Here is a 72089-nt window from a genome sequence, read left to right on the forward strand (position 1 = left end):
CTAATTTAAGAATTTTCCATTCACTGCAGATTTACTAATTTAAGAATTTTCCACATGGATTTTTAATTCAGAATATATTTATAATATACAAAGCAATTAGATAATGTTATCTAATGGAATTCTCATTACTCACATTATTAAACATTAGTAATTTGTTTCATGATTTCAATTTTTTAATCTAATAGCTAGCATTTGAATGCTTAGAATGTAACAGGTACTATGTTTATGTATGTTATCGCCATTAACCCTTCTAACCCTATGAAAACATATGGAAAGTTATTTTAAATCAAGAAAAAAATATTTTTTGATGATGCAGTCTTTTTAAAGAACTTTATTAAGATGTTACTCACAAATTAGGGAGAAGCTTATTTACCAGTAAGAGAAATTTTATTATGTTACAAGTGAAAAACACCACAGAGAATTTGGCACTGCAACTTTGATAAACTCCAGAGTTCCTGGTTTCCAGTTCTTTTAAATTATAATGTGGTACTCAAAGCTGTCAGGAAGAAAACCAAATTCAGTGACTCCTGAAATGATACATAATAGCACTGAGACTACTCTTTCATTTCTCCTATGTTCACACATGGACACTAAATAGCCCAGCAAACATAAGTCTTCCCTTTCATATAAACAGGTTAACATTAAACATGATCTACAATACTATCTATGTTTTGAAACAACATTACTAGTACCAAATCAGGGTAGAACACAAATGTTACTAATTAAAGAACCAATAATTCTTTTTTCATTTCAGGTGGCTTAAAATGTTCAACAATATTTTAAATACGTTTACATACAAGCTAACATATAGCCTATTTTTTCATGAGAGAAAGGTACGAACAGTACCCTTAATTATACCCCTGCAAATAGGGCATTTTCTTAGAGAAGGGGCACATTCCTGGCATACGACTAGATGACCACAAGGTATGAATACAATAGAAACTTCTTTGTCCATACACACTTTACAAGTTCTTTCTTCTTGTAACCTCCTCAATTGTTCTTCCAGTGACAGACCTAGTAACAACAAAAAAACTTTAGTGAAATTCAGTTTCTCCTTTACTTCCTCCCATTAAAAAAATAATAATACAGATAATATTTTAGGTTGGTCTTAAGTCTTAATTTTGTTTTACCTGAAACATCTTCTGTTGGAACATACTTCATATTCTTTTCCACTAAAGAAAATAAAAACATACACAAAAAGCATCACTCTACCAAATACAACACTGCCTAACCTACTGCCTATCTGTTTTACCTACTATCTAATGAACAACACAGATTCTAAGTATATATTATCAGAAAATATTTAGCCATACTACTTGAGCAACAAAAAAGACTTCAGTTTTTTAGAACATGTTAAATTATAAACTATAGTTTGCTAATTGGATTTATTTTGTTTGTCAAACACAAAGATGAACATAATTGCAAGGATTTCAAAAATAATTTTACCAACAAACTCACCAAATAAGTTCTTATATAATGTAGAGTCAATTTCTTTTAGACAGTTTTTGAAAATGTTGGCTGCAGCATTTCCTTTAACTAAAACAGTATCAATCAGTTCTCTTGCTTGTAAAGGTATCTGTGTTTTTTGTTTGATTATATCATGTTCCTGTTTGTTAATTATATTGGCCTTTAAAAGATGATCCAGGATAGGAAGCACACACGTCAACTGTTGAAAGAGAGCCATTCTGTTCTTCCGAAGTAATGACAAATCATCTTCATTTTAAATAAAAAAGGAAAAAACAATCCATTAGATTTTAAAGTGCTCCAACTGAACTCACACCAACCCTACAAACAATTTAGGCACTAAATAAATAGAAACTTGAAAAAGGGACAAAATTACTTGTCTGCACATTAATGTCTGTCTGTCATTTGGAAAACTTCCAAAAGATTTAAAGTCATATTCTACAGTGTACACACAGGGTCTCTGTTTCTGTCCCTTTTTAAAGTCAATACATTTACATGCTTAGAATCCTGCTTTTCCTTTATTCTGTTGAAAGCAAGCAGAGACTTTTAGAGGATAGCAAAAATTTCCAATCTATGTACTCTTCCCCCATTGAATTAATACTAACTTCTGTTTGCACTGCCATTTTAACTTTTAAATTACTTTTTATTTAAGTATAGTTGGTATACAATCTTATATTGGTTATATTAGTTTCACACGTACAATATAATAACTCAACATTTTTATACCTTACAATGTGATCATCCTGCTAAAAATGGGCAGAAAACCTGAATAGACATTTCTCCGAAGAAGACATACAGATGTTCAACAGACATATGAAAAGATTCTCAACATCATTAATCATCAGAGAAATGCAGATCAAAACCACAATGAGATATCACCTCACTCCTGTCAGAATGGCTATCATCAATAAATCAACAAACAACAAGTGCTGGCAAGGATGTGGAGAAAAGGGAACCCTTGTGCACTGCTGGTACAGCCCCTATGGAAAACAGTATGGAGATTCCTCAAAAAACTGAAAATATATATACCATATGACCCAACACCTCCACTTCTGGGTATTTATCCCAAGAGAACAAAAACACTAATTCAAAGAGACATATATCGTTTTGTTTTCATAAGCACTTTCATGTAAATTGTCTTATTTGATACAAAGATCCTGTCAATTAAACAAAGTAGGTATGATACTTCTCACATTCAAATACGAAGAAAAAGACTCAGAAAAAAATGAGTAGCCTGTCCAACGTCACAGACAGTCAGTTACAGAACCAGGTCTCCTAGTGTTCTTCTCAACTCCATGCTTATGAAGCAGTATAGTACTTCCCCTGATCTGCAGTTTCACTTCTACTGATTCAGTTACCCATGATCAACCACGGTCCAAAAACAGTAAATGGAAAAGTCCAGAAATAAATAATCCGCAAGTTTTAAATAGAGAACCATTCTGAATAGTGTGATGAAATCTCAATCTGTCCCAGCCAGGACGGAATCATCCCTTTGTCCAGTATTTGCATACTGCATACGCTCCTAGTCACTAGGTTATCAGATCAACTGTCAGTGTCACAGTGCTTGTGTTCACGTAACCTTTACTTAGTAATGGCCCCAAAGCCATTCACATACCTTTTATTATATGTATATAGTTATAATTGTTTTACTATTATTTAATGTTGTTAATTTCTTAACGTGCCTAATTTATAAATTAAACTTTATCACAGGTGTACATGTATAGGAAAAAACATAGTATATATAGGGTTCAGCAATATCCACAGTTTCAGTCATCCATGGAACATGTACACTGCAGATAAGGGGGGCCTACCGTACTGCGGTGTTAAAGAGGCTGAACCGTAAAGTAGGGCAGACACAGATCCCCATGTTGGCCAGCTACTTACTAGCTGTGCGCCTAACCTCCACATACCTCAATTTCATCACCTGTAAAATATAGATAATAATAGTAGTACCTCCCTCAAAAGGTTGTGAGGATTAAATAAGATAATATATGTAAAGTATTCAGCATAATATCTGGTACATAGTTAGCTACCAATATTATTTTATGTCTAGGTTTAAACCAATTAAAAAAGTCATATGAATCAAGCCTAATTCCTCCCCCTTTCTTCCGCCTCCCCCCACCTCCAGCCTAATTTTTTTCTAAAGCAAATTTTTTGTCCTTTAACCTCACATCACATAAAATCCATAGTTAAATTTCCTTTATTTATGGAATATGAGCATTCATTCCTGAAGGATTTTTCAAGAAGTCCCTTCTTTGGGTGTCCCAATCACCATAATATTTAACTGCCTGTTTTCAGCCTTAACAAAATTTATTTTAAAAGTACATCTTCGATTGGTCCAGTGGCTCAGGTGGTTGGAGCGCCCTGCTCCTAACGCCGAGGTCGCCAGTTCGATTCCCACATGGGCCAGTGGGCTGCGCTCTCTACAGCTAAGATTGTGAACGACGGCTCTCCCTGGAGCTGGGCTGCCGTGAGCAGCCAGCAGCCAGCGAGAGCTGCTGTGAGCGGCCGACCTGCGACTGACTGCCCCTTGGGGGAGCGCAAGGCTCATAATACCAGCATGGGCCAGGGAGCTGTGTCCTACACAACTAGTCTGAGAAACAATGGCTTGAACCAGATTGGGGGATAGGGAGATGGGGAAAAAATAGTACATCTTTACATTTATAGCTTAATTAAAAATAAGTTGTAAATAGTGAGGTCTATTTTCCTTCCCCTTTTACTTCTTTCCAGAAGTGAAATGCTCTGTTCATCTCAAAACTATGAAATTCCTCTATCTGATCACAACTTATCCTTCTACCTTAATAATTCACCTCGCTAACAAATTTGTTATCCACCTTTTAAAATATTTACATGTTATTCCCAATTCTACTAATAAGAGCTATCTCGAACTGCATCCTAGAAGAAGCTGAGGCAAACTGCTCCTCCTGCCTACGCTAAGCCAGGCACTGTGGCAGCAGCAATGGCCCCCTCAGAAGATCCCAGGAACCAGAGAGCCAGCCCCATCACGGGCCTTGAGGCAAGCCTGAAGACCAGTTTAGGTGGGAAGCCGGCCCACCCTTAGAAGGCCATCCCCACAGCTCACCTAACTTTTGTTATCGACTGTGCTCATGGGAAACAGCTCTCCCTGACACCCCCCCAGTGCTGCCCCGAGCCCCCAGTTGCAACGTAGGACCTGTCACCCCTCCAATGAAGACCCACATCTTGTTCTGTGGGGAAAGCCAGCCCCATCTAACTCCAGAGGCTCCCCTGGGTGGAGGACACCTTGCTCAAGCCAGGAGCACCCTGCCATCCTGCAGAAGGGCTGTGGCCCCACCTCCCCTCCAAGTCAACACGCTCTGCTCCCAGGAGGCCCCTCAAGCCAAGGGGAGCCCTCTGAAGACTGCCTGCAAGATCTTCAGCTTGGGAAACCGTCATAGGCTCACTCAGAGCCCTCTCCTCCTCTGTCTGTGGGCAGGCAGATTAACTGGAAGAGCCTGCCCATGGGAAGAGGGGGTTAGCATGCCAGGCTAGAGTGTCCAAGGGCTGCAATTCCCAGAGCCCCCTCCCTCTTCCCCAGCCAGCAGAAGTCTTTTGAGCCAAGGAAGGAGCATGAAATTCACTAAAGAACATGTGAAACAGACACTGAATACACACTCGAGTACCCTACTTCCTCCTCCGTCTCTCTCCCTCTGTTAGCCTTTCAGCAGAAGCAGGATAAGGCACATCCACATGGAAAGAGACTAATTCATTCATACAATAAATACCAACAAAGCATCTTCGACATGCCAGGCTCTGCAAAATGCCAGGGAAGGCACCACAGCTTTCTAAGGAGTTCATATTCTTGGAGTAGGGGATGGGAGATGGGAGGGGCGAAGGGTTAAACAACTAAATAAAGATGATCTTCAACAGTGAAAAACAAAAAGAAAAAAAGAAAAAGAGCTGTCTCCTGACTTTGCTTACTTCCAATTCTAGTCTAATATCAGTCAGGTGTTTCAATGATCTCTTATTAGCACCCTAAACTCTTCCTCCCTATTCCTTACTTGCCCTTTTCTCTTATTAAGAAATCCATAATTTCATATCTATAATTCAAGACCATTCTCAGAGCCTCACAAAGAGACAGTCACAAAACAACGGTGACCAGATTTATTACAGTGATTTCATTTAACTTGTGTTTTATTACTGCTTAACAATCCTTAAATGTTTTCATTCTGCTCAGGCCCTTTCTTTCACTTAAGCCCTTCTTTCTTCCCAAATCAATCTACTTAACGAACATTTCTTGATGTGTTAGAGGCAGTGTGCTAAACTGTTTTATTTGAGTCCTATAGGAACCCATTGCAATTTGTACCATTATTATCCCCATTTTTACTGATGAGAACGCTGACATCTGGTTAAATAAACTGTCAACCTGGTAACTGAGAGCCAGGATTTAAACACAAATCTGTCTCAATTTAGAAGTCACACTTTAAACGTTTTGCTACATGGCCACACAGTAAGGTTCCCTTAAACTAATCCTATCACTACTTACAAGCTTAAACAGAAAAAGTGTCTTCCAATCCAAATACCCCACCTTACAGTACATATGCACCCTTCACCTCTGCTGGCTCTTTAACCCTATCTTTTGCAGCCTAGTCTCCACAGCTAGTCTATAAACTCCTTGAGAGCAAGCTGAATGACCAGCACAGTATATGGCACAGATGTTCATACCCAATAAACATTTCCTGAAGGAATGATTACCCAAAAGACTTGTTTTGGGAGTCTTGAGACTTAATACACTCTATCTGGATGAATACTAAAATCAGCTCCCAATCTTTGGGTTGGACAGGGGCTTCTCATCAAGCTCTAGGATTTCATCATCACTTCTGTATTTTGTCTAAGGATCCCTTACAAAAGTCAGAGAGTCAAATACCATATTATGATTTCAAGGAATTTTGAAAAAAGAGAGAGAAATAAGATCCACATTCAACTTTGAAATCTAGCTTTTTCAGAACTTAAATTGTTTTAAGAAATAAATATAGTTCAAGAAAAGAGTTACGCTAAAATCCTCTGATTAGCATATGTAAGGCAATCTAACTGGAAAATAAACACATAGGAAAAAAGCTCGTCAATGGTTCTCGAGTAGAGTAGTCCACTGCCCACAGTGGAGAAAGGGGATGTACAGTTTGGAAATGACTGGAGGCTGCTACCAGCAGTTAGTGGATGGACAGACGAGGATGCTAACGATCCTGCAACATGTGAGACATTCCTATGAGCCCCCGAGAAATAATGCAGGTGACTAACATTCCCAAATACCTGATGCCATTTCTTCAGTTTGTCTTTCCTTCTCCTCTTGTCTTTTTTCATCTTCTGCATCAAGTAAATCTAATACAAGATCACTGACGGTTTTATAATTCTCTCCAGTTGTTAGGATTTTACTCTGAACTGTCTGTTTTACCAGCCTTCTATTGAAGCCCATTTCCAAGGCAGCTGTAACCACAGGTGTATTCATCATAACTGCATCTTCTGAATGGTTTTCTCCAGGTCCACAATGAACAACTACTTGAAAACACATGTACCAATGTTAAATTCCACAAATATAAAAATATGTAGAAAAACAATGACTATGACACAATCTTTACTCTCATGCTGCTTATATCTTGGTAAGGGAGATGAGCTACATACAACAATTACCTATAACTCCAACAATACTTTGATCAGGATCAAATGAAAGTATAGTAATATGCTGTACTTTTAAAAAATACCACTTCCCAGGCTACATTCCAGCCCTACTTAATGAGGGAGTAGAGATGGGGCTTAGGGATTTGTATCTTTTAAAAGTCCTCCAAATGATTCTGATTTAGTCATTTTTAGAAACCAAAATGCTACACAAATTTAGAAGTGAGAAATTATCTCATGTCAGCCAAGAAAGTGGGGGAAATCAACAAAGACTTCATGAAAAAGGAGGCATTAGAGCTGTGACTTGAAGATGGACAGAATCTAAAGCGGTGAACAGATGAAACAGAGAATAACAAAGACAGGAAGCAGAGTAAAATGGAAGGCTAGTTCACACAAAATGTCTAAAGATGTAAAAAAACATATGGTTAAAGAAGTAAACAAAGTAATACGATTTCAGATAGTGACATGCTCTGAAGAAAATAAAGCAGTGTAAGGTGATTAAAACAAACGAGGAGGCAGGGAGATGGTTTATAGGGTAATCAGAGAAGCATTTTCTGATAACAGGGTCAGTGCTTAGCCAATATGGCACTCTGTGAAAATTACAAAAGACATTCTTCAAGACACTTTATTGCCATCTGCTGGAAAATCGTTATACTAAATATATAAATATGCAATGGCTACACTGTGTACTGTGCTTCCTTGCTCAAATGTGGGAAGCCTGTGGGAAGAGACAATACCAGAACAAATACTTGATAGAAAAGAGTGAGCCATGGGAATATCTGAAAGGAGTCTTCCAGGCAAAGAGAACAGCAAGTACAGAACCTTAAGTCAAGAGCAAAGCTTGATATATTCAAGATGCAAAAAGGTGATGAAAGTAGAGGAGGGTGATGCCCAGATAATGAAGAGCCTTGAGAGAAGTTTATATTCTATTTGAAGTTTGCTAGAATATTATAGAAGGGTTTTAAGCAGGGAACTGTTAAAACCTGGTTTCTTTTTTCAAAGGATGACTCCGGCAGCTTGGTGATAAACTTTTATGTGGTAGAATGGAGTAAACTGTCATCATTTTCTGCTGTAATGATATCCTAACAATAAGCCCTGTTAGGATATCATTACAACAAAAAATGATGGTAGTTTGCATTAGGTTGATAAGAGGTGGAAATGGAGAAAAGTGGCAAGATTTTGGACACAGTATAAAAGCAGAGATTAAACGACTTCCAATAGATTAAACATACAAAGTAAAGAGAGGAATCAGGAATGATGTGTAACTTAGTCAACTTTCGACCTTAGCTAGCAGTGGGTCCCATTAACTGAGATGGGAAAGACCAGAGAAGGAGCAAATCTGAGGGATGAAGGACAGGAGAAAAGTTTGGTTTGGTCATATTAACTCTGAAATACTCGTTATAGCCAAGTAGAAATTTAAACAGATAGTTGAACACGCCAGCTTGGAGCTCAGGAAATGGAGAAATAAACTTGGGCGGAGCACTGCGAGGAATTCCACCATTTAGAGGTTCAAAAAAGGAGTAGTCACCAAAGGAGACTATTCATGATCAATCAGGGAAATAGGGAAAAACCAGAAGTGTGGTGTCTGGGAAGCCAAGAGAAGAACATGTCTTAAAAAGGATGAAGGAGAGTGACATCAGCAAGACTGCTGAATAAGATGTCTCCCACTCATACTCCTATATCAACAACAATTTAGAATCCATCCGTGGACAAAGTACCTTTGTGAGAGCTTTGAGATCCGGCTAGAAGACTATGAAATTCCAATGCAGTCCAAGACCAAAGAGAACTGTTTGGGGAAGACAGGCCTGAACCCTGGCAGCTGACTCACTGACCATGGTCCTATCTAGAGACCTAAAAACAGCTTCGTATCCCTCAGGACTTAGCTGCAATCCCATTTAATTTGGTCCTGTCACCACCCTATACACTAGGGAATCGAGAGGAGCCAGGCCTACCTGTGCTTTGGGTAACAGGAATACAGACCTAAGGCCCAGCTGTTGACACTGAAGTTGCCTATGAACTGGATCTAACCCTGGGCCAGGACCTGTCAAAGTGCAGATTCTGAAAGGAACTCATAACTGAGCTCCAATCCAGCCCGGCTGCAGTCCACAGTCCTGCTGGCACAGGGACCCAGCAAGTGACAGTCCTAACTGAGCATAAAGAGACCCTGAAAGAGCCCATTCTCGGCTCCAGGCCCTCTCAGGCCCAGTCCACAGCAGTACTGCAAGCACAGGGACCTGCTGGGAGACACTCAGGAAGTCCTGAAACAACTACAGCCTCCCTACCGTAGTTAGAGAGCATTCCAGTCCACCAAGGGACCGGGCAGGAGACGTGCCCATCCGTGCATGCCTCCAGAGCCAGGTTGCAGACCTCAATCTTGACTGTAGAATCTGGAACAGCTCTGGGGCTCAGTTCCAGCCCCTCTCAGCAATAGTCCAGAGCCAGTCCTGCCCATCAAGGGACAAATTCAGTGTCCAGACAGGAGCCCTCCCAAGGACCTGGAGGGAACCTCATTCATCTGCACATCTGGTAATAGGCCCACTGTCTGGAGCCCAACTATGGACACTGAAGTCAACCCTTGTCCCAACAACATCCTACTGAACAATGTACTGAAAGCAATCCCATCTACCAAGGAACCAGATAGGATCCACACTAACCCAAGCCCCTGTTAACTAGCCCGCCAATCATGGATCCCACCACAGACCCAGCAGCACCCTCATAACAGCTCCAAGCGAGCATGACTGCAACTTCAAAGATAATCCCATGAGCCAGGGGACCCTATAAAAGGTGTTTATGGGCCGAAACCAGTCTGTAGAGACTGGAAGAGGTGTATACTCCTTCATATGCACAGATATCAAGACAAGACTATATGTATCATGCAAATCAGGCAAGTATGACGCCATCAAAGGAAACTAATAAAGTTGCAGTAACTAACTCCAAAGAAATGGAAAGCTGTAAGTCTTCTGACAACTGATTTGCCTGACAAATTAAAAATCGTCTTAACGAAACTCAATGAAATTCAAGAGAACAAAGATAAACAACTAAACAAAATGAGAAAAACAACACACGAACAAAATTACAAGGTTAATAAAGAAATAGAAGCAATAGAAAAAATAAAAAAGAAATCCTGGAGCCAAAGCATACAATGACAGAACTGAAAAATTCAACAGGGAGATTCAACAACACACTTGATCATGATTTGTCAGAGAAATCAGAGAACACAAACGCAGAGCATTTGAAATGAGCCAGTTATACTAACAAAACAAAAGAGAATGAAGGATATAGAAAGCCTATGTGAATTATGGGACACTACCAAACAAATGAATATTCTCCTCATGGGAGTCACAGGAGAGAGAGAGAGAGAGAAAGGGGAAGAAAGCTTAAAGAAATAATAATTTAAAAAAATAATAGTAAAGAATAGCTGAAAACTTCCCACATCTTGGAAGAGTTATGGATATCCAGGAACAATTTGCTCAAAAATCCCTAAGCAAAATCAACCCAAAGATTACTCTAAGGCACATAATCAAAATGTTAAAAGACAAAGAGAGAACTCTGAAAGAAGCAAGAGAAAAACAACTTCTCATACGCTAACCTCCTAAATCTACTAGTAAATTTCTCTGCAGAAATCTACTGGCAGACAGGAGAGAGTGACTTAATATATCAAAGTGCTAAAAGATAAAGGCCACCAAGAATACTGGCAAAACTGTTCTTCAGAAGTGAATGAAAGATAAAGACATGCCAGACAACAAAAGTTGAGGGAGTCCATCAATACTAGACATTCCTTACACGAATTGCTAAAGGAATTTGTTCAAGTTAAAATGAAGGGATGCTAAATAACAGCATGAAACATATAAAAGTATAAAACTTACTGGTAAAGGTAAATATATAATTAAAATAAAAATACCCTGTGCTGTAACAATGTTGTGTAAATCACTTTTACCTCTAGTGTAAATGTGAAAAAAATATTAATTATAGCTACAATGATTTACTAACACATAATATAAAAAGATGTAATATATAACATCAATAGTGCAAAATGTGGGGTGAAGTAAAAGTGCAGTTTTTGTTTATGATTGGAAGTTATTAGATTAAAATAAACATATTTGTAAGATGCTTTATGTAAGTCTTATGGTAAACACAAAGAAAAATTAATCAGAAAGAAAGACAGCAAGAAAAGAAGAAATGAACAAAAGGGCTTAAAGTCAGAAAACAAAATTATAACAGTTAAGTCCTTACCTATCAATAGTTACTTTAAATGTAAACTGACTAGATTCTCTAATTGAAAGATACAGAATGGATGAAAGGATTGGGAAAAAAAGATCCAACATGCTGCCTACATGAGACATACTTTGGCTTTAAGGACACAGATAGGTTGAAAGTGAAGGTATGGAAAACTGTTATTTGTCCATTCCTAGAAAGATGAGGAATGGTTATACTTACATCATATAAAATAAACTTTCAGTCAGAATCAGTGATAAGACAAAGAAGGTAAAAGGAGTCAATTCATCAACAAGATACAAGTGGTACCTTGATTTTTCGAATATAATCCATTCTGGAATACCATTCGAGTTCTGAAACGTTCGAAAACGGAGGCATGGTTTCCCCATAGGAAGTAATGCAAAATGGATTAATCCGTTTCAGACCTTTAAAATCAACCCTAAAACTGAAAATTTAGCATGAATTTTACTATCTAATGATACCATAGATCCATAAAATTTACGGCGTTCACAAACCAAAATGTTCGTCAACGGAGATGTTCGAAAACCGAGGTACCACTGTATATATTCACGAAACATTGGAGTACTTAAATGTTAAAAGCAAATATTAACAGAATGAAAGGAAGAAATAGAGAGCAATAATATTAGGAGACTTCACTACCCCACTTTGAACACTGATAGGTCATCCAAGACCCAGACAAAAAATTAACAAAAAAACAGTGGACCTGAATAACACAATATACCAATAATATACCAAATTACCTTACCAGACATACATTGAAAGACTATTCCAACAACAGCACCAGAAAACACATTCTTCTCAAACTCACAAGGAACATTCTTCATGATAGAGCATGTGTCAGGCCACAAAACAAGTCTTAACAAATTCAAGAATACTGAAATTATATCAAGTATCTTTTCCAACCACAACAGTAAGAATCGACAAATCAACAACAGAAAGAAAACTGAGAAATTCACAAATACAGAAAAATTAACACACTCCTGAACAACCAATGGATCAAAGCAACCAAAAGGAAATCAGAAAATACCTTGAAATAAACAAAAACCAAAACTTAGAGGATGAAGCATGAGCAGCTCTAAGAGGGAAGTTTATAGTGATAAATGCCTGCCTTAAGAAAAAAGATCTCAAATAAACAATTTAACCTTAAACCTCAAGAAGTTAGGAAAAGAAACTAAGCCCTAGTTAGCAGAACAAAGGAAATAATAAAGATTAGAGCAGAAATAAATAATATAGAGACAAGGAAAAAAATGGAACTGAGTTGGTTTTTTGAAAAGATAAACAAAATTAAAATACCTCTAGCTAGACTAATCTAGAAAAAAAAAAGAGAGGACTCAAATTATAAATGAAAGAAGAGACATTACAAATGCACACCAGAAATGCAAAGGATCATTAAGAGACTATTATAAACAACTAATGCTAGCAAATTGGATAGTATAGATGAAATGAATAAATTCCTGGAAATATATAATTTACCAAGACTGAATCATGAAGAAATAGAAAATGTGAACAGACCAGTAACAACTAAGATGATTGAAGCAGTAATCAAAAAAACCTCCCAATAAAGAAAGCCTAGGACCAGATGGTCTCATTGGTGAATTCCACCAAAGATTTAAAAAAGAATTAGTTTCAATCCTTTTCAAACTTTTCCAAAAAACTGAAGACGAGGGAAAACCCCAAACTTATTTATGAGGCTATCATTACTCTGATACTAACACTAGATAAGGACACTGAATGAAAACTACAGGCCAATATCCTTGATGAATATAGATGCAAAAATTCTCAACAAAATACTATTAAACTGAATTCAACAGCACATTAAAAAAATCATACATATGATCAAGTTGGATTTATCCTAAAATGCAATTATGGTCCAACATATGCATATTAATAAACATGATAAACCACATTAACATTAATGAATAATAAAAACCATTATGATCCTCTCAATAGATTCAGAAAAAACATTTGAGAAAATTTAACCCTTTTTATGACCAAAGCTCCCAAAAATTTGGGTATGGAAGAAACATACCTCACCATAATAAAGGCCATAGATGACAAACCCACAGCTAACATCATACTCAATAGTGAAAAGCTGCAAGCTTTTCCTCTAAGATCAGGAATAAGACAAGGGTGCCCACTCTTACCACATTTATTCAACACAGTACTGGAAGTCCTAGCCAAAGCAATTAGATAAGAAATAAAGGCATCCAAGGAGGAAATGAAGAAGTAAAATAGCCTCTGTTGGCTGATAACATGATCTTATATGTAGAAAACCCTAATGACTCCACCAAAAACCTGTTAGAAAAAAACAACCTCAGGAAAGTTGCAATATTAAAAAAAAAAAATCAACATACAAAAATCACTTATACTTCTATACGCTAACAGTGAAATATCTGAAAGAGAAATAAAACAATACCATTTACAATAGCATAAAAAATTAAATACAGCTAATTATATCTCAACTGAAAATAAAATACTTAAGATAGCCCATGTTTATAGATTGAAAGAATATTGTTAAAACATCCATAGGACCAAAAATAATGTATAAATTCATAAAATCCCCATCAAAATTCCAATGGTACTTTTTCACAGATGTAGAAAAACAATTATAAAGTTCACGTGAAACCATAAAAGACCCCAAATAGCCAAACCAATCATCAGAAAAAAGAACAAAGCTGGAAGCATCACACTTCCTGGTTTCAAACTATATTACAAAGCTATAGTAATCAAAACAGTATTGTATTGACATAAAAACAAACACACAAACCAATGGAACAGAATAGAGAGCCCAGAAATAAAGGCATATAAGGAAAACCAGTATTTGACAAGGGAGCCAAAAATACTCAGTAGGTAAAGGAGAGTCTTTTCAGTAAATGGTGCTGGGAAAACTGGTATTCACATGAAGAATAAAACTGGACTACTATTTTATACCATTCACAAAAATTAAATGGATTAAAAGCTTAAATTTTAGATTTAAAACCATAAAACTCCTAGAAGAAAAGAGAAAAAGCTCCGACACTGGCCTTGGCTATGATTCTTTTGGCTATAACACCAAAAGATCAAGCAACAAAAGCAAAAATCAATAAGTAGGACTACATCAAACTAAAAAGTTGCAGCACAGCAAAAGAAACCATGAACAAAATGAAGAGGTAATCTACGTAATGGAAGAAAATATTTGCAAACCATGTATAAAGGATTAATATCGCCCCCCCCCCCTAAAAAATAAGTAACTCACATAATTGAATAGGAAAAAACAAACAACTAAATTAAAAAATCGCCAGAGGACCGGAAGAGACACTTTTCCAAAGAAGATATACAAATGGCCAGTAGGTACATGAAAAGATGCTCAATAACGCTAATCACTAGAAAATACAAAATCAAAACCACAATGAGATATCATCTCACACTTTTTATAATGACTATTATCATAAAAAAGACCAGAGATAAGAGTTGGAACGCTGTGCAGTAAAGGGAACACTTGTGCACTGTTGGTCGGAGTGTCATTGGAGCAGCCATAATGGAAAACAGTAAGGAGGTTCACAAAAAATTAAAAATAGAACAACCATATGATCCAGCAATCCCCACTTCTATGTATATATCCAAAGGAAAAAAGTTACTATCTTGAAGAGATATCCACACCTCATGTTCATTGCAGCATTATTCACAAGAGCCAACACATGGAAACAACTTTTAAGGGTCCATCAACAACAGATGAATAAAGAAAATGTGGCTTTATGTGTGCGCGCTCGCGCACACACACACACACACACAGAGATTATTTAGCCATAAAAAGAAGGAAATCCTGCCACTTGTGACAATATGGGTGGACCTTATAAGACAAGTAAGTTGTAAGTTCTGTGGATCTAATATACAGCATGGTGACTATTACCTGTATGATATACAGTTAATGATACTGTATTAAATACTTGAAAGTTACTAAGTAAATCTTAAATGTTCTCACCACAAAAATTTTTTAATTATGTGAGGTGAGGGATGTATTCACTAACATTAATATGGTAATCATTTTGCAATATGTGTATCAAATCATGCCATTCAAACTTACACAATGTTTATGTCAATTATATCTCTATAAAGCAAGAATAAAGCACTTAATTGTTTCAAATGGGATAACAGGTCAAGCAGTGGATTTGCTAAGATGGTGGTTCTTGTTGACTCTGACAAGAACAGTTTTCAGTAGAATTAAAGAATGAAAGGTGAAGAAAGTAAGCACAGATACATCTCACTGGGCATTCTGTTGTAAAGAGAAGCAGAGAAATGAGACAATAGCTGGATGGGAACCGTAAGTTCAAGGAAGTTTTCTTAGGACTGGCAATGGTGTATGTTTGTATCCTGAAATAAATGATTGAGAAGAAACTGAAAAACCCATGATGTGAGAGACAGGCAAATTATTGCCAAAGCAAAGTTCTCAAGCTGGCAGTAAGGGATGAGCTTCAGAGGAAAGAGGACAAATGGACGAGTTGAGCTTAGACAAAGGCAAGGACAATGCATCCTTTACAAAACAACAGAAAGAAGAGTATATGGGTACATTTGTAGACTGGTGGTTTTGGTGGTGACAAGATCAAGTAGTTTTCTTGATTCTTTTCATTTTCTCAGTGAATGAAGGTTATGAGAATAAGATGGGAAGGAGTGTTAGAAACTTATGGAGAAAATGTGAAAGTCATTTGGAAGTTTAGCAAAGTGATTTTATACGGAACTGCAGTAGGACTGCAAGACAGCCTACTAGAAATTTGCGGTTATAAATTTAAAGCAAGAACAGTCAACACTACTGTCTTGTTTTTTTCCAGCTCTATTACACAGGATATAGTTATACATCCATGTAACTCTTTTTCTTTTCCAAGTCATATACTACGAATCAAATCCTCAACAATCCCCCAAGCCATGGTTTCTAGGACTCTTATACATAGTTTCTAGGACTCTTTCTGTCCTGCTACAAACGTGCCAGTATCCCTCTTTGAAAGAGTATACCAAGAAAAGAACACCTCTTTCTAGATATGATTAGTGTAGAAAACTGTGGACTATTATCTTCACTATTTTGGACACCATAATATACGTATATTACATATACTAAATGCCAGATGTGGCGAAAACTAAGTACTAACCAGATGTATTTCCTATCCTTACACTAAAATACTATATATACCTGACAAATACCTAATATCTAGCCCAGTTCTTACATCACATGTGAACTAGGCCTTTTCAAATATGCTAGCTTATAGCAAACAACTTTTCCTCCTTGGAGGGCTTCTTATTTGCACCTTTCATTGGTATTCTTTGAACTATTTGTTATGGTTGTTTTCCTTTTGCATGTATTTTGTCTCCCCAGTTGGAAGGTCAGCACTTCAAGAAGAAAAACCAGTACATTTCCATGAATCCTCAATGTCATTAATCTAAGTAGACACATAGTATTTATTAGTTAACTTCCCAGACTTTTTTCCTATGACCTCAGAAATCCTTTGTCTACATACTTTCATTCTTAACATTCTTATAAAAATTCCCATTCCGTATTTGAAGTATTTTCATACATACTTGGTGGATCAGCACTTTCATCTCCAGGTGTCTCTGAAGTTGACAACAGCTATCAAACAAAGAAAAATTAACTGGTAAAATCAGAAATCTCAAACAACCTGAACAAAGCAACATGAAGTTTCCCTTAAGTAATGTACACACTCTTTTGAAAACTGGGTAATTTACAAAATAATACTTCACTTTTCTTTATATTACCTTAATCATCATAAAAATGTCCTTAATCTTCACCTACTTCCGAATTAGAATTCAAGTATTTCTAGTTTCAGTCAAGTAAGGAAAAATATTAATGATTTCTCATTCCATTTAGAAAGTCTTATTTCAGCTGGTTCACTCTCAGAGGTTTCAAACTCCTGACAAGTTATATTTTTGTGTTTTTCTAGAAAAGATAGAGGGGACACTAAAGATCCTGCGCCAACTCCACTACAAACTATACAGTAGAATGTTTGGTGATTTTCAAAAAACAACCTATTCTTAAAAGCCCTAAACAAACAAGGTAGTTACAAAAATAAAAATTAAAGGTATCATTAATATGCATACAAAACCTGTAACTATAATTAAGAAAACAAATGTTAATATCACTTCTAATAATATTTTTGTAAGTATTATTTAGGAGAATTAGATGTTGCCAATTATAAAAATTTACCTGTTCAAGAAGATGAGGATATCTAGCTTGAATCTCATCAACAAAATCCTGTCCTTTCATGCGTATCAAGAACTCACACCTGAAACATAAGAGGAAAATTATGTTTTAAAATTGTTTCATACCAAAAATATAACCTGATCATTCTAGAAAAGTGGAGTTCAAACTCTTAGTATCCCACAGTATAAATACTAAATCACAAACCTAGTACACATACATAACAGGAACAAAATTCTCCTAACATGCTACAGACTCTTACCATGTGTTGATGCATTCTGATATTTTCTATTTAATTCCATTAACACAGTAACAATAAAAGGGTTCAGCCTTAAAAAGGAGCACAAGCTGAGGCTTGAAAAATGCTGTTCTACACAATTTACTTTTGAGGCTTAACAGCTTCAGACACTGTAATTTAGTATTTCTAAAACGTGATCTTCACAATAACTGCTAATCTTTTTCCAGTGTCCACTCGTCCATTAAATGTGAAGCACAAACCCTCCCTCCAAAAAATGCTGAATCACATCTATACATAATGTGACAGTGTTTTCCCAAAAACCTGTTTTCAAACTACTAGGGCTTCTCAAAGGTGTTCCAGGAAGTTCAAATGATATCTGTTTCCAATTCACTCCTTTTGTTCTTCAACAAATGGTGCTAGACAACTAGATATCCATGCACAAAAAACAATGAACCTCGACCTACACTGATACTTTATAAAAAAATAAACTACAAATGAATCATACACATAAATGTAAAATGTAAAACAATATGACTTCTAGTAGAAAACATAGATCTTTTTGTCAATTTAGGTATAGCATAATCCATAAAAGATAAAATTGATGAACTGACATCATCAAAATTAAAAACTTCTGTTCATCCAAGTCACTGTTAAGAAAATGAAAAAACAAGCCACAGACCGCAAAAAAAAAAAGATTTAAACAGACACTTCAGCAAAAATGTATAGATGGCAAATAAACTCACAATCATTAATCCTTAAGGAAATGCTAATTAAAATCACAGTGAAATACCACTACGTACCCATCTATTATAATAGAATAAGACTGAAATAAGACTGAAAATACCAAATGTTGTTAAAAATGAGGAACATCTGTACGTAGGTCTCAAACATTGCTGGTGGGAATTTAACGTTTTAAGTGGTACGCCCACTTCAGAAGACAATTTGGCAGTCTCTTATAAAGTTAAAAAAAATATGCCATACAACCCATCAATAACACTTGTGGATATTTACCATAGAAAAACGAAAACATGTGTCCACAAATGTTTATTAATGTTTAGAGAGGCTTTATTCATTATTTCTCCAAACTGGAAACCCAAATGTCCTTCAACTGGTGAATGGGTAGAATTAGTAAAAATTACATAAGCATGTTCAAAACTCAAGTTTTATCACCCAAATAACTTTATATAGTTTTATATAGTGTTAAATTATTTTCTTCTGGGACTAATTAATTTGTATTCATAATGATTAAAGACAGGAAGTATAAGAAACTGTGTCAGCCCCATGTTTCCCCCTCCTTCAATAAAGTCCATGAGGACAGCGATTTTTGTGTCTTATTCTGTTATATATTCCCAGCATCTAAAATACTATTCAGTAGGCACAAGCATTTGATAAATAAGTGAACAGTGTTAAAATACAGTGATAATGATTATCCATTTTGGTTTTCCTTTACTAAGATTAAAGATTATCCACAATTGAAATTTGTTTTCAGAACTATTTACAAAAAAGCACCCCTACGCCTTTTCCCTTACGTAACTATTTAAAACAAAACACAAATTACAGAAATAAACCAAGATTTCGTTTTGTTTTATAAAGGACAAAATACAGCAATTCAAACACTGGAATTGGAAAGCTATTTTTCCCTTTTTCACAGAGTATTAAATTTCAAATTGTAGGTACACAACCCCACAGAGCCAAAGATAGTGAAATTGTTTAAAATTCTGGCAATAAAACATAAATTACGATATAAATTATTTAAAGTAAACAAAACATATGTCATGTTTCAGTGTTAAAAAGTCAAAATTTATCTTGATATGTTATGAATATTAAAGACAATTTTAAAACACAACTTTTAACAATGTACTTATCCATAACAATATTTATTGGCTTAAATTGCTTTTTTAATCTTATACAAAAATGACAAGAGGATTTTTTAATATCCTGAAGAGGTTCAAGAGATTACTGTGAAAGGCACTCACAGGTCAAAACATGTATTATTAAACAATTCCACTTATAAGTATCTAAAGTAGTCAAATTCATAGACAGTACAATGGCGGTTGCCAGAGGCTAGGGGTTGAACACAAGTTTCAGGTTGGGAAAACAAAAAAGTTCTGGAAATGGATGGTGGTAATGATTGAGAAACAATGTGAATGTACTTATTAATGCCACGGAACTACATACTTAAAAACGGTTAAAATGGTAAATTTTGTTACATATGTTTTACCACAATCAAGAAAATATTATCTGGTGCAACCCTCTCCTTTTACAGAAGAGGAAATAGGCTCAAAGACATTACACAACTTGTCCAAGTTCACACAGCTACCCAATAACAAAAATAATTTCTAATTCTATTTCCACTAACAACACTGTCTGTAAATTCTTTCTAAAAATAGGAGATACTGCTAGAGACAGAGTGACTAAAAGGAGATGACATATCACAAGATAAAATTGTACAGAAAAAAATAATTTATAATCAGACTTAATAGATATTATATGCATTTTATATTTATCTTATTCCTAGATCAATTTTATGTCTCTTCCTGTTTTCCTTTCCCTTCTTACGTCTAACTTATACTCTTTTTGTTCTAGTTTACCTATCTTTGTAATCCTTAAGTCTTCTTTAAAGCAAAATGGGAAATATACAAATGAAATGTACGGTCATAATTGTAAATGAGTCAAGTTAAACTATATCCTGAACACATGGCTTACAAAAGGAGAAAAGGGCACAGAATATTCTACCACTTTTGTCATCAAAATAAAGTTCAAATTAGGTGTTTTCAAAGGCTAATACCCCAACGGCGTAAGAGAAGCTTTGTTATACTGAGATGTAAACTGAACCATGAAAGCATGCCTACTTCTTTATGCAGTTTTGTGTAGGAATACCTTTAAAAACAATTACCTTGGAAACCACTTGGCATGTTCTACCCATGGGTCATCTCCAGATTCCCAACACCTTAAGCCACCATCACAACAGAAGCATTTGACATCATCATTGCGACCTTAAGAAAACAGAAGCTAAAATTGAATACACATTCTAATATGTAAATCAAAATAAACAGGATAAAATGTAGAACTAAGTATTAGTTTGTTTCTTACCCACATAATAGAAACCAGCACTTGCAAGCTGCTCAGGTTGAACTGGAACACTTGATGGCCAGTACATAAACGTTCTCAGTCGAGCTGCATGTGTCTGCATGCTCAAATTTGAAATGGTAAACCTCAGCATTTCTAGAGAATTTTCCAAAAATGGACAGTTGGGGAAATGTCTTCGGTGTTCTGACATAGCATCATCCTTTGGTTCCCAGTTACTTAGTGTCCCACCACAGGCAAAGCAGGCTACCCTATCTCCAGGTCCTATGTAATAAAAGCCAGCTCTTGCCAATTCTGATGGTGACAAAAAGCTTAATGGCCACTCATGGTAAGTAAGAAATCTGGCTTCTTCAGTACTCATTGCGTAACTATAGGGGTTAGTCCTCAATGGGGATAAGTCTTCAACTGCTCGAGAATTAAGAGGATTTGGTGAAAGGTTTGAATAAGAACCACTGAATGAGTCACTATGATCCAAAGTGGGAGATAATGAATGTGTAAAACTGTTTCTCATCTGAGAAGTATTCTTAAAGGTAGATTCCAAATTAGTAACAGAAACCAGATTCTGAATAAAGCTACAGCTAGGATACAACTTTTTATGCTTTTCAACAGGATTGTCTCCTTCTTTCCAGTTATCCAGCATCAGGCCACAACAGAAGCATTTGACTTTGTCATTCACACCAGTGTAATAAAAACCAGCACGAGCAAGACTCCTTTCTGAGACAGGAACACCAGCAGGGAAAGTCGAATATGTAGACATTCTGTACAGTTCACATGAAAAGTCATATTCCATTTTGTGTTTGTTGCCGATTGTCCAATTTGACAAGATGGTGCTATCTTCCATTATACTCTTAATTTTTTGATACAAGGGACCTGCGACAAGTCGTTGGGAGGTAGTTTTGTGCATGAGTGATTTTACTTTTTGATGCAATCTCTTATTTCTTCACACTAAATTCGATTACTATAAAAAAGAATCAAATGATAGACTCCTAGTTATGTCAAATTCACCAGACCTTTACTGGATTTACACCTGAATTTACACACAGGTAGAATGAATATCTCTTTTAAATAACCAAGATAATTTTTAGTACTCTTTGGGATACAATATTAACTTTTTTAGGTAACCCAAGTGTTATTTGCTCATTATTTGGTGTAATACTAACTCAATGGCCTGAAAGAAGTTGACACACTTCTGAAAATATGTTAAAACTACTCGACTTTTCAAGGAGGTTTATATTCCCAAAATTCTAAACAACTATAGAATACCTAAATTATACCTTTAATGTGCTTTTGGTTATAAGCTACAAACCCTAGATATCAAGCCAATTACTGATTATGCTACAAGAGGAAAAACTATAAGCAGGCTTCTTTCCCTATAAGTATTTTAATATGATTATCAAAAAAAAAAAAAAAAAAGTTTCAGTCTAGTAAACAAGAATTAAAGTCTTCATATAGTCACATTATCTAAAGGCTAATTTCACACAGCTTATCATCACAGTATCTACTTAAGTGGATTATATTAGTTTCAGCTAACAACTTTTGGGGACAGTCAACACCCACAACCTTTTTGAACCTATGTCTGTTATAGTGTATATGATGTCAAATGAAATAAATTCTGCTTAAAACTCACAAACTGTTAATTTTTCCATCTTTTTAAATTATTGTCTATATATGTTTCCATTTCCTGCAGCATGATTATGTTGTCTTTCTTCCTAACTTTGCAAACCACATTATACTTGATCAGCTGATGAAGGTATTTTCTCCATAAACTTAACTAGTTAACCTTAAAACTTCCACAGTAGAAACTTTTTACACTGCATTTAAAAATTAACCTGTCTTTCATTTAAGGATGATGTACCTATAGTATCATTCATTTTGTATCTAAAGATAAATCAATTTATCAAGATGCTGTTTGTCCTTTCTACTGTTATCAAAATGCCTAATAAACTATATTACCAACAAAATTACTGTTATGCATAATGTACCAGCAATTAACCCTACTAGCCTTCTTTCTGAAAACCCTTCATATTTTAAAAATATAATTCATACACAAAATTACACTCCACAGAATTCAAACTATACCCCTTTATAAAGTTTCTAGGTCTCCATAATGGGATTTATTACTGCATCAGAAAAAAATGAGAGGAAAAAAGTAGTCTCTTCAGGGTTATAAATCTGGAAAAAAAAAAAAAAAACTATTTTAGAAAACTGTATTTTAATTGTAAATAGAATTTATAGACTTCAATTTATTAAGTAAAGTCTAAAAATGACATATACTTTCAATAATACATCTTAATTCCAGCAATTTGTCACCAAAACATTCTAATTGGAAAACCTTTTAATTAAAATAAATGCAATATACCCCCGTTAGCACTGTGTGTGTACACACACACACACACACACACACACACACACATATGTATTTTTTAAATATACAACTTTGAAGACAGACATTTCCTCATAGGAAAATATCTTGTCCTTGGTCTCGTCCCCTTTTTTGGTGACAACTTTTAATATTAAGGATAAATCTCTGGCGGTTTGCTAGAGGCAAAAGGGGATAGTGGTGAAGGACACAACACCCTATCAGCAACAGTCCAGCAGTAATTAGACAGTAACACTATTTTTTAATGTCAAGTCTCTCCAGTACTAGGCAAGCTGACCAGTAAGAGTAAAACGCATCAGGAACTTATTAGCATAAATAAATTCTTCAACTCTACAATTCCCTCCCAATTCCAAAGCAACCACAGAAAGCACCTCAAAAACAAAACGTTAGTCCAATGGCCTTGGGAATGTGACCACTTGCACGAATGCTTTCGGTACACCCAGACTTGACATCATATCTTTAAATCATATATATATTTTTTTTGTCTACAAGCACTGTTCTGTGGATTTTTACTCTATGCAAACTGTAGCTGGATGCGGGGGATAGACTGGAAGGAAAAAGGAGAGCAACAATTAGGATTTACCCATTAATTTCCTGGAGTTATTTCTCACAGCATACAATAGACTACTTGAAACTACCTTAAATACCGTGTTTCCCCGAAAATAAGACCTAGCCGGACCATCAGCTCTAATGCGTCTTTTGGAGCAAAAATTAATATAAGACCCAGCCTTATTTTACTATAAGACCAGGTATTTATGATAATATAATATATAATAAATATAATATAATACCGGGCATAATATAACACCGAGTCTTATACTAATTTTTGCTCCAAAAATGCATTAGAGCTGATGGTCCGGCTAGGTCTTATTTTCGGGAAACACCGTATGAGACAGAACACTGTCTTTGTTTCAACAAATTAAAGGAATACCCAAGGCTAAACTGAAAACCCTGCAAACACTCTAAGAGAAAGCATCTTGGTCAAAGTCCAAGGGCCGGAAAATTGGGCGGCGGCCCAGCAGGGAAGCAAACAGGTCAATTTTTCACAAGTATTTTCGATTACGTATCTTGGAGTGGAACTTCCGTATTAAATAAAAGCCTACGCGAGGGCAGAAGCTCACTGCGACCCTCGAATCCCCCGGCCGCTGGGCCCTAGGCCCTGTCTTTCCTCCGCCCGCCACAGCTTCTGGGAAAGGAAGTGGGCCCCGCGAGCCCGCGGGCCCCAACCGGCTGGCGCGGCCGGGGCCCGGAAGAAGCACTCACCTCAGAGCAGGCGCAGCACACACGGAAACGGCGCGGCGGCCTGGAGGTCTCCACACACCCGAGAGGAACGGCGCGAACAACAGATGCGCCCCGGCTGGCTCCGGTTCAACGCTCCCAAAGCCCGCAGCCACGCAAGGCCCCTGCCGACGCACGGTGACGTCAGCGCGCTTATCCGGGGACAGCGTCACCGCCGCGCGAGGGCGCCGGGGAGTCTACGGTGTTCGGGCAGGAACGAAACCGTTTCCGTCAGCTCGGTGTTTCGATTTTTAATCTCGCGGCTTGAGTACTTTTGACGTTTCCCTCTCTCTCTGGCCCTAACATTCTCCCGAGGGGAACACGGCAAACGGTGAGCCGAAGAGTTTGACTCTTGGGAAGCCCTGCGGAAATGCCCGTGCGGCGGTGGTTTTGCGCGTCTTCTCTGCGTTCCCTCTGAGTTATTTGATCCCACTCCAGGCCACATTCCTCTAGTGTGACGCCTCCACTCGTCGTAGATGACTGCATTTGAGGATGGAGTCAACCTGGTGGCATTTTTGCTTCAATTAAGTAAACAATTGTAACCGTTTAAAACAGTTGTAACCGTTTTTCCTCAGAACACAGCTGCCTAACATAAACATTCACAGCTGGCGGTGGAAATGGAAAAAAGCAAAGTTGGAAAGTAGAACAGCATCGGAAGATTAATTTTGAAGTGCTGACTTTATAATCTTTAGGGATCACATGATAAATCTATAATCAACCAATATAGCTTTCATTTTTAAACTTGTTTTTTAACTTTGTTTTTCTGTTCTGGAGACATATGCACTAACGAAAAAGTGTCCTTATTTCAAAAGCTCATCGCTAGCAACGTGGACGGTATTTCAGACCAGTCCTCACTCCCTATGAAGTTACATTTTTCTGAATGTGACTAAAATAGAATGTATACGTTCATGTATGTGTTTATATATAAAATCGTACGTGAACCACAAAGGAGCCGACTTATCAATGAAGTCTTAAGTAGTTCAGTTAATAACTGGTAGAGGATTGCAAATAAGAAATCTTGATGTTACTAGTCATGGACGTTTGTCTCCCCCCGCCCCGCCACCTAGTACCACAAAAGTAGTGGCATGCAGTAAATGTTTGTTGTATTGCAGGAGCGAATTTCTTAATTTTATGTTCTGTGAAGACACTCTTTGTCAATAAAATCAGATGCTTTTTCTCGGGGGGAACTCCAGTGGGCAAACATTTCAAAAACTTCCAAATAACAAGCCACTTAGGCATTTGGGGAATTCCAAGACCCTGAACCATTTCCCATTTCCTGTCCCTGTCATTTCTGCCTGCCAGTCAGTCTCGAAACAGGAGGTCTTCTGTTCCAACGTTAATAGTAAAAAGAAAGTATTCATAACAGTTTATGATACAGAGAAAAGAAATGTCATGGCTCCCAATGACTAAAAACTTTCAGATATGCACAAGAAGAGTTTGGTAGTAGTTTAGTATTTAGTTCAAGTCAGTATTTCTCGGAAAGTTACAGAATCTTCCTTATGTATGTGGGAAAATATATATAGCAAGAATTGTTCATTCTGAATTCAAGATTATTTCAGTTCTTGTCCAGACCAAAAAGTAAGATAATGAGTATACTTCAGTATAGGGGAAAATTCGAATTTAAAAAACTCAAAAGCCTTAGATATTTTTCCCAAATATGTATGTAATGACGTTCAGGTATAATAAATACTACTATATGACTTTAATCTTGTATAACCTTACAGTTTGATGTTAAATTTACTCAGTTAATCTTTTTCATATTTTCAGTGTAGAGTTGCTGGTGATTTTTAAAACTAAGGTATATGTCTGCTGAGGTTGCCATCCTAACACTTTTCACATTTATGTACAAAAAATATTTACAGGAGCCAAGACAATTTCAAAGAAGAAAAGACTGAAGGGACTTGTCCACCAGATAACAAGTTGTATAATAAAGCAACTAAATAAAGTAATTAAGACAGTATTATATTAGCACAAGAATGTACAAATAAACAATGGAACAAGATAAGGAGCCACCCCCACACACACAATTATATATATATATAATGTTTCATTCATATGTGTATAACTTTGATATATGACATTGGTATTACATGTTAGTGAGAAAAAGATGAACTAGTTAATAATCCTGAATGAATGGTTATTCTAATGGAAAAGTTAGATCTTGACCTAAACTATTAAAAACATTCCTGGTGGATAAATAAAAGTGAACAGCTTTCATTATGAATCTGGTGACTTAAATGTATTTTGTGAGTTGTAATATATTGAAGTTGTTGTCATTCTTGGTGCTCAAGTGTTTTTTATTAATCTTAGGCCAATATGAGCTCATTCACATTGGCTCCTGAGTCCTTTTGACATGGCCCTAGTAGTCTTTGATTGTTTTTCAGACTGGTTTTGTACATTTCTTACCTCATGTCTTGGTTCCTTTAGTGGGAAATGGTGTTTAAAGACCATAATTTGAATGTTTGTAGTGCTAGTTGTTATTGAGTTGTATTGTTTTTATAACCTAATCCATGGACAGAGCTGAGTAATATACTTTTGCTTTGTGTAAATATACCATAAAATATATTCAACTAGTACTATAATGTATTCAACTATTTCCCTAATTGATAGACATCTGAGTGGTTTCCAATCTTTTGCTATTACAAATAGTACTATAATGAATAGTCATGGACACACATTTTATTTTAGGATATATTCCCAGAAGTTGGATTGTTAGATCAGATGGTAAATTCATAGTAATTTTGCTAGATATGACCACATATCCCTCCCCCTCATGGGAGTTAGCATTTTGCAATCCAGCCAGCAATATATGTAAATTCCATTTTGCTGCACAATTTGATAACAAATTCCAGGGGAGTATGTTACCAAACTTTCAGCTTTTTGCCAGTCTATTAGATAAATAGTATTTCAGTATAATTTTAATTTATTTGCTCTATTATGAATGACACTGAAAATCTTTTCATATGAATCAATTGCATATATTTTATTTTTAAAAATTAAATATGAAATTGTTAGAATTGATATGTGGTATTGTTAAAAAATTATTCTGATACTTGTTAAAATGTCAGCAAGTAAGGAGCAACAGGTTGAGACTTTATTCAGGCATATTGTCCTAAGAGCATTGCAATACTGGAGAGAGATCAGGCTCAACTCTGAATACAGCAGACAGCTGAGGATTTATAGCCAACCAGCAGAATGAAAGAGTCAGCAGATGTAAAATTAGTTAGTGGAGACATCAAGGGCAGGGAGATTCTTGCTGAGGATAGGCCAAGGGTTTAATACATGAAAGGTGGAGGTTAAGGAATTTGGTCAGTTATCAATGGTGGGGGAATTTTCACTAACCTGACTTAGCAGGATTCTTGCTAAGACTGAGCTAGGCAGATCAAAGATAGGGTGGGGCGGTGACAAATGGAGAAGGCACTGACTTAAATCTGTAAAACAAACTTTACCTTTGTTAACTGTGCTTTTCCTAGTAGCCTCCCCAGAACTGGTCTCCCATACCCTTATTTCTTTTATCTTTAGCTAAAGATGGTATTTAAGCCTGTGGTTTTGTCCACATCAGGGAGTTACTCATTTTTCCCTGGGTATCTCCCATGTATATGTGAGGTATACATGTTAAACTTTTTTTTCTTTTGCTAATCTTTTATTACAGGGGTCTCAGCCAATAACTCAGTAGGGTAGAGGGAAAATTATTTTTCTTCCCCACATCAGTATATACCATGTTTCCCCGAAAATAAGACCTAGCCGGACAATCAGCTCTAATGCATCTTTTGGAGCAAAAATTAATATAAGACCAGGTCTTATTTTACTATAAGACCGGGTCTCATAATATAATATAACATAATATAACAACATAATACCCGGTCTTATATTAATTTTTGCTCCAAAAGACGCATTAGAGCTGATTGTCCGGCTAGGTCTTATTTTCAGGGAAACATGGTACTGTAAGGAAGGAAAAAATCTCTTCTTTTGCCCATCTTAGGTTCTCCAGCTTGGGTTCTGTAAATTAGACTGGCCAAAGAAAGATTAGCAAGAGAAAAACAAGTTTATTAACATGTACATCACATATGTATAGATGAGAAACCTCAATGAGGGGAACCCTCAGGTGGTTAGAACTTGGGTTTAAATACCAACAAAGGAGGTTTGGGGCCTTAGGGAAATTACCAGGAAAAGTACTTTATAAATGTAAATTTCCATGAAGAAAGGAAAACTTTTACCTGTTTTTAGACCTTTTCATACTGGTTCTCAATGGCCTTTAGCTCAAAATAATCCATATGCCAAAGAGGCACATTTTATGGTGGCATGTTCTGGTACCCCTCATTACAAAGATGAAATGTATACTTTCCTAAATTTTTGAAGTATTTCTTTAAAAAAAATATAAACGAACCCAACACATTAATAACTTAGGGGCCGGCCCGGTGGCTCAGGCGATTGGAGCTCCATGCTCCTAACTCAGAAGGCTGCCAGCTCGATTCCCACATGGGCCAGTGGGCTCTCAACCACAAGGTTGCCAGTTCGATTCCTTGAATCCCGCAAGGGATGGTGGGCTACGCCCCCTGCTACTAGCAACGGCAACTGGACCGGAGGCTGAGCTGCGCCCTCCACAACTAAGACTGAAAGGACAACAGCTTAACTTGGAAAAAAGTCCTGGAAGTATAAACTGTTCTCCAATAAAGTCCTGTTCCCCTTCCCCAGTAAAATCTTTTAAAAAAAAGCTTTGAAATTATGGCCACATCACAACTTCCTTCCCCAGCTTGTGGTTACTTATTTACAAGCATTACCTTTCCATCTGTTGGGGAAAAAAAATCACTTTATATATGTATACAGTGGTACCTCGGTTTTCGAACATAATCTGTTCCAGAAGACTGTTTGAGTTCTGAAACGTTCAAAAACAGCCGAAAGCTAGGCCTCAGGATCTTGCACTCAGCAGAAACCGTGTGACATGTTCGATTTCCAAGGTGTGCTCAAAAACCGAAGCATTTGTTTCCGGGTTTACGGCGTTCGTAAACCAAAATGTTCGTCAATGGAGACGTTCAAAAACCGAGGTACTACTGTAGCTGCCTTAAGACTTTTCTTTTTTTCCATAAAATCTTTTCATTAAGGTTGTGGAACTAGAAATAATCTGAAAGCTCACTTGGTTTAATTTATCTTACATACTGAGGACATGACCAAGATAAGTATGGAAAAGATTTCTACAGCTGTATTATAAAGAATCTGAATGTTCATGACAGCTTTTAAAGTCTGTATCAGAAATAATTAAAAGCTTAATTAGTGAACATTAATCATTTAATGTAAATTAGAATCTCGGCAGTTCTAAATTCAAAAATCAATGTGTTAAAAGTTAGGATGATAAAGGTTTATGTAAATGGGTTAAAGATGGCCCGTGTATATTGGCCTCATATTTTTTACTTCTCACAGCAGACTGGGACCATTAGCTGAAAAACTTTCTTGTGCCAAACTCAAATTTTTACACATCTAATAACTTAATGTATCCCAAATAACCATATTTTAATCCATTTTGAGTCTGCCTGCTCTGCATACCCAGTGTCCACTATCTAAAGACAAACCCTCAGGCTATAAAAGACCCGAAGCTGCACCTACCCTGACTCAGGGACTGTTGTGCAACAGCAGTCACCTAGACTATATGTGATGTAAGCCTTCTTTCTGGTTCTCCTCTTGCCTAAGAGTTCCCTTGCCCTCTTTCCCTTCATGGTGCTCCCACACCTCTGTCTCTGGAAGGCCTCCTGCTGCAAGGGAATAACCCTCGCATGAGGCAGTCAAGCACCATCAAAATAAAGCTTGGTAGTGTGCTACTACCACCTCGTGCTCTTTTCTTTAATTGGCCCCCAACTCCTCAAACTCATAACAAAAGAAAAGACATTATTATTGGAGAAAAATAGTCACAAGAATTCATGCTGGCAAACACAAGGCATAGAGTACCTTGTTCTTTCCATATATATTTCCTGTCGAAGGAGGAAAAGATAAAAGACTTCTAGGATCCAAGAAAGGCTTTTCCTGTGGTTTTCCAAAAAGCAATCGTGGGAGAGACTGACCAGTTGAATCTGTAGTAGAATTATTCCAAAGCCTTATGAAAGTGCAATAAACAAAACTTTAGGTGACTTAGAAAATTGAGTTCTCCTCATATGTTAGGTAAAGTAAATGATATTAAATATTGAAAACATATAGATGATTGCTCAAATCATTTTAATCTTTGAAATACATGCAACATGTCACAATGTATAAAACTTGGGCATTAGAGTGAAACAGGTTTTGCTTTAATCTCTGCTGCTTCTCCTTGAGTTATATGGCCTTGAGCAGATTAACTCATTCATTTAAGAAACATGGAGTACATACCATGTGCATAAATTCTAAGGACAGGGAGAATAAAAACAGTCCCTGTCCAGGAGCTTACAGACTAGAAGAGGCCAAGAAATTAATCCCATACAATGTGAAAAACATTATCATAAAGTCAAATACAGATAATAAAGGAGCATGAAGGAGACCTTTAACCCAGCCTGGGGTGGGGGGGCAAGACTAGCTTCCTAGAGAGAATATTTTATAGTACACATCACCTTTGTATATACTTGTACACTGATGAATCTCTAATGTTTTAAAGTGATAAAACTAAGGGCAATTATATTTTTCTAGACCAGTAGAAATGTAATGTGATCTACATAAGTAATTTTAAATTTTCTACTAAACATACTAAGACAGTAAAAAGAAGAGTGAGATTCATTTTAATATATTTGTAATCCAACATATCTAAAATATTATCACTTTAACATGTATTGAGATATTTTGTATTCTTCTATACTAGGTCTTTGAAATTTATTACCACACATCTTAATTCTGAGTAAGCCATATATTAAGTGCTCCATAGCCTGGCAAAGGACTACCATACACAGATCCATTTTGGACCAGTGATTCCCAATATTTTCAAGTATGAAGACCTCTCAAAATATTTTGAGTATACCCACATTACAGTTTGACACTTAATAGCTATTGATTGATAAAATCTTATTGAAAAAAGCTCTATCAATAAATTTCACAATGCTTTTCCATGTATATTTATTTTGCATAACAGTGTCTACAATTATTTAGAAAATGGTACAATAGGATATGGTACTATACCATATCGTAGTATGGTATGACGTAATATGTTTAAGCTAATTTGAATTACAATTTGGCTTGACAAAATAGATGGATCACTATTCTGGGCATGACTTAAGTTCTGTTGTGTTCACTCCTATTACAAAGCTGACAGATGAGCACTTTTGAGAGGTTCCTTATAGAGGTGATTCAAATATCCCAGTGGCAGGATGATTACTAAGCTAAAGAACTCCTAAGGTGTCTTTCAATTTCTGGTAGTAGTTAATGTGGGTTCTCCTCCCAACTCTTTCATTTACAAGTTGAGACCTTAGGCAATATACTTAACTTCTCCAAGCCTTGGTTTTTTTCATCTTTAAAAAACAAGAATTGTATCAACTTAATAATATTTGCTCATTCTGAGATATGTCGTGTGTGTGTGTGTGTGTGTATACACACGCATATATATAATTAACTCTTTAAATCCTCACCATAATGCTATAAAATGTTGCTATATTATCCCCTTTCCACACAGATACACACAGAGGCACAGAGATATTAAATAATTTGCCAAGATTATTCATCTGTGATTTGAACCCAAAGCCTGCACTTTTCATCCCTGTGCTTATACTGTCTTTCTTAAATTGCAGTGAGTTTAAAATAAGATAATGTACATAGACAGCTCACACATGCAAGTTCAATAAATGTCAGTTTATGATTATTACTAACATTCTAAGGCCTGTATTTGTGCCTTTTTTAAAAATGGTCTTTCCTAAATTGAAATACCTTGCTTCATCATTCAGAAAACAGTTCCAATTGCCACCTCTTACATGTATCTTTTTTTATTAAATTTATTGGGCTGACATTGGTTAATAAAATTATATAAGTTACAAGTGTACAATTCTATAATACATCATCTATATATTGCATTGTGTGTTCACCACCCAAAGTCAAATCTTCTTTCATCACTGTATATTTGACCCCCTTTACCCTCTTCTACCTTCCCCTTCCCCCCTTACTCTCTGGTAACCGCTAAACTGTTGTCTGTGTCTGAGTTTTTGCTTGTTTGTCTTGTTTGTTGCTTTTAGTTTTATCACCCACATATGAATGAACTCGTATGGTCCTTGACTTTTTCTGACTTACTTAGCTTAGCATGATAATCTCAGAATCCAACCACATTGTCGCAAACGGCAGTATTTCATCTTGTCTTATGGCTGAGTAATATTCCATTGTATATATGTACCACAACTTCTTTATCCAATCATCTATCAAAGGATGCTTTGGTTGTTTCCATGTTTTGGCCAAATATGAATCTTTTTTTTAAACTGGGTTAAGCTTTTCTCTTATAAAGTCCTTCTGATATCTAAACAAGCGCAGAATTTGGCCCATGATTCTCCATCAATGATTATGTCATACTGTTTTACCAACAATGGTAACTAAGAAGGAGAAAATCCCCTCTCACATCCCATCCCGACTCACAGAAAGTCACTGATTCATTCAATTATTCAATAGGGCCCTATTCTAGGCCAGGCTCTCTGCTAGATGCTAGACATATACTGGTGAATAAAACACATGGTTTTCTTTCTCATGGAAATTTTGATGATAGAATATAACATTAAAGAAATAAGAGTACACATACAAATTGTGGTAAATGTTATGAAGACTGAAAGGGCCATTTGGAAGACAGTCTAAGGGATAAAATTTAGCTAGGAATCAGAGAAAGCCTCTCTGAGGATGTAACATCTATGCTAAGTGAGACCTTAAGGATGAGTAGGAATTTGCTTGGAAAAGAATGAATGAAAGAATATTCCAGTCAAACACCCTGAAGCAAAAGAGCTTGTCATGTTTAGACCTGAAGAAAATCAAGGTAACCGGGAAATAATGAGCAAGGGGAAAATGGCAAAAAATGAGGTTGAATTCTATGCAGAAACCTGTCAGAATCTGATAAGGAGCATGTATATTGTGCAATTTGAAAAAAATACCTGTTATTTGCACAGTACAAACTGCAAGTTAGACCTTGCCTAACTCTTCTTGACTGGAAGGGTGGGGGTGGGCACAGTTTTAAAAAGAATGAGCGGTTCTGACCCACTGAGAGTCTATTTCAAGTATGTGAATGTTGCTTCTAAAATAGTGAATCCTCAAACATCACATCTGCTAGTTTTGCCTGGAATTTACTTAGTAGACATCCACACTGTCTACTGTGATGTGCAAGAATGTTAAGAGGAGGTGAAGATGGTTGAATCACATTGCCTGTGACCACAAAGGAACTTAATGGCTAATAGTATCAAGTAATATTAGGAAATGAATAAAAAGAGTGGATGGAAGTTATAATGAGCATGAACTAAGTATGAAATTAAGCCTGCTGCGAAGTTCTGAATTGTAACACTTTATATTATATATTGCATATTGAAGTTTAAATTATCTACCAATTAATTCTGGGAACTGAAGGCCATGTTGGATGGGGGCGGGGGTGAAGTTGGAGAGAACTAAATTAATTAATGGATGTTAAATACTCAAAAACAGTGTCTGACATATCATTAGCTAATGGAGATACCAGTATCATGTACAGTGATTTATTTTTTTCCAAAACAAAATTTCAATTTAACTAATACTTAGGGAATAAAATATTTGAATAAATAAGTTGGTTATGTTAGCTATAGATTATTAAAATGAGAAATGAATGAGAGTTTCACAATGGAGATAGCAGTTCAAATAGTATGTATGGTATGCAGTAAGACCAGTTAAAAAAATGGGTGTTGCAAAAAGGGCATGTACTATCTAAATATTTATGCTATAACTGAGTTGCAAATCATCTAAGCAATATTACAATTTTATTAAGCCTAGTACCCGAGGAGGACCCTGTGGTTAGCATGTGGCTAAACTCCTGAGCCTTTTAACAGAGAGGCAAAATCAGTTACATCCCAAAGAAATAGTCTCCCAGCATCAGAATAAGGATGTGGATCCTTTCTCCAGTTGCTTGATTTGTAATCATCTCTGTAGAACTCTAGCAAACATTTAGAAGTGGTTTAGATAATTGGCTGTTGCTTGTCCCTCCAAAATATTCCCCATCATAGTGTTACTTCTGGTTTTAAAGTCCTAATAACTATAGGAAACAAAGGATAGAGAATTATGAATTGGATGTGGTGCCAAAAAGTAATGCAAAGGAGGAAATTTTGCTACACTGACAGTACAGAACAAATTTATTTACAAAAAAGAGCTGTTGGTTCCAAGGGCTGTTAACCAGTGTACTTTCTAAGTTCCAGAATTAGTACCAATATGGTGAGAATAAAACTAGGGACTTTTCTCAATCATAGAGCTGGCATGTGATTTCTTGAATGAATCAATAGACAAATGAGTAAACAAATTTACTGAAAGGATTGTTTGATTTCATCTCAGACATCCCATAGAATCCCATAGATTAAAGCCAGGTGTGGTTGACCCCTGTGCTCTACAAATGTGAATGTAAAGAAAGGGATTTAAACTGTACTTCAATATTCAAGACGTCTTAAGGAGGTAAGGATGGAGCCTGTGAGTGACTAAATTATCATAGAAATAAAAATATTAAGAAAAAAAGTAATTCCAAATGTTTTATTAAAATGTTCCTCACAGAATTCTTTACAAAAACGTCATGCCCCTAAAAAGTCATTCAACAAATATCAAGACCTTCTGTGTATAGGACACCAATCAAAAAAGGCAGAGAATCCATGTTCTTGTAGTCGTACTACAACTCCAAAATATTTAAAATTCTCAAAGTTTAATTCAAAAATCTTAAATTTTACTTCACTTATAATTTCAATAGTGATGAAATATTGACTTAGTATTGTACTTGTAGTGCTTATCCCTATTTTGTGTTCACAAGAAAAAAAGCCTATCATTCTCTTACTATGGAAAATATATGTTTATATGTTTTAGCTATAGATTTATATAAATATATGTGCGTAAAACAAAATCATCTGAGTTGTAAATAAATTAAAAATCTTAAGGAAACCAAATTAGTATAAAAGTTAAAATTACAATACACTTAATCCATTAATTGTAAAGTTTTGGATCGTCTTCATGAAAGAAATGTACGAACTGTACCTTTGATTGTACCTCTACAAATAGGACATTTTCTTAGAGAAGGGGCACAGTCTTTGCATACTACTAAATGACCACAAGGAATAAACACTATGGACACTTCTTTGTCCATACACACTTTACATGTTCTTTCTTCTTGTAGTCTCCTCAATTGTTCTTCCATTGGTAAATCTAAAGAGAAACAAATTTTTAATGAAAGGCAATTTCTGCTTCTCCAAGAAAAGCCAAGAAATTTTTTTTTAAATGTTTTCTACTGTTTTAATTATTAGTACTAATTTACCTGAAACATTTTCCGTAGGAATATACTTTATATCCTGTTGCACTAAGGGAGAAAAAGAAGAAGTATTACTATGGCAAATAAGGTAATGTTTAGTCACGAATATTTATTTTTAAACTAACAGTTTAGACTCTGGCCAAATACTATGAATAACTGTCAAAATATCAAGGCAACAAAAGTCTTTAGTCTTTTGTGCAATTAATAGTTTATAAAATAGACTGGATTGTTTTCAATAATCACAAATTATTAATAACAGCATATTTTCAATTGACCTGGAAAGTTCTCAAAAGTAATATTCCAGCACTCACCAAATAATCGCTTGTATAATGTGAAATCAATTTCTTGTAGAGAGTTTCTGAATACGGTAGCGGCAAAATTTCCTTTTACTATAACAGTATCAATCAGTTCTCTTGCTTGCAAAGATGTCTGTGTTTTCTGTTTAATAACATCATGCTCTTGTTCATTAATCACTTTGGCAGTTAGTAGACTATCCAGGATTGGAAGCACACAAGTCAAATGTTGAAAAAGTGCCATTCTATTCTTCCGGATATAGGATAGGTCATCTTTATAAAAAAAGAAAACAATAAAATAAAAGAAAGAAAACAAACACAAACATGTTCAAACTCTTCTCACAAACTTCCTTCCACACCTACATATATGACTGAATGAAAAACAACCATAATCCATAATCAGTTAGGTATTAACATTGATTGCTAGGTTTGGGTGTACCTGATCCCCTGTGCTAATAATAATGCTATTTATAGTAAGGACTAACCCTTACTGAGCCCTGTGGTAAGCACTGTAGATGTATTTACTTATTTCATTTTCACAACAGCCCTTTGAGGGCGATCCTAGTAACCTATTTTAACAGATGAGAAAACAGAGGCACGGTGTGGCAAGTAAATTGCTAGAGGACACACAACTAGCAAAAGTCAAACCAAGGCAGGTTGGCATCATAGTCTGTGCTTTCAACTATTTGGCAATACTGGTAAACTTTTAACCAGATAAAAAGTAGAACCTAAAAAAATTGAAATTTCAATTCAGTCTAGTCAAATTGGGGAAAAATAAAATCAAGAAAATTAAAATGATAGAACTTTTTTTTCTTAAATTATCATTCATCCACAAAATTTCTTTAAAAATTCCACTTTAATATGAATTTTTAATATTTCCCCAAATTAGATATGCTATTGCCATTACCTAAGTATTTTGTAGTAAAAAGGGAAAGACAAACCACATTTTGAAAACTAAATCCCATTCGTCAATGACACATTCCTGTCCCATAGGATCATTGTATTCTCCTTCAAGATTTAGATTTTATATCTATTGGTAAAATGTTTGACATTGTGAAACTGAAATTTTATTAACTCTTTGGAAAATAAATTATGACTCTAAGTTTACTAATTGTCATATAGTTTTACCATGATCCATAAAGCTATTTTTATAAAATAACTAATAATGACTGTCCAAAGAAGAACTAGTAGAGAGAGATGATTGTTAGATTTTAGAAACACTGACTTTGTCAAGTAATAGGACACAATAATAGAACCATTTGATAAAGAATAAAAAAATAATGCTTAGTCAAAAAGTCAAGGTTAAAGATATACATTTTGAAGATAATTGAAGCTCTGAGAATCAATGAGAAAAAGACCAGGACCTAGAACAGTGTCTAAGCACAAGGTAAACGTTTCATAAATATCTGTTGGACAAACGAACAACCAAGCCTTAGTAATTTAAAGAACAACAGGATCAAAAAAGTAGCAGCAAGAGGGGGAGAAGAATTAGAACTTAATTCTGGTGAAGTATCTATGTTAGAGTAGAGATATATTAGAAAACTAAATTATAATTTACCCCGGTATTGAAGAATATTAGTTTTTCAATCTAAGATATATTTTTCTAATTAGGTTTTACTTAACCTAACATAATAAGTTCTCTGAAATTCTTAAAATTTCTAAAATTTGATTGCTAGTAGCTGCAGAAAAAATTCTCATTTCAAAGTCATAGACTATATTCTGGCTTATAAGAGGTGAAGACTTGAAAATACCTTTGAAGCACATTATTCTTTTATTCTGGAAAAAAATATTTTTAATTCTCTCTTTATTTACACAACTGTCAAGAAATTACTCACTCACTGCTCTTGGGAACACATAAAGTAATCAGTAACCTAAATGGAAGTATTTGCATTCACTCATTTAAAACATACTTCTTGAGTACAGACTATGTACAGACACTGTGCTAGGTAGTAGCATAAAATGCTGAACTGAGAACTAAGGGATCTTTTTGATAATGCAAATTATTGCATATTGTTGACCTGGGATTATCTCTGCAGACTTTGTTGACTTTCTTTGAAACAAATATAAATATTTTATAGCTGGATGGCTTAGACTTCATGGGGTCTGTAAACAATTACGGAGATAGGTGTTCTTTTCTTTGAACAATTGTTCACTCATGACCAATGGTCAAGACTGAGAAGACTACAGGAAGGACGTGCAGCCCGATCTTCACAGTGAAAAAGAGAACTTGACTAGGCTGGGCAAAGATGAACCTGGACTATGTTCCTGCTGAATCAGTGGTGTGAGGGAATGAATAATTCACACTTTGGTAAGTATGGAATGCTGTATGACTGTGGTCTGATACATTTGCCTAGGTTGGCCAGAAGACAAATCCACCTTCATGAGCAGGGGTAGGTTTATCCAGAAATGCGTTGGACCGATCTCACTGTCAATCATCTTGAGAAGAAATAGATCCCCGATGGCCTTGAACAAGAATATGGGGCAAACTCTTTTCTCTTTCTGTGCTTTATGGATATTGGGGAGTGTGAGCTTTGATAAGGGAAAGCATGCTAGGGATTTTCCTAGTTATTTGTGTAAAGTGGCCAGAGCTACACAGAGATGAACCAGAAGCTAGGCAGAGAGATTCATGAGGATGGGCTTAGGGGCTCGAAGAGAGGCCACATATGGGCGTGGTTGTCAATTGCCCTTTGTGATATAATGCTCTTCTGTCATCCCTACATTTCCAGTAAGAGCTTGTTAAAAATTGCAGTCTGTTGAAACGACTCTCAGATCTGGTCTCCAGGCTTGGGAAAGAGTGGCAACGGAGAGATCATCCTCTTTGTCTTGGCCCAGAGTGATGATAGCTGTCTGAGCAACCAGATGAGACTGGACATGCTCGGAGGAGGAGAGTTTTTGTGAAGTGCAATAGAGTAGAGGCAATAGAGGAGCAAAAAAAGCTAGCATGGAAGGGCGTGGGTAACTTGTCTTGAGAGAGTGTGAAACCATATTCTAGGACTCCTCTAAATACTGGGGAGACGTGAGAAAAAGGGAACTCAGCTCTTGTGTGGGCAGGTAGGAGACTTAATCATAATTTGTACATTAATTTATAGTCACAGGCTGACATACTATTACTCTAACATTAAAATTAATCATTGTCCCTGATCCCACCCCAATTTACAACAAATGGGCATGAGCAACTAGCCTGGGATCAAAAAATAGGCCATGAATAATTACATACACAATCAACTCCCAGAATGAAAATATAAATTAAGAAGAATCAGGAGGAAATGCTTTCATTCATTATGTCCATTTTCAACTCAAATATATTTTAATGTGAAGAAATTTTTCAGAATTCAAATTCAGAATACTGAACATAAGAAGATCTGATTGAATTGACTATGAGTATATTTTTAGTAACTTACATACAATGATACCAAACCATTATGGAAATAGAGACTGTACTAACAAATATATATACCTGATTCTTCTTCCTCAGTTGCTCTTCCTTTCTCCTCTTCCCTTATTTCATCTTCTGCATCAAGTAAGTCTAATACAAGATCACTGATGGTTTTATAATTCTCTCCAGTTGTTAGGATTTTACTCTGAACTGTCTGTTTTACCAGCCTTCTATTGAAGCCCATTTCCAAGGCAGCTGTAACCACAGGTGTATTCATCATGACTGCATCTTCTGAACGGTTTTCTCCAGGTCCACAATGAATAACTATATGGAATAAAGAATTTAACACATAGGGGGACCATCTGTATACTTTTAAAATTAGAAGTTATTACAATATCAAAAGCAAAAAGCCCAAAAAATGTATAGGCACTATTTTGTATTAACTTTGTTAAATTTAAAACAATGATATACATGTTCGGTCACTAGAATAAGGATATGGAATATTGCATTAAGATACAAAATATGCATTATCTGGCATAACAATGAATGGGACAAGGAAACAGAATGTCAGGGATCAACCCCACCAGAACTGAGGTTCTTTTTTTCCACGTTGAATGAACAAATGAGGATTCTAAATCAGATACATTTCACATATTTTCGAAAGAGGCCATTGTCATCACTCACCTTTATGACTACAATGCCCTCTCACAGCGTTGCTCCTATCGAGTGCATTCTCAACATTGCACCAGAGTGACTTTTTAAAAACACAAGTCTGACTGTGCCACACTCCTTCTTACATTCCATCAATAATTCCATTGTTCTCAGGATAACATTCAATTGTGCTTACAGGATCTCACACAATCTGGACCCTGTTTACTTCTCTATCCTCATCTCTCGCCACTTACTCATTCTCATTCTACATTCTAGCCCAGAAGTCACAAAACGATGGCTCTTGGGTCAAATTCCACCTGCGGTGCTGACTTCTCTTGCAGCTGATTTGCTTTATTCACTTATATGTTTGCAAATCCTACTTCTGTCTACACAGAATTCTGTTCAGTTCTTCAAATGTGCCCATTCTCTTGTGTCACTTAAGTCTTTCATGTGCTGTTCTCTCCACCTGGAATATTCTTTTCTTCCCTTTGTCACTTGGTTAATTCCTACTATTCCCTTCGATTCTGTGATAAGACAAATACTGCCTCTGATCTGAAACTTTTGCTGATCTTCCAAGACGGAGTAATTGTCCCTCACGCACTCTCATAGCACACTTTACTTTCCCACCACATCCCTTTCAACTATCTGTGTATTTGTCTGTATCCCTTAGACTATTAGCTCATGAAAACAGGAGTTATGTTTTTCCTGTCCTCTGTTCTTTCCTCATAATTGCAGATAGATACAAAATAAATACTGAATTAAATTGCACACTAGATAATGGAGTAGAAGAGCTTGTTCAAATATTGACTCTACCACCTTTTAGGTTTAAGGTGATAGACAGGTCCCTTAACCTCTCTAAGCCTCAGGGTCCCTACTGGAAAGTGGGAATACTATTTTCTACCCTCCATTTCATAAAAAGAATATGTGAGCAATCTAATGTCATAGTGGATCTTCCCACACTGGTCTGAGAACAAGGGTTAGGCTGGATGTATGTAGTTTGGTAAAATTACAGATGCTCAAGCCCCACCCTATTCAATTCAGTAGGTTTAAAGTGGAGACTAGAAATCTGTAATCTTTTTTAAAGTTCCTCAGGCAATTACGATATGCCCTAAAGTTTGAGAAATAGCAACTAAATGTATTTGAAATTCATTATAAATTGTAAATCATAACACAAATGTACATTATTACCATTATCAAATTTCAATCTTAATAGTACCAAATGGTTCTAATGTAAATGTGGCAATTATTATCATTATACATACTTGGTGACTCTGCATTTTCATCTTCTTGATTGTCTGAAGTAGATAACAGCTACAGAAAAAGGTATGAAAATTAAAACATAAATTTTATCCTGTCCATTGCAAAAAAAAAAAAAAAAAAAAGAATGAATCAAGAGACCTATTCTATTTAACTTGTGGCAAATTGACTCACTTACTGGAAAAAAAATTTTCTATGTCAAAAGCAGTATTTTATTTACATTCAACAGTAATTTCCTAAGCCATAACTAACCGAGATTCTTTGTGTATGTGTGTATATTAACAAATAAAATCTATTTTTATTAAAGCAGGAGAAGGGCTACACCTTTCAATGATCTGTGAGACAATCATTGTTTGCCTTTCAACCCAAAGCTCTTACGTTTCCTGAGTCATCCTTTGGGATAAGGTGGACCTTACATCAGTTCCATTTACTATGGCTAGAAAGTGTTTGACCCTCATGCTGCTATATAAGTTCTTATTTGCTTTTCCAGAAAGATAAAAAGAGCAATACAATTCTCTTTCTCAAATCTTTTAAGGAAAATTTATATAGCAAAACATTTAGGGGCAGCCGGATGACTCAGTTGGTTAGAGCGTGAGCTCTCAACAACAAGGTTGCTGGTTCGATTCCCCCATGGGATGGTGGGCTGCGCCCCTGGCAACTAAAGATTGAAAACAGCGACTGGACTTGGAGCTGAGCTGCGCCCTCCACAACTAGATTGAAGGACAATGACTTAAAGCTGATGGACCCTGGAAAAACACAGTGTTCCCCAATAAAATTCTAAAAAATCAATACTCTTCCTACCTGTTCAAGTAGGTAAGGGTAACTGGCTTGAATTCGACTGATAAATTCTTGTCCTTTAACTCGTATCAAGTACTCACACCTAAAATGTAAACAAAATTAAGTTTGGGGAATTATTTTAATCCAGACATTTGTAGACTGTTAAATATTTCAAATGAACATAAACACATATAACCACTTGACTATTCATTTAGCATATGAGATGTGGTAAGAGACACTGAAGTCAAAGGCAATATGATGTAAGTAAGAGAAAGGCCAGAACTGGTAACCTGCCAAACCTGAAGTGATTAAGGGTCTGGAGTCTCTCAGTCCATTATAGATGAGTAAGGCCGCCTCCACTCAGAGCTCCTAATATATATATGTATGCACACAATTTTCATTATAAAATAATTCAGGATACCAAGTTTGGTGATCAACATTAAAAATAGTAAAAGTTTTGACCATGAAAAATATAATTATAGGAGACCTGATTTTGATTTTTTAAAAAGGAGTGTGAACAAGTATGAAATAATCAAAAACGAAAGACATGACAATAAAATGCTATGTAGTGATCAAAACAGATGAGCTGGGTCTATATTTACTCTGATCACCGTATGTTACAACCTGTCTGGTGCTTTTGATCTCCCTTATCCTGTTCTCTTTTTTCTTTTAATCCATAGCACTTATTATCTTCCAGTGTGCTATGTATGTAACTTATTTATTAAGTTTTTATTAATTGTCCAGCCTCTCCTGCTATAAAATCATCACATAAAACCAGGAGTCTTAGTTTTGCCCCACTGAGTATTTTAAGCACCTGGAACAATGCTTGGCAATAGGTGATCGATTATTGAATGATGAATGAATGGAAATATGTCTAAGAAATAATGTTGATTGAAAAGAGCTTCAAAACAGCATATACAATATCTAATTCACGTAGTAAAATTGTGTACATTTATCTACACATATACATGAGCATAAAAAGACATCTGGAGGGATGTTCACTAAAATGGTAACTGCAGTCATCTTTAGGTTGTGAGTTTTGGATATATTAATTTTTTTGTTTCTGTTCTTGTCTACAACATGTGATTTTGGTTTTTAAATGAGCATAGACTATTTAAAAATCCACATAATTACACACAAAAAATCCTAAATCTATTTCTTCTGTCTTAAATTTCCATCAAAACCTTTTAAGTAATTGTTTTTCTAAATAATCCATCCTAAAATTTATTCACAGTATTTTTGAAACAAAGAATAAAGTAGCAACTGATTATAAGTCTAACACATATAATCCATCTCATGATGATCATACACATTTGCAAAGAGAATTTCAAACAATTACCTTGGAAACCACTTGGCATGTTCCACCCATGGGTCATCTCCAGATTCCCAACACCTTAAGCCACCATCACAGCAAAAGCATTTGACATCATCGTTGTGACCTAAAATTAATTTTGGACCAAAACTTATGAATACATATAAATTGCCCACTACAATATATAAAACATGTTGAATTTTTTTTATTATTCTTATCAGATTAAGTTTCTTACCCATATAATAAAAACCCGCATTTGCAAGCTGCTCAGGTTGAACTGGAACACTAGAGGGCCAGGTACAGAATGTTCTAAATCGGGCTGCCCGTGTCTGCATGCTCAGGTTAGAAACAGGGTACCTTGAAGTGTCTTGAAGCTGATTTTCTAAAAACGGGCATTTGGGGAAATGTCTCAGGTGTTCTGACATAGCATCATCCTTTGGTTCCCAATTGCTCAATTTTCCACCGCAGGCAAAGCAAGCTACTCTGTCTCCAGGCCCTACATAGTAAAAACCTGCTTTTGCCAGGTCTGTTGGCGACAAAAAAGTCAATGGCCACATCTGGAAAGTAAGTAATCTGGCGTTTAGCGTATTCATTACACAATGGTAGGGACTTCTCCTCAAGGCAGAAAAATCTTGATTTGGTCCGTAGTTCATAGAATTTGATGCCGAATTTAGAGGACTTGATGGAAAGCTTGAATAAGAGCCACTGAAATATCCACCGTTTTCCAAACTTGGAGATAACAAATGTGTGGAATTTGTCACTGTAGAAGGAAAAGTAAGCTGAGAGGTGGCTCCCAAAATGTTACCTGAATTTAGTTTCTGAACAAAGCTACAGCTAGGATACAACTTTTTATGCTTTGCAACAGGATTGTCTCCTTCTTTCCAGTTATCCAGCATCAGGCCACAACAGAAGCATTTGACTTTGTCATTTATACCAGTGTAATAAAAACCAGCACGAGCAAGACTCCTTTCTGAGACAGGAACACCAGCGGGGAAAGTCGAATATGTAGACATTCTGTACAGTTCACATGAAAAGTCGTACTTCAATTCAAACATGTTTGCGCTTTTCATCAAGTTTGATAAGAAGACACTATTTTCTACTATGTTCATAAAGAAATGGATGGGGAGGAAAAGGGACTAGCCTTTCTCTAGGGAGGTAGTTTTGTGCACAGCTTTTGATTTATGTTAGTTTTAGTACTAGGTTAAACACCTAGAATGGGAAATCTTTTGGGTTTTTTTCCTCCTGTGCATTTAGGGTTTCAGCACAGCAAAATTTAAGTCCTGCACTGATCATCTTAAGGGACAATTATGCACAACAGCACCTTTGTACAATCTTTATAGATGCAATGTAAACGTGATGCTACACAGTACCTTGTGATGAAAATTAAAACCCTTCATAAAAGTGTAGAGTGCGTTAGGTCATCAAGATGCCATTTAGTGGCAGGCATTTCCACAGATAGGTCAATTTCTCCACTAGATTGTTTCAGTGACATTCAGCCAGCCTAAAGATAAAACATCTGACTCACAGAGCTAACTTGTTTTCATGATGGAAAGTTATGCAATGTAAGTACTCTACAGAAAAATATTCAAACTATGTTTATTTTGCTTTATTTAAATTGTAAAATTTGGTAGCCAAGATAAATAAAACGCTTAAGACCTACCTCAAGAAAGGAAAAGAACACTTTACCATATTTCACTGCTTCTAAGATGCATGCTTCAATATCTCTGTTGAGAAGTATCTTACAATTAATAGCATATCATCTTTTAATTAGCAGCATTTTTCATTTCTTAGAGGTATATAAAATAATGGTGTGTCTTACAATTGAAGACATATTAGATTCAGTGAAATGTGGTGTATCCCAAATCTTTCTTAAGTAATTTTTCTTCCTACAATCATTTTAATAGAAGAACAAACTATCTGAAATTTTCCTCCAGATAAAGAGCTTAAGTAGTAACAGACTTGGATGATACATCTTAAGGCATAATTTTAAAGATTTATTGAATAATAATTATTTCCCATAGATTGTCAGGAACCTGGTGGCTTAGAAATAGTGATATCATTAAATCTTAGCAAATTAGACATTCTATTTTAAATAAATTATCAGAGAGGAATGTATTTGCTCAGTGGGTCTTTTAAATCCAGCTTCACGCTGTTGAGAGTCAACATCAAATCTGACAGTGGGCTTATTTTTAAAAAGTCAAAAGTCAGAGTGCTGAGTCAGTAGGCTAAGAAGGATAACCAAATTGTTCAAATTTGGCTTTGGCTAGAAATTATTTCACAGATAGCATACCTTGAACTGGAATTTATCAAGACAAAATAAATAAATAAATTTACTTTGTCACAATCCACTCCTTATGAACAGCAGAGACCTTTTCAAAATTCAGAATATCTCAATTATGAGTAGCAATTAGTAAATAGGTTCTGCATCAATAATAGCAATGACGGATAAACAAGTCATCAGGGTTTCTCTAGCAGTGATTTGCAAACATGGTTTCCAGGGTCCCACAGATGTTGGGATTTTTTTTTTTTTTTTTTGGATGTTGGGATTTTCTACTGCAGACTTTAATGTTTTACTTCCAGATGGCAGGAGAAACACATCTCAATACCAGTGTTTATTTCCCTCAAAGGTGAGTTATTATGTCTAGTTTCAGTTTTCCTTTCATTGGTTAAAATTTTACACATTGTTATCAAAATCTTTTCGGTGTATATTATTGTCTCTGTGTAAATTATCTTTCTGAATAAGTTTGTTAATTTACCAAAATGTAACTATCCAGCCATCATTTTTATTCTTATCATTTTCAGAGATAATAGCCCATTTTAACAAACTAAATTTTAGACTTTTAAAATACCAGTAGTCTTATCAATGGTTAATTTCTTCACCAATCATCAAGTTCTTCTTTCCTACTTTCTCTAAATTTGTTGTACATAGCAAAAAGTTTTGTTCTTGACATTTCTTTGTCATTGTAGAAGTCTTTTAATGTGTCAAAGGTCTTATTTGTATATTTCTCTAATTTAGCAGAGGGTTGAATATTAACTCTTTGTTCTTGATAACTGTCATTCATTTTTAAGTCTTTACCAAACACAGGTACTCTACACAGCAACCAGTGGGAGATTGCCCGGCCAATTTTGCAAAGAGTGCTTAAACAATGTGTCCCAAGTACAATCACTTTTCCACCGTCAAATTCAAAATCAAATTCATTATTATACTTTATAGTTACACTTCATATAAGTAGATCATATTTTTAAAATGAATATTCTTTGTATGCCAAAAACTCTAATTACTTAATTTGTTTATGCATGCACAAAACTACCTCCCAGAGATTAGACTAAGTCCCTTTTAAGGGTTTTAGGCCTCCATTTTGAGCTGTTTTGATGTACAGAAAAAAAAATTGAAAAAATCTAGAAGTAGAACAGTTCACTTCTTTTGTAAAACCTGTTTAAAAAAAAAAAGAGATAGTTTTAAAAGAGAAATAATTCATAAAAGTAACACAATGATCTTTTTAAAAACATTTTCTCCAAAACAGAGCACTAGTATTTACTGATTGCCTACCATGTCCAAGGTGCTGTATGAGGCACCACAGAGGCCAAGAAATCCCAGACAAAAACCAAAGGGCTCAAACTGGGAGCCAGTAGAGGTATGATGTTTGGCCTGCACAGAATCGGACTTTAGTATTTTACTAATTTTTTTTTAACTTTTTAATTTTGAAATTAATTTATACTTAGAGAACCTTACACAAATAGCAGTTCCCACATACACTGCACTCAACTTCCCCAAAGTTACCATCCTACACAACTACAGGACAATTATAGGAACCAGGAAATTAACATTGATAATTCTGTTAATTAATCTGATGCCTTACTTTAATTTCACCAATTTTCCAAATAAGTTTCTTTGTGGACCACAGTATTTTTAAATGTTTTAATTAATTACCAACATTTTTAAAAAGTAAGAGATTTTCCATAACATTCTAGATTCCAAGCTTCTCTTGGAAAACCAGATCAGGCCACACAGGGCCTGTCTTCCTATATGGCAATAATCAGCCAGCTCCCAGCAGCAACTGTACCCTTTACAGAGGGCACATGCTCCCCAGTTTGGCACCATACTTTCACTCCCTGATACAGAGACTGTCAGTTGCTACTTGTCACTGAGCTAGCACTATTGCTTTTCTTGCAGTAGAATTCTGAGGAAAGTGAAATTGTCCTAATACCTGTGTCTATCAAAAGTAACAAAAATGGAAGGTAGACAAAGAGGGACACATGTGTGGAGAAAAATGAGAGTACCCTATTTCTTTGTGGAAAGGAAGAATATTCCTACATGTTACATATGTAAACAAAGTGTGTTTTTGTTTGCAACATACCCCTAGTTTTTTAATTTATATCACCTGCCTGGCCCCTATGCGTTTGAGATTGCTAACCCCTTACACAGATTTTACCCTAAAGAAGATTTGCTGTAAAAACAAGGCACATGTTTGTAGAAATTTAGACAACAGTTATATAATAAATATACAAAAATATGCCAAGATGCCAACCCTGGATCATTCAAACTCTGTCTTAACCATTTCCAACACCTAGACTTCAAAATGTTGGGGAAGATCTGCAGCCTTGCAGCCTGGGACCAGCATGACTTCAGGGGCCACCTGGGCTGGCCCTTCACCATCCCTAACTATTCTACTCAGCCCTATACAGCTTCTTAGCCCACTGCCCTATGCAGCTCTTCTAAACATTCAATACCTTCCTCAAATTTCTCCTCCACTACTCCCCATCTCGTTTTCGGTAGATGGCTTTGCCTTCTGTTTCTCAAAAAAAGAAACATCATTGCGCAGTAATCCTTTCACATTCTCAAATCCATGCTTTTTTCACTCACAAGCTATTTGCTACCTCTGATAACAACACTTGCCCCTGTACAGGTCCCATCCTCTCCTTCTGCTTCAGAAATCTTGCTCTTAACCCCATCCCCCTCATTTATTCAACTCTCACTCTCTACTGGCTCTTTTCCTTCAATATAACAAGCATGCTTAAGTCTGTCCCAGTTTTCAAATGTAAACAGACCAAAACATCCTCTGTCAACCACACTTTCCACTAGCAACCATCCTGTATCTCACCGTCTCTTCACAGCCAAGTGAACTGAACAAGTGTCTATGGTTAAGGTCTCCCACCCACGACAATTGGCTTTAGCCTGAACCACTTAAAACTAATCTCAATATTAATAGCACCAATAGCTTCTTTGCCAAAACCAATGGAAATTTTTGTGTCTGACACTGGGGCCCACTTCCTCTTAGAAATGCTCTACACCCTTGGCTTCTCTGATACCACTCTCTTGGAATTCCTCTTACCTTTCTAGTGGTTCTTTCTCAGATTGGCTCAAGTCCCCAACCTCTTCTTACTATAACATTTCCAGTGGGCAACCTCCCTGAGCCCAACTACCTTTTTGGGCACTTGGCATATCCATGTCTCTCACACTGGAGCATAAATTTGCTTTTCTTTCTGCCTCCCCCCAGACTGTTTGCTTCCTCAGATCAGACCTGTGTTTCAGCTCTGTACCATCCGGACCCCAATATCCAACCAGCCTGGCATATAACGTAGTAACAAAGACTTTCTGCTGAAGAAGTGAATGTTAGCAAACTTAACTGAGCCCCCATGACCACAGTACCCTCACGTGCACGGTATTAAGGTCATCAATTTTATATTAATGGCCACAAAGTCTGCACAGTGATGGTTTAATACCACGCTTTGGAGTCAGACAACTTGGGTTTCCAATACCATTCAGTGTCCCCTACCAGGCCTGTGATCTTGGACAAGTAGGCCTCCCTGAGCCAGAGTTTCCTCATTGTCAGTGGAGCTACTGGTAATTATGGTAACTGCTTCTTCAGCTTGTAAGAATTAAATCTGAAAAACACTTGTGAAGTCTTCGGAGGGGTCCTAGCATATAATAGGAATTAGCAACACCTAATGTTTGCAATAAATAATAGCAAACTAACTTAGCATTATTGTTAGTTACTTTAGCATCAGGTAAATGCCTCCAGCTCTTTACTAACTAAATTAAGAGCACTATCAGATTTCCATGCTAATCACCAGGAAAACAACAACAAAATAATCTGCTTTCTGCCACCATTTGGAAACATTCCTCCATTTATTCATTAAATAAATATTTTACTGAGTCCTTGCTGTGGCAACGTTCTGCTTTAGGCTCTGTTCTGAAGCTTATTTGGCACAAAGACCAGGTGATTGCGCTTGGCAAGCGAATTAAACCAAATATCAAAGCTTCCCCAGTCCACTGGCTGTCCCCAAAAGTAAAACAGAAACTGAGCACCCGGCAGGAAAGCGGACAAACGTGAGTGCCCGCGAAGGCAGCGCGGGGCCGGCCAGCACCCTCGCGCCCCCCTGGACCCCGCGGCCCCGCTCCCAGCACCTCCCCGTGGGTTGACAGCAAAGGCTGTGGGGCAGTGGCGCTCCCCAACGCCACCCGTCAAGAGAGCGCCCCGTGCGCCGGGGAAAAGAAAGACGCCCAGGCTCGCGAAGGACCCACTCTTTGCCTTGTCCCTGATCTGCTGGAGAGCCGACCTGTAGCCGACCTCTGAGCCCTGGAGCAAAGTTTGATGACCGCGTCTCCCTGCTGACACTCTTACTCCGCTGCTGGCCCCGCGCTCCTCTGGCGGAGCAGCAGAAGCGTCTCCTACCGGAGGGGGTGGGTTTGGGGGGATTGACAATTACACAGCCTCGCAGCGGCCCTGGTCACCCACCTTCTGCCCGGAGGCCGAGGTGCGCTGGCAAGACCTACCTGCCTGCCGAGTCGTCTCGGGTGACACCTGTCGCCCCGGCAGTTCCGCGCGGGTTAGAGTCTCACGCTGCTGTTAAATGTCCCCACCCCAACCTACACACCCGGTGTCCTGCACTCCGAGTGGTTGGTGCTTTCCTCTTAGGACTTAGGGGAAATCCAGCGGTAATAACCACATACACTTCCCCTTCTTAATCAGTGGTCTGGCAAAACCACTGGGGGATTTCCATGACCGTAAAAGCATGACTATTTCTTAACCGTGGCGTATCCGTGGCATTTACTGAAAGATCTTTACTTCTTTGTTCGTGGGTCAGAGGAAATATTGATAACCTGTGTTGAGTAGATGATCATTGGTCAGCCTGACTGGAAAAAGCCCATTTCCTAGTATACATATTTTGAAAAAAAAAAAGAAAAAAGAAACGTTGTGAAATCTTTCTGATAGTTTTTACTTTATGTTCTAATCAAGAAAGTTAAGGCATGAATGGAAATGCAGAAGCATGTAAAATAAAATCACATGACTCTCCTTTTCAGTTCAGTTTTACTGTGTTAAAGATTGAGATCACCTCGTTAGTTTCCTATGTTGAAATGGTTTTGTTGGTTGGTTGGTTGGTTGGTTGTTTTTATAACTAGGGTAGAATTGGCTGTAAAAAAAATTCTGCTTTTTGTCTCACTGGGGAGATTTCTAAGTTACTGTGATATTCTCATGGAAACTTGAAGCTTGTGTCTAACTGCACTACCATATTTCCTCCACATTCCTTGTCTAAGCAGTACATTTAAGCAACTTTCTCTAAGGTCAGTGCTTGCCAGGAAACAGATGGACTAAGAGAGCTCACCTGATTTTCCTGTCTTCCAGTAGATCAAAGATATTTGGGAACCAAACGCAGAATCCATAATATTATTCATTAATTCATCATTATCCTGTGGAAACAAGAAGATGTGCCCATTCCATTCAGCATAGCCAGGATGAGTTCCAGTTAGAGTCCCAGTTGGAATTATATCAAAAAGATTAAGTTTGTCTATCATGTAGAGGCTTCAATCATCTTTTGAACCTGCTTAGTTCAAAACTGTATAAGCCATTTTCAACTCACCTTTGGATGATCAAAAACATTTTGTGGTCTTTATACACTTTTCATCACGTACCCACCAAAAAAATTTGGAAAACTATTCCTCTGCACATTTTTAGCTTGACATTAAAACATAAAAGTTGCAGTAATTGGAAAGGAACTACAAAATGTAGACACGGATATTTTAGAATAAAATTGATCCAGCACTCTTTTAAACGTATTCAAATACCATAGCCATTTGATAGCCACTGTTATCTGTTCAACAATTAATATATTAGCTCATCATTAATAACTGGAAATATTATATCACTGCCTTTTGTCCTCTTTGAACATTCTACTTCCTCCACCGAATTTTAATATATGTTCATAATGGACATCTTTATGATCACTTGGGCACATATTTCTGAAACAATATATGTATAAATTGACATTTAATTTTTTTTCCTGTGATCATAACCCTCTAAGTGTTAAAGAAAAATTACTCTGTGATCGCATCACAGTGCTTAATATGCAACTGGTCAAAATAATATAAATATGTTATAAATGTTGATAATTACTAAAGATAAAAAGTTAAATTCTATTACAAATGCAATCTTAATGGGGTTGCAGTTTATATTTTAACAATTTTTCAAGTGTGTTCATGAATATTACCTATTGCTAGAATATGATAGGGTTCAGCATAGATTCTGTTCCTTTTTTTTCATTTCTAAAGATTGTAAGTATTGAAAAATCTGCATATTAACAAATAAGTAGATAGGCCCAGAAGAAATGTTATTATATCAACTTTTCACAATTTTTTGAACATTTGTTTTATAGCCCAAAAGTCATTTAGTGATGTTTAAACCAAAAAGGTATTTAGTTATCAGTAGACAACTGAATTTTGTTTAAATCGGTGATTTGGAAACCACAAAACATTCGTTCCCTAGGTAGGGTTGCCAGAGTTAGCAAATTAAAATACAGGGCACCTAGTTAAATTTAAATTTGAGATAAATAACAAATGATCTTTTAGTATAAGTATGTCCTATGCAATACATTATTCATTGAATACATTATTCATTGATTATCTGAAAGTCACATTTAACTGGGTGCCCTATATTTTATCTGGCAACTCTATAGCCAGATATCAGAATCATTCATTTTCTCAACACTAAACAATGGATATTTCTAATTGTCCAGGAAGATTTTACGCCTAAGGGCAATACATCATTTTAAAACCCAAGATGGATGACAGGTGAGCCTGTATTTCTTAAGAAGAGAGGACCATTGTGAGAAGGTTGGTGAGAAAAAAGAAGAGACCTGGCACCTGGAACAGCTTTTGTTTTCATGCAGATCAGTTTTAGGAAAAACTACATGTGGAAATATAACATCAGGTTGTTAATTCCCTTAAAGCTGTTTGGGTTCCCACTTACACATTTTTAAATCTTTGTAAAGACTTGGTGTTCACCTAAGAGAACACTTATCCCAATTTAAAAACCGTGGGCTAAGAAATCCTACACTGACGAGGATTCCCAAGTTCTTCCAAATAATGATTGTTGGGATCAGACCTGTCTGGGCTTGGAGTGGATTGTTATGTCTCTTTTGCAACATTTTACACAACTTTAATCGGTGATTTAAAAAAACAACAACAAAGGAATTGTTTTCCTGTAACAATTCTAAGTTGCATAGGCACAAGGACTGTATATATTTTATTCACCTCATTATTCTAGTACTAGCAGGGCACCAGCAAATAGTAGATGCTCAATAAATCTTTGCCTCACAAAAATGGTGTCAATCTATCCACTTGGGCCTACTCTATTCTAAAACTGTACCCAGATTTTTAATAGTGTAACACACTTTACATTTTCCCTCTAATCTTTTGAATATCCCAAATATGTTATATAAAACTCCCCTTTTCCTTCCAGCATCCAACTTACCTAAGTATATTTTCTCTCCAAATACACTTTTAGAGACAGAAATAAGAAAGGAAATGTTTGAGGAAAGTGACAAGGTAGACACATAGGGCCATTAGTATCTCTAGTTCTCCGGTTTTCTTCTACTGTCAATGTGTATGTGTTGAGAAGGCATTTCACCCCATTCCTGGTTTGGAACTTTGATAACTCTTAACAGTGGTATGTTCTCAATATTGTGTTGTTACATAATCAACTTTAAAGTATTTTTTCCTTGAGGGTAATTATGGTAAAAAATTCTTTCTTTGGAAGGAATTTCACATAATAATAATAATCCTGTAACAACTTCAGTTCCAGCCTAATACTATTGCACTATAAGTTTTTAACATTTTTCATTAAAGAAATACATAAAGATTCTACCCAGAATCTAGAATTGAAAGTAAAAGTGAAATCTAACAAAGGGAACGTGCAGTCTGATTCCAAAGTAAGTAAGAGAGTCATTGTAAATGCTGGGAATTTCCTAGTCTGTTGAAAACTTTATATCTTGCAAATAAAATAGTTAGATCAAGTGACACATAATTTACATAGTTAAAGTGAACACATTTTAAGTGTACAGCTCATGAATTTTGAAAAATCTATATACTTGGGTGACCATCAACCAGATCAAGATGAAAAACATTCTCCATTACCCCAGAAAATTCCTTCATGCCTTTTTCCAGTCAATACCTATCAAATCCTCCATCCCCCTGTCTCAACTACTTTTCTGATTTTTATCACCATAGATTTTATTTGTCTGTTCTTGAATTTAGTGTAAATGGCAGCATATGGTGTGTACTCATAAAGGTTTATTTCACTCATCATATTTTTAGTTTCACCCATATTGTAGTGTGTAGCAATAGTTTGTTCTTTGTGTTGCCAAGTAATATTTCACTGGGTGAATATACCATAGTTTGTTATCCATTCTCCTGCTGATGGACGTTTGGATTACCTGATTTGATTCCTTATGAAGTGTGAAGATATGAACATTTCAGTTCAAGTCTTTTTGTGAATCTGTTTATGTTGCATATTATTGCCATTGGACAAGTGTATGTTTATAATATTATTAGAAACTGCCAAAAACTTTTACAAAACGTCTGCACCATTTTACACTCCCACCAGCAATATATAAGAATTCTAGTTTTTGAATACTCTTTCTAAGACTTAATATTGTCAATTTTTAAAATTTGAACTCTTATTTTGAGTATGTAGTGTTATTTCATTAGGCTTTTATTTTTTATTTCCCTAGTGATTAATGATGTTTAGTATATTTTCATATGCTTTTTGATGATTTATATATCATCTTTTGTGAAGTGCCTGTTCAAATCTTCTGTCCATTTTTAAACTGAATAGACCTTTTATTATTGATTTACAGAAGTTCTTTATATATTCTAGATATGAGTCCTTTGATATGTAGATTGTGACTATTTCCTCCAAGTTGATGGCTTGCTTTATTAATGGCTTCTTTTAATGGTTAGAATATTTTAATTCTTATGAAGTCTAATTTAACAATTTTTTTCTTTTATGTACAGTGCATTTTATATCCTGTTTAAAAAACCTGTACCTACCCCAAGATCAGAAAATTGTCTTCTATATTTTCTTTTAGAACTTTGTAATATTAGCTTTAACACTTAAGACTATGGTTTATCGCAAATTAATTTTTGCATATGATGTGAGATGAGGGCCACGGTTCATTTTTTTCCTCCATTGTTCCAACACAGTTTATTGAAAAGACCCCATTCCCCATTGAATTGCTTTAGTGTCTTTGTCAAAAATCAATTGAATTTACATGTGAAAGTTTCTTTCTGGACTCTATTCTGTTTTATGAATCTATTTGTCTATCATTATGCCAATATTATACTGTATTGATCACTGTATCTTTACAGTAAGCATTGATATCAGCATAAGTCTTCTAACTTTGCTTTTCTTCAAAATTCTCTTGGCTGTTCTAAGAACTTTAAATTTTCATATGACTTTTAGAATTGTCTCGTGAATATCTTTTATAAATTTCCTGGGAATTTGATTAGCATTATGTTCAATCTACAGATCAATTTGAGAAGTATTGATATTTTAATGTTATTGAGTCTTCTAAGCCATAATGGTACATCTCTCTATTTATTTTCCTTAATTTCATTGTTTTCAGTGCAAAGATGTTATCTTTTGTTAAACTATTCCTAAGTATTTCATAGTTGTGATCTATTATAAATACTATGTTTAATTTAGATTTTCAATGGTTAATAGTATTTTTTAATTGCATGTTCAGTTATTTGCTGTTAATATTTGTAAATAAAATTGATTTTAGTATAATGATCTTTTATCCTGCTACCTTGCTAAATTCACTTATTGTCATTTCTTAGGTTCTTCTGGATTTTTAGCAAACTATCATGTCATATACAGATAAAAAAATTACATTTCTTCCTTTCTGATTTTTATTTCTTTTTTTTTTTTTTCTTGCTTTGTTGTACAAGTTGGGACCTCGAGTTCAATAGTGAATAGACTTGACTAGAATCAACCTCCTTGCCTTATTCTTGACCTTAGGGAAAAAGTAATGCTAACTATAGATTTCTCGTAGATACTCTTCATCAGATTGAGGAAGTCTCTTTCTGTTTCTACTTTACTAAGAGTTTTTTTTTTTTCTTTTAGTATAAATAGGAGCTGTATTTATACAGATGATCATGTAATTTTCCCCCTTTACTCTGTTAATATGGAGAATCACGTTAATTTATGAGTATTAAACCAGCTTAGCATTTCTAAGATAAACTTCACTTGGTCATGATGTAATATCCTTATTATGTATTACTGGACTTAACTTGCTAGTACTTTGTTTAGGAGTTTTGAGTTGAGGGTGGAAAAGGAGGAACAATGTGGGGAGGAATAGAAATAGGGTAACTGAGATACCAAGAGAACATAGAACATCACTAGAATAAAATATTTAAATGTGGCCGAGAAGGACTAATTAAAAGTCAATAATTTATATTAATCACTGTTACTATGTAGTTGAATGAAGAGAAACACACGATAACATATGCTTACTATATTTGATCCCATGTAGTAAGTATTACTAATGGAATTTTAGTGACCCCAGACTCACATCAGCCAAGGGTAATTCTCTAGACTAGGTCACAGTTGAAGCAGTTGGCAACTCTCACAGCATTTGGGGTTGGGTTTCTGAGGAAATAAAGCAGGCAAATCATGATTGAAGGCTGAAAAACAAAACAAAACACTAGGTGTCTGCTCAAGGACCTGGCCGTTTCTTACAGGAGCCAAACCGGCTGAACACATGACACCTTTGTGAGTGAAAATGTTGGAATTGACAGTCCTCTATGCTGTCTAGGAAAGAACACTCTCAGACCTGGAGAAGTTTGTTTATAACAAAAGAACTGGGCTAAGAAGACTGGAAGAGGTTCCAGGAGAGAGAAAATATCCAAAGAGCTGTTTGTATATAGGAGAACGCTAGTGATGACTTGTTTTCCCATTCCCAAAGCTTCCCAGCCTTCCATTGCTAACTCCATGCCTGTGTAGGTTTGAGTACATTCCAAAGACCAGAAGCTTTAAAAGCTGGAGTGATTAATCCCAGATGCTGATCTCCCTCGTTTCCCCCCACTGATAAGCTATAGGAGGAGAAACAGAGAGAAATACCAGGATACTTAGGACCAAGCAGACTCTGTTATCTAAACAGAGAGTGTAGGATCATAGCCCCTTTCTCAGTGCACTGGGGTAAGGCAAGAAAGGCATGTAGTGCACAAAATTTAAGGAGGCATTCACTCTCAGGGTTGTATACCCTAGTTCTGGGCCTGGGCAAATGCAAAACGTGCATTGAATAGGTCTTTCTGAACAGAGAGCAATGGAAACAAGAGAGTTCTTGATAAATTGATCTTGCAATCTCTGGATTAAATATCTATAAAATTTTCTGCAGACAAAGAGCTCTAATCTCTCTATAAAATTGGAGGCAGTACTTGGTTTGGTAAGTCAGGGGCTTCCTGGTGGACAGTGCTTGAGGTGTTTAAAGGCAGCAGTAGCAGAGTTCACAGCAATCGTGCAATGGCAGCAGGGCAATTCTGGAACCAGATAATTGGGCTTTGAAGCCCACTTTCCCCTTGCTAGCTATGTGAGTGCAGCAGACACTGCTGGTGCTCAGCCCAGATCCCATTTACCTCCCTGTGCACTCAAGCCCAAGATGGTTCAGAGCTCCTAGCAGCTTATACCTGTGACCTACTCTAGAGCATTAGCCTTGGTTGATGTGAGTCTGAACCTACTCCCACAGATTACCATTGCAATCCCCTGCCCTTCCCACTGTGGATCAGGCTAAGGCTAGACTCCTTCCTTGCTCAGCTCATCACCCCGGCTGTACCCTACTGGCCTTACTGGCTATAGGTCTTCCTGAAGAGTAGTACATTCTCAATAGATCATGTGTTCCTGAATCCCTGTGCTAGCCTGCTTCTGGAGAGCCTAACAATGTAGTGTCTTGAGCAAGTTACCCATTATCCATCAATCTGTACCTCAGCTGTAAAATGGGGATAATAGTGAAATAACCATTAAGAGTATTGAGAGGATTAAATAAATTGAGACTTGTGAAGTATTTCAAAAAGTGACACATACAGTCAGTTCTTTTTTTTTTAAATTAAAGTTGATTGGGGTGACAATTGTCAGTAAAGTTACATTGATTCCAGGTGAGTTCAGTTCTTATTATGAGAGATTGGTGCTATCTTAGATAAAGCTATGGCAGTTCTTTATAATAATTTTTAGAATGGCTAATTAACGTAATTGTTTTGGGAATGATGCATCACAGGCCAAGTTAGCTCTTGCTTATACCATTAGTAACAAGGAACACATTAAGACCTCTTCCAGTCTTCTTAGCCTAGCAACCCATCACAACAAACTCAATGTGTAATTCATATTAATAAGAGGAAATACACAATACTATTTTGCCATCCCTCCCCAGTATCTCTGTCAGTAGAGAAGTAATTGACTAAATTATATGTTTAGACCATGGAATATCATACAGCTATAAAAAATAATGTTATGTTGCCTGACAGAAGCAAATTCAAATTCTCTGTGGAAGAATGTATCCTCAGACTGAGTCTCCAAAACCTACTGATAGAGCCCCAATGAATGTGATCCTCCACATAAAACTCATGACACATATTAAAATCATCATAGAAGTACATCTCATATGTTTATAGAAATAAAAGAGGTAATTGAAAACATAGGTAAAGAGGGAGAGATTATTTAAAATACAGATAGATTTGTAAAAACACAAAATAGATCTTTCAGAAACTGAAAAATAATCATTGAAATGAAAACATTAATGAAATAATGAAACTGCTAATGAAGAAACAATGAGTGAACTTGATAAGCAACCTGTAGAAACTACTAGATTGCAGCACAGAGAGATGAAGAAATTAAAAAGTGAAAATGTTGCTAGACATGGAGGATGGGTCTTATATTTGCCTAATTCAAGATCCAGAAGAGATAATAGAGAGATGGGAAAATCCAATATAAAGAAGCTGAGACTTTCCAGAAATGTTGAAACACACCTTGCCTCAGATTTAGTAATTTAAGGTGGCAACTGCTTCATTACCACCACAAGCAAACAGGAATCACTAGTGAATATTCAAGAACAGATTATCTCTTAGATGCATTTGAAAAGTCATTTACAACTACCAATAAAAACTTTGATTTCTTTAGAAGCATATTATGAAAATATGAGTAATTGTCAAATTCGAAGCTGATTAAAAAGAGTTTGCAGAGAACATTTTGACATATTTTATTCAATTGTATTCTCATATCAGGCACTATGAAAAAACCTATAATAAATAAGAGACTATTCCTCTGGATGTCTGGTGCATATATTGCAAAAATGATTTTTAAGTGTTTAGAAGGTAATAATAATTTACCTTCTAAATTAATAAAGATCAGAAAATAGAAAATAAAGCAAATTTTTATTTAATTTCATACAATTTCCTTTTATTTTAGCCTGTAGATCAAATTAGGAAAATACAATTTAATCTAATCTGTGGACAAAGGCATTGTCAAAAAGTCAGAATTCTGACTCATGCACTGGACTTCAACACGGTCTATATAATTTTATGCAGTAATTGAATACAACTACCTGACTTTATGTTATCCTATTTTTATACTTGAAAATTCAAGTGTAAAACAACAGGAATTTGGAAAGAGAAAAGTAAATAAATTTGTTTTTTGGAGAGATTGAGAAATATTTCCTCTTAAATGTAAAGCATTAGTTTCTACATATTGAAAATATAGGCTATTGACTCAGAAATTGAGACTACTTGAGGTGCCAGATTTTGTCGGGAAGGGAGTTTTGAAAATAGCCCTCATCTGATATAGTTAGGAGTGCTTCAACTTTGGGCAATTATTTCTGTTTTTTCTGAAGTGTGAAAAAATTTTGTATGTGACTGAGTAGGCATTTACTACAATGACATAGTAAAAATCACAACATTTCAAGTAGTAAACAAAAAAAGTGGTGAGATGTATTAGTTATGAGAGTTTCAACTACTCAGATAGCAATCTCATGCTATTAAATGCACCCACAATGAAAATTCATAGGAATATTCTCAAAGATAATTTCTTGACTTGCCTTGCTGAAAAACTTTATCTCTTATAAGACATAGGAGGTAAGATTTGACCTTCATTGTAACCAATATGGAAGAATTTCATGAAGTAAAAAATAACAAGGACCTTGAGAGAAAGGAACACTGTGGCCTAAGATTTCATTCTTTGGCAAAGAGACCCTGGAATGGAGATTGTGTGCAGGTGGGTCACGGGGCACTGCTTTCAGAGACAATGCTCATGACGGAATGAAAGAAGCAAGATTGAGCAGAGGTGTAAACTGAATCATGATGCAGTTGCAACAGAGGTCTAGGCAGGTCTCACATAAAACTCTAAAACTAGGATAGGATGGCACATCAAAAATGTCTGTCATTGAACGTCTAAGTATTACTTTGTCTTGTGCACCTGAAACTAATTAAAAAAAAAAAAGTCAGTCATTGATGTTGAGCATCTTTGCATATATGGCCATCTGCCTATAATCTTTGGAGAAATGTCTAGTCAGATCCTCTGCCCATTTTTTAATTCGATTGTTTGTTTTGCTGGTGTTGAGTTATGTGAATTCTTTATGAATTTTGGATATTTAACAGATGTATCATTGAAGAATATTTTCTCTCATTCTGTAGGTTGTCTTTTTGTTTTGATGGTTTCCTTTGCTGTGCAAAAAATTTTTAATTTGATATAGTCCCATTTGTTTATTTTTCCTTTTGTTTCCTTTGCCCGAGGAAATATATCAGTAAAACAAATATTACCAAGAGCAATGTCAGAGAATTTACTGTCTGTTTTCTTCTAGGAGTTTTATGGTTTTGGGTCTTACATTTAAGTCTTTAATCCATTTTGAGGTTGCTCAATGTTACTAATCATCAGAGAAATGCAAATTAAAACCACAATGAGATATTACCTCACACCTGTCAGAATGGCTATTATCAATAAATCAGCAAACAAGAAGTGTTGACCAGGATATGGAGAAAAGGAAACACTCACGCATTGTAGGCAGGACTGAAAACTGGTGCAGCTACTATGGAAAACAATATGGAGGTTCCTCAAAAACTTAAAAATAAAACTACATTATGAGCCAGCAATTCCACTTCTGGGTATTTATTCAAAGAAATCCAAATCACTAATTAAAAAAGATATATGAAGCCCTATGTTCACTGCAGCACTATTTACAATAGTCAAGATATGGAAACAATCTAAGTGCCCAACAATAGATGATTAGGTAAAGAAGTGATGGTACATATATACAGTGGGATATTACTCAGCCATGAAAAAGAATGAAATCTTACCATTTGCAACAACATGGATGGTCTACAGTGTATTATGCTGAGTGAAATAAGTCAGACAGAGAAAGACAAATACCATATGATCTCACTTACATGTGGAATCGAAAGAACAAAATAAATGAACAAACAAAACAAAAAGACTCATAGATACAAAGAACAAACTGACAGTTGCTAGGTAGGAGCTGGTTGAGGGGCTGGGTGAAAATGAAGAAGGGATTAAGAAGTACAAATACAAATTGGTAGTTACAAATAGTCACAAGAACGTAAAGTACAGCGTGGAGAATATAGTCAATAATATTGTAATAAATATGCATAGTGCCAGGAGGGTACTAGACTAATTGATGGGATCACTTCAGAAGTTATATAAATGTCTTACCACTATGCTTTAAACCTGAAATTAATATAAAATAATATTGAATGTCAACTATAATTGAAAAAAAGGGGGGACTACTGTACAAGTTCTGACAATTAAGTTCGCAAACTTGTTGCAACAATGTTGCTAAACTTTTTTGATATCAGAGGGATTATTCATTACGAATTTGTAGTAACTGAACAAACAGTTAACCAAGTTTACTCTTTGGAAGTGCTGAAAAGGCTGCATGAAAAAGTTAGACAAACTGAACTTTTCTCCAACAGTTCATGGCTCTTGTATCAAAACAATGCCCCAGCTCACACAGCACTGTCTGTGAGGGAGTGTATAGCCAGTAAAGAAATAACTGTACTAGAACACCCTCCCTACTCACCTAATCTGGCCCCCAATGACTTGTTTCTTCACCCAAAGATAAAGGAAATATTGAAAGGAAGACATTTGATGACATTCAAGACATGAAGGATAATACCACGACAGCTCTGATGGCCTTTCCAGAAAAAGAGTTCCAACATTGCTTTGAAGGGTGGACTAGGCACTGGCATCGGTGCCGAGCTTCCCAAGGGGAGTACTTTGAAGGTGACCATAGTGATATTCAGCAATGAGGTATGTAGCACTTTTTCTAGGATGAGTTTGTGAACTTAATTGTCAGACCTCATATATAGGAAAACTGGAAAATTGGTATTTCTTGGATTGGATAATGTGGGAAAAACAACATTGCTATACATGCTAAAAGATGACAGACTTGGACAACATGTCCCCATATTAAATCCCACTTCAGAAGAACTAACCATTGCTAACATGACCTTTACAACTATTGATCTGGGTGGACATGTTCAAGCTCAAAAAGTGTGGGAAAACTGCATTCCTGCTATCAATGGCATGTATTTCAGTGGACTGTGCAGGTCATGAAAGCCTGTTAGAATCAAAAGAAGAACTTGATTGACTAATGACACATTTCTAATGTGCCTATACTGATTGTTGGGAATAAGATCGACAGACCTGAAACCATCAGTGAAGAGAGGTTACAAGAGATGTTTGGTTTATATGGTCAAACAACAGGAAAGGGCAGAGTATCTCTGAAAAAACTGAATGATAACCCTTAAGTTTTCATAAGCAGTGTGCTCAAAAGACAATACTACCTAGAAGGCTTCCACTGCATGGCACAGTACATTAATTAACACCAACCCAAATGGGTTCCAGGTCTCACCATTCAGGCCTACTCAGAGATTTGGTTATTCAACATGTATAACTTGAATTCAATAGACTTTCATTGGTTACAAAACAGATTTTTTAGGTTATAATATTTTATCAACTTAATCTGAGTGAGAATTGAAAACTATTCAAATAAGTTTGAATATAACAATGTTAGCTTTCTAATTCCCTAAAAATAATTAGTTTTTACTGTTTATAATTTGATATTACCCCAGCTCCATTTATAAAGAGCAACTTTCCAGCAGTACACTTGGAGCACTTTTTAACAACATGAAACTACAAATGTAAGCCATATTTAAAAGATTAACATGGAGGGACAAGCAAGATGGTGCAGTAGGTAAACGCTGTGCTTACCTTCTCTCACAACCACATCAAAATTACAACTAATTTACAAACAACCATTATCAACAATCACCTAAAATCAAGCTGAACTGAAGCCTTTCAACTAAGGATGTGCAGAAGTAGCCACATCCAATCTGGTAGGAGGGGCAGAGACACTGAACACACTGGTTCCCACACCCTATGTGACCATTAAAGATCAGGAGGGGTATTTTGGCTGTGGGGATACCCCCTGCCATCTTCCAGCCCCACCCCTGTCCAGGGTTCCAGTGCCGGGGAGAGATGTCCCCATAATTTCTGGCTGTGAAAACCAGCAGAGATTGTGACTGAGTGAGACTGAGTGCAGCTGTACTCCCAGGCGCTCCTCTTAAAGGGACTGCATGGACTTACCCACCAACAGAATCACTCACTCTGAGCTCCAGTGCTGGGGTGGCAGCTGGAAAGGTGGCAGGGACAGATGGTGGGGAACTGAGTTGCCTGGCTGCAGACGGGGGCTAGAGAGGTGGATTTTTCCTGGATTAGGTTAGCTGGTGGAGGCCATTTTTTCTTTGTTGAGACCTTCCCCATCCCCACATGAAGATGCAGGAGGCCGCCATATTTGAGTCTCCACTGTTTGTTCTCCATGCCCTGGCAATTCCAGACACCACCCTGCCCAACTTTTGGGCACACCCAGGCCACGTTTAGTGGCTCTTTCATGCAGACCTCCTACCTCAACTCAAGCCACAGGCTTTCCTAGGGTCTCTCAAACGTTTGCGGAACCCAGACAAGCAGCATCTGGCTTGAGCATGTCCCATAACTCTGGCTGAGCAGCCCTAAACATGGCACTAGCAGCAGCTGGCCTTGGTTCATGGCTTGGCCTCTCAAGACGCTTCCAAGCACAGCATGGGTGGCAGACATCTGCAGATTTCTTTGTGGCTCCTGCTGGGTGGCTCCAGGTGGGGCATGGGCTGTAGCTGAACTTGACCTACAGGGGGTCCCCTCCAAGGTGGTCCTGGGGCTGGTGCCCTGTGTGGCCAGCTTCAAAATGAGCTGGAGCATCACCTAGCCTCCTCCAAGTATGTCACACCCAAGTGGCAGACTGGGCAGGCACCAGAGTCCTGCTGAGGCAGATCCTGCTCTGTAGAATCAGCCCCTGCACAACAACTCTTCCACTGTAGTCAAGGCCAGTCCTTACAACCAGTGAGCCCAAAGGTCAGTCCCTCCCGTTGATGTGCAATTATCAACCAAGGCTCAACTACTAGAGGAGGACACACACAACCCACACAAGAGACACACCTGGAGCGTGTGGCTCAGATGACCAGAAAGACTGCGCCACTGAACCCCACAGCACACCTACTACATAAGACCACTCTACTAGGACTAGAAGACATAGCAGCCCTACCTAACACATAGAAACAAATAAGTACAGGGAGTCAGCCAAAATGGGAAGACAAAGAAACATGTCCCAAATAAAAGAATAGAACAAAGCTCCAGAAAAGAACTAAGCAAAATGGAGATAAGCAATCTATCAGATGCAGAGTTCCAAACACTGGTTATAAGAATGCTCAATGATCTCAGGGAGAACCTCAACAGAGAGATAGGAAGCATAAAAATGGAGATGGAAACCATGAAAAAGAACCAGTCAGAAATAAAGGATACATTAACAGAGATGAAGAATATATTACAGGGAATCAACAGTAGATTAGATGAAGCAGAGGATCCAACCAGCGATGTAGAAGATAAAGTAGCAGAAAACACCCAACCAGAAGAGCAAAAAGAAAAAAGAATCCAAAAAATTAAGGGGCCTCCAGGACAATATCAAGAGTACCAACATTCGCATTATAGGGGTACCAGAATAAGAGAGACAGCAAAGAATTGAAAACCTATTTGAAGAAATAATGACAGAAAACTTCCCTAACCTGGTGAAGGAAATAGACTTACAAACCCAGAAAGCACAGAGAGTCCCAAACAAGATAAACCCAAAGAGGCTAAAACCAAGACACATCATAATTAAAATGCCAAAGGTGAAAGACTAAGAGAGAATCTTAAAAGCAGAGAAAAGCAGTTAGTTACCTACAAGGGAGCCCCCATAAAACTGGACGCTGATTTTTCAACAGAAACTTTGCAGGCAAGAAGGAAGTGGCAGGAAATATTCAAAGTGATGAAAAGTGAGGACCTACAACCAAGATTTCTCTATCCAGCAAAGCTATCATTTAGAATTGAAGGTCAGATAAGGAGCTTCCCAGACAAGAAAAAACTGGAGGAGTTCATCACCACCAAACCAGTATTACAAGGAATCTCAGATGGACTTCTTGAAGATGGGAGGGGGGTTAAGGATGGGTGAAAGGGGAAGGGATTAAGAAGTACAAAATTGTTGTTACACAGTAGTCATGGTGATATAGGGTAAAGAATAAGGAATATAGTCAATAATATTGTAATAACTAGGTATGGTGCCAGACAGGTACTAGTTCTATCGGGGTGATAGATAGGAATGGGGTTGGGGACAGGATGAAAAAAGTGAAGGTATTAAGAAATACAAATTAGGTGCTCGCTTCAGCAGCACATATACTAAGAAATACAAATTGGTAGTTAATACAGAATGGGGAATATAATCAACAATGTTGTAAAGATCATGTAAGGTGCCAGATGGGCACTGGACGTCTCAGGGGGAGCACTTCATCGACTGTATCCAATGCACTATACACCTGTAGCTGAAGTAGAATAATATTGAATGTCAACTATAACAAAATATATAGGTACATATAGTCACGGGATATGGAGTACAACATAGGAAAGATAATCGATGGTATTGTAACAGCTATATAAGATGTCAGAGGGGTAGTAGCTTGGGGGGTGGGTTATCACTTTATGAGGGGTTTGAATGTCTATTATGTTGCTTTGTACACCTGAAACTAATAAAAAAATTTAAAAATAGCTTAACATGTTAATTTTTTTGTGTACTTTTTTGGAACTAGTCTTTAAATTTTAGGTTATATGTCCTCTTATCTTAAGTGTACAGTTAGCACTTAGCTTATTGATGATTACATGATGTCTTACAGTTTTCAATAATATTTTTTTATGCAAATGTCACACATTAAAACAAACCCTAATATTTGGTATCTTTAAAAATAAAGCATGTTGTGCCAGCCCAGTGGCTCAGGCGGTTGGAGCTCAATGCTCCTAACTCCGAAGGCTACCGGTTTGATTCCCACATGGGCCAGTGAGCTCTCAACCACAAGGTTCCTGGTTCAACTTCTCGAGTCCCTCAAGGGATGGTGGGCTCTGCCCCCTGCAACTAAGATTGAACACGGCACCTTGAGCTGAGCTGCCGCTGAGCTCCCAGATGGCTCAGTTGGTTGGAGCACGGGCTTTCAACCACAAGGTTGCCAGTTCGATTCCTAAAGTCCCGCAAGGGATGCACCCCTGGCAACTGGACCTGGAGCTGAGCTGCGCCCTCCACAACTAAGATTGAAAGGACAACAACTTGACTTGGAAAAAAGTCCTGGAAGTACACACTGTTCCCCAATAAAGTCCTGTTCCCCTTCCCCAATAAAAATCTTAAAAAAAAAAAAAAGCATGTCAATTTCTTGACATCCTTAAAAATTAAGCATGTCAATTTCAAAACGATGTCACAATTTAGTAAATTCACGAACTTATGACAGTTCAGTAATATCTTCAGATTCAAGGTATTGCATAAATTGAAAAGCAACTCTACGTTGGTCAAAGAGTACCAACTTCCAGTTACAAGATGAATAAGTTCTGAGGATCTAACATACAGTGTGGTGACGATACCATATTCTGTATTTGAAAATTGCTAAAAGAATAGGTCTTAAATATTCTCAACACCTCCCCCAACACATAGACACACAAAAGCAATTATGTGAAGTGATTTGTTAACTAACTTTATTATGGTAACTATTGCACAATTATCACATTGCACACTTTAAACTTACACAACCTCATATGTCAATTATATCTCAGTAAAGTGGGGAGGGAGGCGGGAAGCAAAGCAACTCTATCATTAGCAACGAAGTGTTTTTCAATTTTTTTCTAGTTTTTTTTTCAGCCTTCTTACATAACAACATTAACTATAATTAAAATATCCTGCATATTAATCCATGTTTTAAAAGTGTGAAAAATTATTGACTTATATTATGAAAAATTTCAATATCAACATTAATTCTATGGAGCTAGGTTACAAATAAGCTTTTCAGTTCATTGGAGCTTCAGGTTTACATGCAGTGTAATGTGACTGAGAAATATAGGGGCAGCCAGATGGCTCAGTTTGGTTGCGGGTTCGATTTCCACATGGGCCGGTGAGCTGTGCCCTCCACAACTAGATTGAAGACAACGAGCTGCCACTGAGCTTCCGGAGGGGCAGTCAGATGGGTCAGTTGGTTAGAGCATGAACTCTTAACAATATGGTTGCCGGTTCAATTCCCACATGGGATGGTGGGCTGCACCCCCTGCAACTAAGATTGAAAATGGTGACTGGACTTGGAGCTGAGCTGCGCCCTCCACAACTAGATTGAAGGACAACAACTTGGAGCTGATGGGCCCTGGAGAAACCCACTGTTTCCTAATATATCCCAAATAAAATAAATAAATAAATAATAAAGTAAGTAAACCATTATATCTATATCTTTTAAAAATTGGGTTGTATTTAATGGAAAATATTGCACATTGGTTCAATTTCAGTGTAAGCCAGTTAAAATTAAACTGAAATTAAAAATTCAGTTCCTCAGTGGTGCAAGCCACGTTTCAAGGGCTCAGAAACCCATGTGGCTAGTGGTCACCAAATTTGACACACTAACCTTATAGAATACTTGCTTGGTCTTGGCTTGCTTTTGAACCCCAACTTTGACCTTCGGTCTGCTATGCATTAGACTCTTTATCCTTCCTGATGCACATTAGCTCAGACTCATCTTGCTGTCCTTCACTGCTCTCTACTAAATCAGACCATCCTGCTTTAGTGTCAGCTTTTTGGTCTCATCCTCTGGCATAGCTACTTGGTTAGTGCTTCTCCCAGTCCAGCCTGACTCCCCAGCAAGGGGGTGGGAGTAGGATGGGGCAAACATTAGTAAGAAGGAAACAGAGGTCCAAATGAATGAGGAGGCTGTAAAATGTAAGTAGCAACTCTAAATAATTTTTAGAAGTCACACAAATGAGTCAAGATTCTAATTTTCAAAAAAGGAAAGAAAGGAAATTCTGCAGACAGTTCAGAGTAAATACATTTAATAGCCATCTTCAGCAAGATTCTATTATGAATTAGTCAAAGGGTGGTACATAAGCTTTTAGAAAATAAAAAACTGATTGCTGTGTGATAACTTGCAATCATAAGGAACAATCTGTGCCTGACACATCCACTTCCTGTTTTGAAAAACTGTTGAGACTGATGGTAACACTGCAGATGTTTGAATTTCAACAAAGCCCTTGGCAACACCTCTCACAGTATCTCTGGCAAAATGGATAGAAACTGGCTTGACGATGGCATAAGTGGCATTGATTTGTATCTGTTCAATCCAACTAGATGTCTGTGAAACCGATTTCTTTTCTCCCTGCAGGTTTTGACGATGTCTCTAAAGAGATGATGCTTCAGGCTCTGATCTCAAATTTGTCCTTCACAATATTTTAGTGAATATAATTAAGAATAGATTGGATGAAGATACTACTCATCATTTTTTTACAAGTGGCAGAAACCCAGGATTGATTGACAGTAAAATAGATAATAGTCTTAAAAATCAAGATCTCAACAGGTGAGATTTGTGGTTTCAACTGACCTCACCAAGGCATAAAATAGCTTAAGAATAGAATTGCAGAGACAAATGAATGAAAATAAAAAAATAAAATAAATAAAAAATAAGAAAAGAAAGACTAGAATTGTAGAGACAGACGTGTTTTGTAGTGTAAGCTGTGAGAGCCAGGCCATAGGAGCATGGGGTAGGGTGGAGTGGGGTGGGGTAGGGTGTGAGGAGTACATTTAGTTCCAGGACAGTGGGTCATGGTAACAACAGTCTCCGGTTACTCTAATTACTGGAACTCTAAACCCATGCAAATCCCTTCCCCTGGGAAGCACCCTGGGTGGCTTCCCCTTCTTCCTGTGGCCTGTAAAGATCTCCTCACTGATCTGGCATTGCTTCCTTGTGGCTTCTGCCCCTGCTGGTGGGTGCTGGCCGCTGCCATTGCTGCCTCCTCTCCCTGGGCACAGTACCAGCAGCTCTCTGTGGCATTGTCACATTCCTGCACCCAGGTTGTGGGAAGAAATCTGCTCCTACTAGAGTTAACAAGCACTCCGTTTCCACTATACCATGTCAAAGAATGATCTTCAAATATAAAACAATGTTTTCTTCTTGAGGAAGAGTTTCTACTCCAGTGAACAGAAATGGAAGCTACAGGAATCTGCAACTTTACAGCTGCTTTGCCAGTCTCTCCACATTGCCCAGAATGTTAACACTGGAGTGCTGTAGGGTTCGTCTCATCACCACTTACACTCACCATCCAAAGATCTTTATGAGTTGACAGCTCACTCATTTGTATCTCCAGTCCATACTCTACCCTGAGGTTTGTTTATTTCCCTTTTTAGTATTTCTCAGAATAGTATGCTAGCACATGCCTGTATACCACCGGGCATAGTGTATATCATTTATTCAATTAGTCTTTGCTACAAAATACGTCTGATGAGAACAAGGACTGTGTAACCACAATACATAGAAGAGTGCCTGACACATAGTAGACACTTAATAAATATTTGACAGTGAATGAATGAATGAATGACATTTTTAGTTCAATATGAAGAACTTTTTAACACAGAAATTTTCAAAAACGGAAAGACCTTCCCCCAAAGGCACTGAGTTTCCTATGAATGGAGATATCTGCTTCTCAGGATATTGGGCAACACATTCAACTACTAATCGAAAGCAAGGAGGAAACCAGAAAAGAATCGATATTTGCATGAAATGTGACTATTACAGGATTAAAGATATAAATGTGGTTGGATTTTTCACAAGCACAACTGATTACTAATTTCTCTCTCCATTCCTCCGTTCTCGTCCCATATGTGTGATACCTCTCTCTACCTCTTCCTCTCTCGTTCTCTTTCTCTGTCTTCCTCTCTCTGTAATCTTTCTTCTTTCTTTCTTCTTCTTCTCTCCTCTCTCTCTCACACATGCACACACACACACACACACACCACGCACATCTTATGTAAACTGGATGCCGCTGCCTGGAGTCCCCCCTCCTTTGTCGTTTGAGATCTAGATGGCATTGAGCCCAAATTTCATGGCTTGAGATGTCCAAGATTTCTGTGAATTTCTGGAAATTTATGTGGTCTCGTGATCTCCTGTGCTTTAAGAATCCTGCATCTACACATGCTATCTCTGTCCAAGCCACACCAACATTCATGTGAAATCCAGCCTTTTCATCATTTTCCACTAACCAAAGTAACATGCGACTTTGCAGAATGGAGCAGTAGGTCCATTACATCACCTATGACCCATAATGACTTGGGCATTTCTAGGAAGTCCTGTGCAGACTCTCTTCCTCCAGGCCTCCACCCAGCTTCTTTCTCCTACCTCTTCCCTCCTCTCCCCGCCCTCTCATTCCCTCTCTTCTCATCCCCTTAACTCCCCCCTTTTCTCATCTTTCCCCTCACACTGAAGAGCACCAATTCCTTTCTTCTGTAAAGCACTAACCAAATCGACACCTAGGCTTTGGTCCACCATTCACCCAAACATTTACCTATCTAAATGTCTTTATTCCAAACAAAAATGATCTCTTATCTAGGAAGAGCCATGGTGTAAAGCGTCAATTGGTTTGTTACACCTACAACATATTTAGAGCTCTTACTATATGCCAGACCTTAATAATGTTTCATTTTAACCCTTTAGCTAGAATTGACACCAAGGAAACTAATGCTGATATTAATCCATATAGGGTAAGTGAATTCTTGTTTAGAACACTTAGAAAATTACACATTGAAATGATCTGACCATTTGACTTTCTGAGTAAACAGGAGTTGACTTACTATTCTTACAGATGGGAATAAAATCAATTCTCTTCTCCCCCATGTGAACCATCTTTTTCTTTTTTAAAAAAGAAGGTGTTTATTATCTTTTCTGATTATAACATCAATAGGTACACACTCCTAAACTCAGAATATACAATTAGGATAGTGATTATGATAGCTAATATTTTTTGAGGAGTTAATACGTGTTCTACATATTTCTAAGAACTTTACATATAGTTCTATGATCTATCATTGCCTCCATTTGCCACTGATGAATCTGAGAGGTACAGAGAAGTTACATTTGTTTCTCCAGATCACACAACTGGAAAATAATGACAACAAATAATCACGTCATGTAGAGACAATCATCATTTCAGCGAATATTTCCCCCACTTTTCCTTATAAATGCTTTAAATGAGATGTTAAATCACTGTTTTGTAACCTGCATTTTTAACTTAATAATATTGCATGGTAGCTTTGCATGAAAATAAACACAGGTCTACACCATTATTTTTATGATTACACAGTGTTCTGCTATGTGAAGATTTTATTTATTTTCTGTTCACTTGTCTGACATTTTACCTTGGCACAAATTTCAAGAAACATTGTCACCAAGTCCAAGAGTACACCTCAGGTTACTTTCATATATTCCAGAGACTAAGAGATCATGTTTTGTATGTATTCCTTCTTTATATTACATTTCTAGACTGAACATTAATAACAACGTTTATGATTAGGTGTTTTCCCATTAAAGCAAAGACGGACCTTTCTATCTTTTCTTTTCAAATCAAATTACTATCAGTTTTTTCAAAAATAAACATATAAATATATTTCTTCCTGGGGCCACTGGGCTTCTTCTCATAGTTTGTTACACTTGAACAGTGAACTTTTGTTTAATAGTGTTGTTAGCTCCTTCTAGTGGTAAGAAAGCAAAACCTGGCCATGATGGTTCAAGTTTGCTGGTTTTTT

General features: G+C 36.6%; 2 protein-coding genes and 2 pseudogenes across 3 annotated transcripts; 2 read left to right on the forward strand and 2 right to left on the reverse strand.

Moving 5' to 3' along the window:
• Positions 1 to 311: 311 nt before the first annotated feature.
• On the reverse strand, positions 312 to 24623 carry BIRC2 (baculoviral IAP repeat containing 2). 2 transcript variants are annotated; one of them, XM_019712683.3, is made up of 9 exons: positions 24484 to 24623; positions 20847 to 23012; positions 20650 to 20749; positions 17522 to 17600; positions 16879 to 16927; positions 6733 to 6975; positions 1459 to 1713; positions 1131 to 1172; positions 312 to 1014 (listed from the first exon to the last, which is right to left on the reverse strand). In XM_019712683.3, the coding sequence occupies exons 2-9, from the start codon at positions 21742 to 21744 to the stop codon at positions 821 to 823; spliced, it is 1860 nt and encodes a 619-aa protein (XP_019568242.3). In that variant the 5' UTR covers positions 21745 to 23012; positions 24484 to 24623; the 3' UTR covers positions 312 to 820. The 2 variants fall into 2 exon arrangements, with proteins under 2 accessions (XP_019568242.3, XP_019568240.3); XM_019712681.3 differs by having other exon boundaries at positions 6733 to 6978.
• Positions 4424 to 4927, forward strand: LOC141572195 (steroid receptor-associated and regulated protein pseudogene; annotated as a pseudogene).
• A 10534-nt stretch (positions 24624 to 35157) lies between the features above and the next one.
• On the reverse strand, positions 35158 to 50514 carry BIRC3 (baculoviral IAP repeat containing 3). Its single transcript, XM_019712684.3, has 9 exons — positions 50380 to 50514; positions 43837 to 47034; positions 43629 to 43728; positions 42314 to 42392; positions 41518 to 41566; positions 39686 to 39928; positions 36247 to 36501; positions 35942 to 35983; positions 35158 to 35832 (listed from the first exon to the last, which is right to left on the reverse strand). The coding sequence occupies exons 2-9, from the start codon at positions 44708 to 44710 to the stop codon at positions 35639 to 35641; spliced, it is 1836 nt and encodes a 611-aa protein (XP_019568243.3). The 5' UTR covers positions 44711 to 47034; positions 50380 to 50514; the 3' UTR covers positions 35158 to 35638.
• An 8708-nt stretch (positions 50515 to 59222) lies between these two features.
• On the forward strand, positions 59223 to 62763 carry LOC109435098 (small COPII coat GTPase SAR1B pseudogene; annotated as a pseudogene).
• Positions 62764 to 72089: the final 9326 nt, after the last annotated feature.

This window comes from Rhinolophus sinicus, chromosome 14 (genome assembly GCF_057876585.1).
Source record: "Rhinolophus sinicus isolate RSI-liver-muscle chromosome 14, RSI-T2T, whole genome shotgun sequence".
Lineage (NCBI taxonomy): Eukaryota > Metazoa > Chordata > Mammalia > Chiroptera > Rhinolophidae > Rhinolophus > Rhinolophus sinicus.

Bases quoted from the DNA above. Each gene is read 5' to 3' on its own strand.
- BIRC2 (XM_019712681.3), bottom strand. From the start codon at position 21,744: ATGCACAAAACTACCTCCCAACGACTTGTCGCAGGTCCCTTGTATCAA. The intron at 20,750-20,846 runs GTAAGAAACAAA...TGTTTTCTTAAG, and splicing joins TGCTGGTTTCTATTATGTGG to GTCGCAATGATGATGTCAAA. The intron at 16,928-17,521 runs GTAAATTTTTAT...TTTGTTTGATAG, and splicing joins ATCCTCATCTTCTTGAACAG to CTGTTGTCAACTTCAGAGAC.
- BIRC3 (XM_019712684.3), bottom strand. From the start codon at position 44,710: ATGAACATAGTAGAAAATAGTGTCTTCTTATCAAACTTGATGAAAAGC. The intron at 39,929-41,517 runs GTATGTATAATG...TATTCCATATAG, and splicing joins TGAAAATGCAGAGTCACCAA to TTATTCATTGTGGACCTGGA. The intron at 35,984-36,246 runs GTGAGTGCTGGA...TTTCTCCCTTAG, and splicing joins ATTATACAAGCGATTATTTG to TGCAACAGGATATAAAGTAT.